Source organism: Mytilus californianus, unplaced genomic scaffold (genome assembly GCF_021869535.1).
Source record: "Mytilus californianus isolate M0D057914Y unplaced genomic scaffold, xbMytCali1.0.p SCAF_5, whole genome shotgun sequence".
NCBI classification, from domain to species: Eukaryota; Metazoa; Mollusca; class Bivalvia; order Mytilida; family Mytilidae; genus Mytilus; species Mytilus californianus.
Genome location: NW_026262701.1, coordinates 33,068,011 through 33,140,099, shown reverse-complemented (window position 1 = coordinate 33,140,099; position 72,089 = coordinate 33,068,011). Strand labels below are relative to the sequence as shown.

The 72,089-nt window shown below is 32.7% G+C and overlaps 2 protein-coding genes across 2 annotated transcripts; both read left to right on the top strand.

Annotated features, from left to right (window-relative positions):
- The first annotated feature begins 41,355 nt into the window (after window positions 1-41,355).
- Window positions 41,356-49,492, top strand: LOC127701956 (solute carrier family 23 member 1-like). Its single transcript, XM_052205931.1, has 7 exons — window positions 41,356-41,364; window positions 43,527-43,684; window positions 44,851-44,969; window positions 46,117-46,190; window positions 47,871-48,052; window positions 49,079-49,199; window positions 49,460-49,492. The coding sequence occupies exons 1-7, from the start codon at window positions 41,356-41,358 to the stop codon at window positions 49,490-49,492; spliced, it is 696 nt and encodes a 231-aa protein (XP_052061891.1).
- Window positions 49,493-49,817: 325 nt separating this feature from the next.
- Window positions 49,818-64,008, top strand: LOC127701955 (solute carrier family 23 member 1-like). The gene is made up of 6 exons (XM_052205930.1): window positions 49,818-49,830; window positions 50,247-50,500; window positions 51,370-51,643; window positions 52,663-52,758; window positions 54,332-54,517; window positions 64,001-64,008. Exons 2-6 carry the CDS (start codon window positions 50,285-50,287, stop codon window positions 64,006-64,008), a joined length of 780 nt encoding a protein of 259 aa, XP_052061890.1. The 5' UTR covers window positions 49,818-49,830; window positions 50,247-50,284.
- The last annotated feature ends 8,081 nt before the right edge of the window (window positions 64,009-72,089 follow it).

Below are 72,089 nucleotides of genomic sequence, written 5' to 3'. Positions count from 1 at the left end.
ATTTTCCAAAAGACCAAAAAAGTGAAAAGTATATTTTAACAAATCGCATTTGACTAACAGGTGAGAGACAAACGTCTACATGTACTTGAACGATACTATATTTCCCTCATGGAAAGCTCTGATTCCTTGTCCAGCTTTGGCTATAATTTTTTTATCCTTTTTGGTTGATAAGCTCTTCATTTTTGAATAAGCTTTGGATTTTCAAATATTTTGACCTCGAGCATCACTAAAGAGACATCTATTGTCGAAATGAGCATCTGGTGCAGAAAAATTGGTATCTTTAATGTTATTCAAGTAAACGACATAGTTTTTACAATTCCTTTATTATAACTGACAAACAGAGATCAAGTTTCAAGATATTTGCCTTTTTCTAAATAGAAAAAAATGCGACACTTAAACGGTTGTTATATTATTTGAGTCTTCTTTAACCCTTTACCTTGTTTGTTTTATCTTGATCATCAATGAAGAGACGCTGTTTGTCAAAATGCAACCAATATTTATCATACTTCCCTGTATGCTAGCTTCATGTGTGTACTTTTAGGTTTTCACAACATTATTGCGTATTTCTGAACATGTAAGCCTAAACATACAAAAAGCTGATTTTTTTTATAGATTTTGGTTATTGTTTTAATAATTATCACAAAAATGAAAGGAATTATCTTCTTGGGAAACAACAACTATGCTTTTGTCCTTCAGATACAAATAAATTCATGCTGGGTAAGGATGTTATTCAATGCAAAATTTATCAAACGTACGTAAGATTTGCGATTATTTATCAAAACTGTATTTAACATGAATGCGTCACCCTGAATTACATTATATGCTTTAAGATGTCGCAAATTCAGTAATATGTAATGTTTCTCATTTAGATTTTTAAATTCCAGCAGATTTCGTATTTTAACCCATTAAGTGAAATAAATGCAGGAAAAATTGACACTACTTCTTTATATATATATATATATATATATATATATATATATATATATATATATATATATAGTATAGTAAAGATATGCAGCAGGGAATTTTTTTAAAATTCATATTCACTTTTATCCCCATTTTCATATTTATAAGTCATTAAATGTACGCATAAAAATATCAACTTCTTAACTAATTCTTCTGGTACCTTTATGTTAGCCGTTTCTATATAATTTATTCGACACGCTTCGGTCAATATTAACTATTTTCGATTTTCATTGTCGAAGGTCCCGCATATACAAGTCACATGACAACATTACCTTCAGATTCATCAGAGTAAAACCTCATTAGTCATGGATGCTTCTGTGGGATATGTTCGTCGACTGTTAAGTAAAGGAAATATTTTGACGGAATTTGATATAGCCAATGCGGAAATTATGAAAGACGAGACGGTAAGACACTCAATCTTATTCAAATAAAATTAAAAAAGACAAAACGATTAGCTTTATTTTTGATAAAAATGAATACGGTATTCGCTCTGAAATCGGTGTATTGTATAACGATGATATTCCAAATATATAACATTAATTGAAAGCCTCACTTTTTTCATATAAAAAAGCTTTGATGATAAGGTTTGTGAGTTCTTTGATTGTAGAAAATAATTTATCCTCAAAAAAAGTCAGTTGACGGATGAAAGTTACTTGTAATTATTAAGCAACCGAAGTGCGGACATTAAACATTTGACAATCGTGAATATCAACAAACTCTCTATCTTGTGACCATCGTCAGATTTTCGTAAAGCCTATTCTAAAATTAGCGAGATTTTTTTGTAAAATATATAAGTATACTTGTGAAAATTTTAACAGTTTGGAAAAGAAAAAAAAAACGATATCATAATTTAACACTTTTTAAATGACCGTCGTATAACAACTCTTTTCAGACTGATTAGTAATTATTACAGAAAACGAAATAATATCTCTATGGCAATGAGAATTTTTTGTACAAGTACATTAAGGAAATAAAATGACAAATTTAAAGAGAATGGTCATTTAAATATCTGCAAGTACATTTCTGATCGTTCATGAAATCCGGAAAAGCGCTTCTGACTCAAGGAATTTATAAAGAGTTGTCTTCATGTTTTAGCTATATATAGGCATATAATTCACTACTTTGAACGAGAGATGATAAGAGCATTTTTTTAGAAACTTATTTTATCGACAAACCAAATAATTTTCATGATTGTCAATCAAAGAAATTAAGTGGTATAATTGGCCAATTTCCTAATTATTTGTAGTTGTATTTAATAAATCAGAGAGGCTATTTTGTAAATAAGAGAATTTTCAAACAAATTTAATTGCATCCATCAGATGAAATGGTACGAAAAGCTTGATCTAAAAATGATTATTTTACATGTTTTGAAACATTTGTGTCAAAGGACACATATAATCAAAGTTAATCAATTTGCATTTCTATATGGTACAATGAAATTGTAAAAGAAGAGATTTTTGTAGAATCCCTGAAATTTCAGGACTTTTGTAAATTCACTGAACGGATTAGTGATTTTACCACTGAAATAATAAAGATAGATGGAAAATGTGTCCAAGGACATAGATGATGCTCCCAGGCTGGTACAGGATTGGGGAAATGTTCGCCAACCCGCCAACCTTGTCGCCAACGTCGCCAACATACTGAACAGGACCCCTGTTCGCCAACGTCGCCAACGTCGCCAACATTCTGAACAGTACCCCTGTTCGCTAACGTCACCAACGTCGCCAACATTCTGAACAGTACCCCTGTTCGCCAAGGTCGCCAACATTCTGAACACTACCCCTGTTCGCCAACGTCGCCAACGTCGCCAACATTCTGAACAGTACCCCTGTTCGCCCACGTCGCCAACATTCTGAACAGTACCCCTGTTTGCCAACGTCGCCAACATTCTGAACAGTAACCCTGATCGCCAATGTCGCCAATGTCGCCAACATTCAGAACAATACCCCTGTTCACCAACGCCGCCAACATTCTGAACAGTACCCCTGTTCGCCAACGTCGCCAACATTCTGAACAGTACCCCTGTTCGCCAACATCGCCAACGACGCCCATGTTCTGAAGAGTACCCATGTTCGCCAACATTCTAAACAGTGCCCATGTTCACAAACTTCTTAAAACATTCTAAATAGTACCCCTTTTATTCAAATTCTTGAAATTTGGAAACATTCTTAACAGTACCTCTGTTCGCTTACTTTCTAAACATAAGCATGTTCGCCGACTTCAAATATATTTGATGGTGTTTATATATAAAAATTCTTTGTTTCGCTTGTGTTTGTAACAATGCATTTGATTTTAACGAAAGAAATCTCTGTATTACACATGTATTACTGAAAAATTATTACACCAGGGTTTTCATTATCACAAACTAGTCAAAACATTGACTAAATTTTATCATTGATACAAAGACATAATTCATAGATATAAATCATCTTATATGTCATGTTCAGGTACATGAGGTATGTCACATCCAATCTTTTATGTTAATAATCTATACAAAGCACAACAAGAGTGCACACGCTGAAATCTCTCGCCTACTATACTGACCATTGATTTTATGTTAATAGTACTACATATAAAGTTTTACTACAAATATCACATTAACATTTATGATCCAAGAAAATGAGATCAAGGTCAGATAAACCAAACCGGAAATACATGTACACCTTTAATACAATCCCTCCATACACAGAATATAGATGACCTATTGCTTATAGTATAAAAGAAACAGACCAAACCTTGGAAATTCTATACTGACCATTGAACCGTGAAAAAAAGTCAAGGTCATTTGAACCCTGCCAGACAGACATGTACACCTTAAAATCATTTTATGCATCAAATATTGTTGACCTTTTGCTTAAGGTATCTAAGAAAAAAAGTTAACCAGGAAAACTGAACATTGACCAACCAACCCTGAAAATGAGGTGAAGGTCAGATGATACTTGCCAGACAGACATATACACCTTACAATCATTCCATACACCAAATTAAGTTGACCTATTGCTTAAAGTTTAAGAAAAACAGACCAAAACACAAAAAACTTAACATAAGCAATGAACCATGAAAATGAGGTCAAGGTCAAATAAAACCTGCCAGACTGATATGTACATCATTAAATATTTCCATACACCAAATATAGTCGACCTACTGCATACAGTATTCATGGTATAAGAAAAACAGAACAAAACAAAAAAACTTACCATTTAGCAATGAACCGTGAAAATGAGGTCAAGGTCAAATAAAACATGCCAGACTGACATGTACATCGTAAAATATTTCTATACACCAAATATAGTTGACCTACTGCAAAACGTATAAGAAAAACAGACCAAAACACAAAAACTAAACTATGACCACTGAACCATGAAAATGAGGTCAAGGTCAGATGACACCTGCCAGTTGAACATGTACACCTTACAATTATTACATACACCAAATATAGTAGACCTATTGCTTATAGTATCTCAGATATGGACTTGACCACGAAAACTTAACCTTGTTCACTGATCCATGAAATGAGGTCGAGGTCAAGTGAAAACTGTCTGACAGGCATGATGACCTTGCAAGGTACGCACATACCAAATATAGTTATCCTATTACTCATACTGTGGATTCATTTATTTTCGTGGGTATCAATTTTCGTGGATTGAGGAACACTTGCATTTTCGTGGATATTTGATTTCGTGGCATTGCCAATCTCTGCATACAAAGCCAAATTAACATTTGTAATTCGTTGAACATTTGAATTCGTGGTTCACCTGTACCCACGAAACCCACGAAAATTGGTATCCAACGAATAATAATGAATCCACTGTAATAAGAGAGAAATTAACAATACAAATATCTTAACTTTTTTTAAAGTAGTCACTGAACCACAAAAATGAGGTCAAAGACAATGGACATATGACAGACGGACACTTCATATCATAAGACATCTATATACAAAGTATGAAGCATCCAGGTCTTCTACCTTCTGAAATATTAAGCTTTTAAGAAGTTAGTTAACGCCGCCGCCGGATCACTACCCTATGTCGAGCTTTCTGCGACAAAAGTCACAGGCTCAACAAAAATGTTGTCATTCACCTAAAAGCTAACAAAACCTTTAAACAAACTTATTCAGAAGGGATATATAGATATAATTCCATAAACCAGTTCGCTAACTTCCACAATTTCTGAATGTTTTTAACAAGTACCCCTGTTCTACAGTTTAGGAATCTTTCAAACAAGTACCACCTATTTGTCAAAATCGCAAACTAATAAAGATAAGAATAAATAAAAAACAAATAATGACAATCAAAACTAAGAATTAAGGGATATACTTGCACATCTTTTGTGGAATAAAAAATTCATGCAAATCTTAACACCATCTCTAAAAAGTAATAGCTAAATCCAGTTAAAAAATTGCAACCTATCCAGAAACTAAATAGTGCTACATTTTGATAATTAAAAAGCTATAGCCCATAAGTTTCCAAAAAAGAATACAAACATTTTCAAAAAAGACTTAACAGCCTACTAACAGCCAATTCAAACATCATTATAAAATGTAACAAGTGCTTTTAAAATAAAAAGAATATAAACATAAACATAACACAAATATGATATGTTCACATTGCAATCCTGCGATTCACCAAATATAGTAATCCTATTGCTTGTAGCAAATGATACATAAACCTAATTAAAACAGCCAAACATTAACCAATGAACCATAATAATGAGTCCAAAATCAGATAAACCCTGCTAGCCAACATGTACAGCTTTCAATCATTATTTACACTTAATTAATGAAAAACCTAACAAAAAAAACTCTCAAGAATTTCTTAGCAGTAACTCAACAGTGAAAATCAGGTAAAGGAAATGTACATATATGACAGACAAAACTTCGCAACATTATGTATCTGCATAGCAATAGAATGTAAAAAGCATCCAGTTCTTTAACTTTTAAAAAACTATAGGCTCTAAAGAGCCTGTGTGGTTGACCTTGATCAAAGTGCATATTCTACAGGGGACACTCTCCAACATTGCTCTTGTCAGATTTTCTCAATTCATAACAGTTTTCAAAATATTGAACAAAATTTGATTTTTACCCTGTGTTCTTTTTTTGGCCATGTCGGCCATCTTCGTTGGCAGGCGGTGTAAGAGGACATATTTTACAAAAAAAATATACTATAATGATGATTGTAGGCAAGTCTGGTAAAATTTTACCTACAAGTTTCAGATTAGATTTTTGTAAAAGTAAACCATGTAAACAGACAATTTTAAATCGACATTAAAGGACAATTACTCCATTCCATTGTAATCGAAGATCTTATCTTGCCCATCATTTTTGCTTATCTAAGTTTCTATCTTAATATATATTATGATAATGAAGATCTAAGGCAAAACACAAAAAAATTACTAAAAATAGTCATTAAAAGGCAATAATTTACTCTAATAAGGAATTGACCAATGATTTGGATCTTTAGACTTATTTGTAGAACTTGTCTTCTTGATCATTCCGGTATTTTAAGGTTTTTGTCTATCTATTATACATGTTATAGTTTTCAAGATAATAAGCAAAATTGAAAAAAAAGGTAATTTTTTTCATTTTTAAAAGGGCAATAACTTCCATAAGTCTTATAACGGTTTTGACATATAGAACAAATAGTAGAGCTCGACATACTTAACATTTTTGTTCTGTCAGATTTTCTCTATTTATAGTGGTTTTCGAAATCATAGACAAATCTTGAAATTTACCCCTATGTTCAATTTTTAGCCAAGTTGGCCATCTTGGTTGGCAGGTGGGGTTATCAGATACATTTCTTAAACTATATACTCCAATAATGATTTCAGCCAAGTTTAGTTAAATTTGGCCTAGCAGTTTCAGGAGAAGATTTTTGTAAAAGTTAACAACGACAGACGATGACAACGACAGACACCAAGTGATGATCTAAAAATGCTTTATACAGTTTATCATGTTTATGTCATGCCCCAGATTGAAATCTCTATGTATGTAATTCTGCTACTTTAAAAGAAACAAGCATTCTGTGAGTATTGCATGGCAATACATAGTCCCCTACCGGTTAAAAATTCATTGTATTGGAACAAAGTTCTAACTTGATCTATAACTTGTCAATGTATTCAAACATGACAAAAAAAAGTGTTGAAAACTGATAATTTAGTGAATTTTCTAAGCCCAAGAACCATCATGACCATAACTCTGCACAAAATTATCAGACCAGAACAAAATTCAAACTTGAACTGTAACTTGTCATGATAAAACTATAAACAAATTATCAAATCCATATCTTCAAAAAATCAATGACAAAAAAAGTGAGGAAAACTGATTATTTTAGTGAATTTTCAAAGTCAAAGGACCATAACTCTGCACAAAATCATTAGTCCGGAACAAAATTCGAACTTGATTTGTAACTTGTCATGATAAAATAAATCACCAAATATCAAATCAATATCTTCAAGAATGACAAAAAAAAGTGAGGAAAAGTGATTTGCAGAACTGATGGACGGACAGACAGACAGACGGAATGCAAACCTAAAGTCCCCTCCCACTTCGTGGGTAGGGGACTGATTAGGGGATCTTAACAGCCTGTGTCACACACCAAGATACATAAATTTGCACCTTCAACAATGGCAAATGAATGTCCACTCACCAATATTCATTACATAGTATAAATCTAAAATGTAATTCATGACTAAACAAGAATGTGTCCAAAGTACACGGATGCCCCACTCTCACTATAATTTTCTATGTTCAGTGGACCTTGAAATTGGGGTCAAAACTCTAATGTGGCATTAAAATTAGAAAGATCATATCAAAGGGAACATGTGTACTAAGTTTAAGTTTAAATTTGATTGGACTTCAACTTCATCAAAAACTACCTTGACCAAAAACTTTAACCTGAAGCGGGACAAACGTACAGGCAAACTAATGAACGGACGAACGGACGCACAAACCAGAAAACATAATGCCCATAAATGGGACATAAAAATTATTTTTAATTGTCTTGCTGATAATTTTTGCTGTTTACATTTTTTTCAATCCTCAAACTATTTCCCCAAAAATGCATATACAATGTATATGGGAAAAATCATCATGGCAATATTCCTATAAAAAGTTGACAGAAAATTTCATCAATCTTTATGATATTTGATTTATTTTTAAACTTGTCCTGCTCATCACTTTTCCTTATTAAAGTTTTTATCTATCTACATGTACATTTATGACATATTTTAAGATAATACATCAAAAGGCAACAAGGAATAAGCTGTAAAATTTAATTGACATCAGATTGGGTTTTCTGTATCTTAAATCGCGTTTTCAGGCGTTTTTGACCTTCAACATTCTAAGCCTATTTTCAAATTTATAAAGGACCATAACTCCCAAACAGAAAAAAAATAAGTACTTCAGTAATTAATTTCTGTATGAAAATTGTCCTGATGACTCCTGCCTTTCAGGCGAAACATGTAGACCATAGCAAATAAAATTGCATACCATTTGAAGTGTTGTTGTCAATTTTTAGTAAATTTTAAATGTTGCATTCATTTGCATAATTAGACAACCCTGCATACCAAGGTATCCACTTCAGGGACTCTATCGAAATGAGTAACACAGGCGTTGGTTCACCAAACGGAGTTTAATTTAAAATATTTAAATTAATCACCATTTAGTAATGCAGTAACCATGGTAAGAGCATATCAAAATATATAAACATGATAAAGAGTGTTGGCTTAACAGTTCATTAGTAATTGCATAAAAACAACATAAAGTGCAAATTTCCAATCTATAAAGAACTATAAATGATTATAGGCAAAAATGAAAATTGTCAAAATTTCAATGTATATATTTAACTTTACTATTGTATTATTACTAGGATTAATACCACAATTTTTTTCCTATATTCATGATATAAGTCTTTGTTAAATTTGGCATTTTTTGTGCAGAATTTATTTGTGTCAACATGTTCAAATAAAGAAATACTTGACATGAGTAAAGTTTTATTCTGTCCAGGATTTCAGACAAAATTTCAAATAACATTTCATTGCATATAAAAAAAAATAACCATCACTGGACAAATGCTGGAAGAGTGGAAGTTAACAAATCAAATTTTCAACACTTTTTTTTCTGTTTACAAGCTTTTAAAAGAAATTTTAAATAAATTTAATTTAACCATGTAACCTCAAATTTCAAAAACATTTTATAAAAAGACTAAATAAAAATAAAACGGTGCTTTGAAACTCCCAAGATATATGTTTATGACTAAAAAAAAAACTTTCTTCAATGAAATGCACGGTTAGCTTCCTATAACTGTCAAATTCAAGAAAACATTTTTTTCTTACCATTTGTTTTATATGAAATCGGATGTCATGTACATTTTGTTCATTGTACTATGATTTGATGGTAATATAAAGAAAACCTTTTTTGAATAAACTAAATGTGATTATTTTTCTGTGAAATATTGGTTATTTCAAGCATAACTGTCAACTTGTCATGTTTTATTATTTTTCAACGGTTCAAAAGTTTAATATAAATTTAGTATAATGTACATGTAGGATAACATCTACAGTGATTTCAGCAAAATTTCTAAGAAATCCAAATCATGCCCGTAATGAAAAAAATTAAAATATAGTGTTGACCCATAAATAATCAAATATTTGTTTTATGATTTCATCTCCATTAAAACACCAGAACATGATACAATAGATGAGTTTAAGATTATAAACACCACTTATGTTTCTCTATATGCCTTCATTATAATTCTCTAGGGTCCATTCCCTCAAAACTTTAACTTTTACCCTAATAAATAAAAGTTTTAGGGTAAATATCAATACCCTTGAAAGGAGTAATATATCACAATTCACCAATTGTTTTTCCCATTTTTGTCTTAACCCTAATAATACAGTTGTTATACCTAGTACGCTCTGACACTATCAGTCACTACATTAACACCTGTCCACAATCATAACTGAACATAATATAAACATTGCTGGAGAGTTCATTTAAAAAATAATTTTCTGTTCAATAAAATAAAGAAAATTTAAAAATCATTGTCTAAAAATTATAAATAAAACCTCACGTGACAAGGCGTACTTTATAATAAGCCATATAGATATCAGCAAAAAAAAAGAAAAGGAATATACTGTCCCCTTGAATTATTAAAATGGTTCTCTTTGGGCCCACAAATTAGAAATTTCTTAAAATTTCTAACTGGTAAATGAAATCTGTTATCATGGTTATATAAAACTTATGAAAGAAAAAAAAAAAACATATTTGAAACAATCTCTAAGCAAATAAATTGAATACAAATTAAAAAAAAATTCAAAAATTTCTCATTAAGATACTATGTTTTAAATTGAATAACAGTGAAATTTGGTGACAAAAATTAAAAAAAAATTAGAATAAAAGGTTTCTTTTTCTTTGCTAAAATATGCAGTTAAAATGAGTTAATGTCCAAAATATATATAAAAACAAAAAGCAATAAAAAATCTTTCAATTAGAATTGATGATTATTGTTTAAACTTATATACACCTTATCGCTATTTATTCCATTCCGGGTAAGTTCTAAAATTACACAACTTTTTCATCCAGTTGAAGCTATCTGCCAGGGGCCCTGTTGAAACAATGTAAAAATGCATAATACTTTTTTAAAGAGACCTGTTTAAACCATCGTAAACACTTCAAACAAAATATTTTTTTTTACTTTAATTTGAGTTTCGAAAAAGTGGATCATAATCTATTAAAGTTTCAAAGTGTTGGCTTTATAAATTTTGTCCTCCCTCAGCTTGTTACTGATGACCTTTGTTTTAGCACCGGATGACCCAAACAGGAAGTTGTGTAAGTGACTGTTTTTTCCGGATTGGACCAAATAGCGATAAGCATGATAAGGTGTATTGAGAGCAGTAAAATAGGATTTTAGAAACGATTTCGTCCATTATTAGTCCCCCAAGGACGTTGAATTCATGTATCCCTTTCCCTTTGTTTTATTATATAATTTAAGTTTACCTTTTTAATTCAATTTCTCTATTGCCTTTATGGATTTTTTAAACATTTTTAGGACAAAAACATTAATTTATATTGACCAGTTTACTGTCAAGGGGAGTGGGGGTTTCCTGGGGGTTGCAAAACCCTTTTTGTTTTAACAAACAATGCATTTGAATGGAACGTATAGTTGGACCCTCCCCCTTTTATCCTGGGAACTCCCTTTTAAAAAATGGCTAAATCTGCCCCTGAGTGGTCTGTTAGTGGTAAAAAGGAATATGTCTCACATTCTTTTAAGTTGATACATGGTCATGTATCTGTATCTGTATCGAGATAAATTCTGCCAATGTAGGCACACCTCCAATGGAGTTGAATATATATAACTTCCTTCACCACACAATATAATAATACGCAATGAATGTCTAATCCAATTATGAATACTTAGTAATATATCAATAAAAATGACTTCTGCACCGTCACCGTTATGTACAATTAATATATGATTTGAGAATGACAATAAAAAGATAAAATTTATCTTTAATTTTAATCTGTATGCACCCATATAATAACCAAAATTTGTTATTGGTTGATAACCGTCTATTTGATTCGATTACAACTGATGATACCTGTGGAGATTCCCACCCTGATCATCAGCTTAATGTCATAGTTTACTTTATATTTACTCCTCATGAAAAATTGTTTTTCTTTTCACATTTTTGTTGTTTGGTTAGCAGTTCATACCGCTTCATATGCAGATTGTTAATAAGCTGTCTATACACACTCTCTAGTTGTCCTGTAATATTTTTAACAATTTCATTGTTACGTTTATCCACAGTATAGTAGAAAGGATTAACTATTAGCTGAACTAAGTCTACTTCCTCTACAAAGCAAGATTTTGCTAAAAGTTTACTTCCAATATCAATTATTATCTCCATTAATCTTTTCCTGTCGTTTTCAAGTGACTCACATGTTAGTAAAAATGTGACAAGATTTCAGGACTCTTATTACAAAGTTTACATATTGGACTGACTTTGCTTTTATTGAATGATGCTCGATTCGATTGAAATATATATGTTCCTGTTGCAATTTTTGGTTCTTGTAGGAATCCTTACAATGTCTCTATTGTTGACTGTTTTCGTAGTGATCAATGGGTGTATTTTCCCAATAGTATATTGACGATTTATATACCGAAGAGTTGAGTACATCTTTGAGTCATCAAGAATTTTATTGGGCCAGTGGCTTTGCACTTTATTGTTTATAAAGGATTTCCATTTTGTTTTTGTAAGTGGATTGTCCAAAAAGTTTTCTATATTTTCTATATTATATAACAAACAGAGTTTTTTAATATCAATTAACCAACTGTTACTATTGAAAGATTTTAATTTAAGCTGCCTTTCCGCTATTCTCCACAGATTTGAAGTTTTTTCTGATCTCGTGATGGTCCCAAATAATGTCAAAATTTTGATATGTAACTCAGCTTCAATAGGTATCATGCCAGAGAGTATATAAATGGCTGGGTCTGCTGTATTTGTAGATAATGATAGTAGCTGTTTTAATAATTTCTTGTGGTATAGATTAGGAGTTGTGAAGAGATTTTCCTTTTGGGATCAAAATTTCTAGTCCATAAGTAAGAATAGGTAGAACAAAAGTTTTAACTAGTGAGAGAACTGTTTCTGGGTCCAAACCGTTGGTTCCATGTAAACCTGATCCCATTAAACTATATAAAATGCGTCTTGCTTTTTTGATGTTTTCTTCAACTGTTAACTGGACTGAGTTTTTTTCTGATTTATGTATTCCAATGTGTGTTGCTGTTTTAACTACTGGCATTGGCTTATCATCCATATTCCAAAATCCTTCTCCAGTTTCTATTGTTTTTGAGGTTGTTCTTACTGGCAGTATTACACTTTTAGTTGGTTGTAATAAGTATCCTTCTCTTCGACTGAAGTCAACTGCAATATCAACCATGGACTGTATCTCCAGTGGATTTGTTGCTATAATAGCGACATCATCAGCGCAGGTAGGTGCACAACAGTTTATGTTACCAATTTTTCCGCCGAGTCCTGTTTCACACAAGAGGTTCAATAAAGGGTTGACATATACTTTATACAAGTCAGCAGATATAGCTCCACCTTGACGTACTCCTTGTTCTACTAAGAAAGGTCCCGTAAGGTGACCATTCCATTTAATACATGTAGCAGCATTTTGGTAAAGATTTTGTATCATTAGTAGAGATTGATCAGATATTCCAATTTGGAAGAGTCTTCTAATGAGGTTTGCATGTACTACTACATCAAAGGCTGATTTCACATCAAGCATAGCTATGTAAGTTGGTCTTTTTGGGTCTTTATTTTCTCTCTCAAACTCCTCTATGATGAGTTCACACATAAGTGGGGTGGTATCCTCTGTGATTCCATTTTGTAACGGGTGTTGAGTTTCAATAATTTTTATATTTTCTCTTAGTTTCAAGATCTTTTCTATTATTTTCGATAAGGTTGGAGTGACAGTAATTCCACGGTAGGTAATAGCATCTTTAATATTGCCTTTGTTTTTAAATATTGGAAATAATGTGCCAATTTTGAGTAGGTCTGGAACATAACAGTATTTAAATTACATATTTATTAGTTCACGTATATAAGCTTTCAGATCTTCACCACCATATATAATATTTTCTGCTGTGATTCCATAAATGTCTGCTGCTTTGTTTTTGTTCAAACTTGATATTGCTTTTTCTACTTCTTCATCAGTCACTTGCATATGAATATATCTATTTTGACAAATATCAGATATAACTTTAACTTCTTTTTCAACACTTTTCAAATGTTTATGATCGAACTTTGTATTGACAGACTTTTTAGCTAGTTCTCCAAAATTTATTTGCCAGCCGTTAATAATTTGGTTGTCTCTGTTATCAATTTGATTATCAACATTGAGCTCATCTATATGTTTTGACATTTTTCCTCTTTGATTTCTAATCATTCTAAAAAATGTTTTGGTATCTGTGACTTTAGAATCAATTAGTTTTTGCCTCTCATTTATTCTTCTAATTGCTATTTCTAAGCGACATTGCTTCCTCAGTTCGTAAGTTGTTAGCTTCTTTTGTTTCAGATTTTTGTCTTGTTACTGAGAGCTTTACGGATTTCCTCATTCATCACTTGTAATTTTGGCTTCTTTTTTCCTTTTTTTGAATTAGGAGAATATCTTTTGTAGCTTTAATTATGATGTTATTTAAAGTGTTGAATCCGCTCTCAAGGTCTTCACGATTTTGTATTTTACATTTTGTTGAGATTATTTCTGTAGAGATGAGGCTTGCATATTTTCCTGTATCAATTTTGTCCCATTTTATTCTTTTGTTAAATGTTTTTGCAGATGTTTGAGAGTTTTTAGTAATATTGAGCTTTTTCTGATGATGTAAAACAGACAATAACAGAGGATAGTGGTCCGAAACATTTGAAGTTACATTTAGTTTCTGTATATCTAGTATGTTCTCTGAATATTTATTCAGATAAAGAATAAAGTCAATGGCAGTGGCATCTTTTCCATTTGAATGTATTAAGGTAAGTCCAGTTTCATTTGAAGATAGCTCATGGTCTTGCATAAAGTCATTGATATATTTCTTTCTTTGAGAGGAAGCACCATTAATTATGTCTTCATTAAAATCTCCTCCTATAATTATCTGATGAGTATTGGAGTATGTACATACAATCTCAATCAGTTGGTCTATACATTCTAGTAGCTCTTTAGTACTGTTAGTGGGTCCTTTGCATGGTAGATATAAGGAAACAATGATGATGTTAGGATCCCCTTCTATTTCAATGCATTGAATTCTACTATTTCCTGCTTTCAAAGTCGAAATTAAGGGGTCTTGTTCTTTTCGCCACAATATTGTTACCCACCGTATCCTCTCGGCATTTGTATTGGAGGCAGAGGGTCATCAGTGTCAACCGACTTTCCTATTCCTTTATATTTAGAGTGAATTTCATTCAACATGTTGAGTTGACAATCATACAACCAATTTTCCTGAAGTAAATAAATATCTACATCTTCCTTCATTTCTCTGAAGAATGGACCACAAGTTTTTTTTACAGTTAAAACTCAAAACTTTCATATTCTTCTGCTCACAATCATTAAAATCTAAAACGTTATTTGTACAGTTACTATTTACATATGTACACGGATTGTCATCTAGTGCGGTGTCTGGTCGAGGCTTGGATGGTATAAAAATTGATCTGTATAACTTGTAGGTTGGTAGTACAATGGTTGTCCTATTTTTCTATACTGATAATCTATTGTTAGCTGATCGGTATGCCTCGAGTGGTATGTATTCTGATCATTAGTTCTTAAATGATGTGTTGTATTGTTTTGAACAGATATGTGGTTTTGGACCTTTTCTTTGTTTGTCCAATTTGGAACAACTTCTATTAAGTTATCCTTGCAGATGTTTCGGGTCTCTAGTTCTGTTTGATATGGGTATTGACTAGATATCTGTCTTTGATCATGATTCTGATATTTCCTATCTTCATTTTCTGATCAGTACCAGTATTTATTTGGTTCACTGAACTGCGCTCCATACATACTGTACTGATTAGTTGCTGGTGGTTCACCATAGTTTTGGTTATAGCTGCTATCTCTATAGTATAGTTGTTGGTTTGAAGAATACATTTGCTTGTAATCATATGATGTTTGATTTTGTCTATTGAGAGTATCATTGTTGGTATTTTTATTTTCATTTTGAAGTTTATTTATTTCATCATCAACTTTACTAAGTACATATTTTGTCACTTTTTCTCGTATACCAATCACAAGGTCAGTTGCAGTGCTAGTCGTGTTTTAGTGTTCAGGAGGATGTTGATTTTGCCTGTTCTGAAAAGACTCTATTTTGGTGTACAGAGTTTTAATTGTATTTTCCAGTTCTAAATTTCGAAATTCTGCTTTATGTAATCTATCTAAGATGTTTGTTTTTTCCTTCATATTTTCATTAATCATGGCTTCTTTCATTTTTAATGGACATTTGAATTAAAAATACACGTGATCACTCTTGCACTGAAATTTGATTCATTTTGGTCGATATTTAGTGTTTGGGACTTACAAAAAAAAAGGGACATACTGTATACCATTTAGTCACAGCATTATAATGTTCTATAATCTCAGCACCAAGTAGGACTCAGTAAAAGGTTAGCGGTCAATTTCCAGGGAGAGTTTGAAAACGGATGTTGACAACTTGTGTATTTCCGGAGACAAGGGCGGATACATAAGGCTGAAATCCGAATTTAATTTTTCACCACCGGGAATGATGATGTTTAAAAAAAATGTTACACTTTATTTTTGCCTTTTAAAGTACTTTTTTCATAGCACACTTATTTAAATTAATATTAGCCATATATCAGCGTGAACCTTTTGTGTTTTGTAGCTACAAAATAATTAATGTTGACGAAGTTGGCGAATAGAACATAAACAAAATAAATGTAGGCGAACTTGGCTAAGTTTGTGAACATTACATATATAATGTTGGTGAATTTGGTGAACAATAATGATTTTGTTAAGGTTGGCGAACTTGGTAAACATTAAGGGACCGTGCAATATTTATCAGGCAGGTTGGACTGTACTTTATCCGGAGGAAGAAAATCCCCACTGATTTTTATCCACCAACAAAAATTCACTAGGTTTTTCTATCCGGGTCCAGTGTAAAACATCCACCAGTCATTATAAAATATATTATTTAGGTTCTAAAAAGTTTGTTTTGAAGGGGAAATATATATTAAATGTGGCTTAATAGTTTTTAGTGTATTTGAAACTTGCATAGCTGATTTATATAAAAGGTGGAGAGTTTTCATCCAAGGAATGTTCACACTAGTGTTTTTGAACCAGAAGTACTCATTTTGAACACACGATAACACAATAATGCTTATTAACGAATAAGATTTAAATAATTTTTCTCTGCAAATCTATAAAAACATATGGTTTTAAATTGTCACTAATTGTAATATTTATATTTATTGGATTGCCGAAGTTTTTCTGTGTTTTTGCTCTTCGGTCGACTTGGATATAAAATCATATCTTAATTCTTTGTCAATATCAAAGGATGCTTCTATGATTGAAACTTTATGTAAGAACAAATCTGCTCTCTTTAAACTTGGTTTTTATCAAGTTCAATGTCCTGATCATTGATAAAGTATTTTGAGTTATAAAAATCCAGTAATGATTTCGTAAATGTTGGCGAAGTTGGCAAACAGTAATGATTTCGTAAAGGTTGGCGAAGTTGGCAAACTGTAGTTATTTCATAAATGTTGTCGAACAGTGGCGAACTTGACGAACAGTAATGATTTCATAAATTGTGGCGAAGTTGGCGAACAGTATAATGATTTCGTAAATGTTTGCAAACTAAGCGAACTGGGCGAACAGTAAATGTTGGCGACGTTGGCGAATCGTACTGGTTTCGTAAAGGTTAGCGACGTTGGCGACGTTGGCGAACAGTAATAATTTCGTAAATGTTGGCGACGTTGGCGACGTTGGCGAACAGTAATGATTTCGTAAATGTTGGCGACGTTGGCGAACAGTAATGATTTCGTAAATGTTGGCGACGTTGGCGAACAGTAATGATTTCGTAAAGGTTGGCGACGTTGGCGAACAGTATTGATTTCATAAAGGTTGGCGACGTTGGCGATGTTGGCGAACAGTAATGATTTTGTAAAAGTTAGCGACGTTGGCGACGTTGGCAAACAGTAATGATTTCGTAAATGTTGGCGACATTGGCGAACAGGAATGATGTCGTAAATGTTAGCGACGTTGGCGACGTTGGCGAACATTCACACAATCCTGTACCAGAATGGATGCTCCTGCTTGCATATAATGTTATAAATAGACATAATTGACATAACTGAAGAACAGTAAAAGTAATGCCGCCCAAATTCGAAGTTTGCCTGAGTTTTGTAGTAATAAGCATTGTGTATAACTTTCATAACATTTGGTTTGAGCAAACTTAAGTTAGAGAACGGAAACGAAAAATTTAGCAATTTTTGGGTTACACTAATGTCCTGACCAATATGCAAAATGCTCATAACTTTTTTGTTCTTTTAAGGATCGACTTCAAATTTGATGTCAAGGAAGATTATAACATTACATATATAAATATAAGAAAAAATATAAAAAAAAAATGATTTAAAGTGTTGTAAAACTTGACCTGACCAAAATCAACTCTGCCCTGACTAATGTCCGGAGCGATGTAAAAATGGTAATTTTTTTTTTCTCCAAAGTCCGATGTAAAAATGCTAATAACTTTTTTGTTCTCCAAAGGATCGACTTTAAATTTGATGTCAAGGAAGATTATAACATTAAATATATGAATAAAAGAATAAATATAGAATTTTTTTTTTAAGAGTTAGAAAACTTGACCTGACCAACGCCGAATCTGCCCTGACTTAAATGTCCTGCCCGATGTAAAAATGTTAATCACTTTTTTATTATTGAAAGAATTGACTTAAAGTTCGTTACCAAGGAAGATTATAACATAAAATATAAGAACTTATGAAAAAAATGTTTGTTAATTTTTGAAATGTTAGAAAACTTGACCTGACCAACTTGATCTTTGCCATGATGAATGTCCTGACCGATATAAAAATGCCAATAACTTTTTTGTTGTTGAAAAGGATATTATCAAGTTTGGTATCAGGGAAGATGAAAACATTTAGTATAAGACTTTTAAAAAAAATTGTAAAAAAAAAATAATTTTAAAGGTAAAAAAACTCGACCTGACCAATCTATACTTTGTCCTTGCTAATGTCCTGACCGATAAAAAAAGAAAAAATAACTGTTTTTTTTTTCTCTCAAAAGCGAGAATAAACTTCTTATATATATATATATATATATATATATATATATATATATATATATATATATATATATATATATAAATATATAAGTCTAAATTGAAAACAACGTTCAAACCTATGATTGCGTTGGATAAAAAACGCAATTTTTATAAGTGTGCATGCAAAACAAATTTCTTTGTAGAGGGTCTAAATACAGCACAAACAACATTTTCCAATAGACCAAAAATGTGAAAAAGTATATTTTAACAAAACGCATTTGACTAACAGGTCGAACAACGGATGTTCTCAAACCCTGCTGACTGCCATTGGCGATTGCCAAATAAACGGATCGCAAGATGTAACAAAAACGATCTTTATTATTAATTTAATACCAAACAGAAAACAATAAACTTGCAGTTTTATTTCAATTAGAAAGATGTAATAACAAAAACAGCTGTTGTATTCTGTGTTTTTTTAAAATTTTCACCAAATACCAGAAACAAGGGCAAAATTGTTATTTTTCACTATTGAGATAAAACATTTGTAACAAAAGGCTATTTCTTATAAAACTACAGCCCGTATCACTCTGAAAATTTGCAGTATTGTTTCTCTTACAAATATTATTACCCTTATTACTTGATTTTAACCATAGTGCTTAATTTATTTCCTTATGCAATGCGTGTATAAATTTTATTCATAAATAATATAAATTATGTCTGCAATAAAAGACAATTTTATCATATATTGGTGTATTTATATCATAATTGTTTTCATATTAGTTGTATGTCAAATGAATCGCTTGAATTGATATTGAATTATTGAGAAAAAAAACGTTCGATTTATTTATCATTTATCTTTAGAAATATAAACTACAAAATGAAAAATACCTGAATATATAGAAAACACAGATAAACTATAAACCTATTAAGTTGGAACAGACTATACAATTGTATGCTCATTAAACCTTTTGGTTTTTTTTGTTTTCTTTGCTAATAGATAATTGGTATAATTTAATGTGGGCAAACCAGCGGCCCTTTTCACAAAAAATCTTAAGAGTAAAAATACTCGTAAGTCAAACACATTTCAGTATAACTTACGATCAATTTTAGTCGTAAGATTTTTTGTGAAAAGAGCCACAGGAGTAAACCGTGATTAGATAACTTTATGTATGATGATTTAGATACTTAGTAAATGCACTTTTCCTACTTTCAATAATTAAAATGATATAGATGTACAGAATTCAATAAAGTCAAAAGACAGTGACATGAACAATTAAATTTAATCACACCTATATTAATTACAGTTAACACAAATTGGAGTGTTTACTTACCTATATTTTCTTTTTATTTCACTCAATTTTTGATTTTTTAGTTAATGAGGGATTAAATATACATGTCAAATAACATAAATAAGGACAGGAAATGGGCTTCGTTTGATTTCAAAATAATGTTTATACAAGCATTCAAAGTAAAATTATGTTAGAATCACATAGAAATATAAACACTTAAAAACATAATTTTATCATGTCACAGTCCTTTTGCTTTCTTCTATACATCTTTTCATTTCAATTAATTGAAAGTGCATCTTCTTTCTGAACTAGATCTAAAAAATGAAGTATTAATATAATTTAAAGAAGTCTATTCTGTCTTTTGAGAGAGAAAAACCCAGTTATATTTATATTTGTCTTTTTTCATCGGTCAGGACACTGGTGAGGATAAGGTAACCCTAGATCAGGTCAAGGTATTTTTTACCTTTTAAATATTTTTTTTACATTTTTTTTTTACATTCTTATACTAAGTGTTGTAATCTTCCCTGATACCAAACTTGGTAATATCCCTTTCAACAACAAACAAGTTATTGGCATTTTTATATCGGTCCGGACATTCATCATGGCAAAGATCAAGTTGGTCAGGTCATGTTTTCTAACATTTCAAAAATTAGCAAACATTTTTTTTTCATAAATTCTTATATTTAATGTTATTATCTTCTTTGGTAACGAACTTTAAGTCAATTCTTTCTAAAATAAAAAAAAGTTATTAACATTTTAACATCGGTCAGGACATTAGTCAGGGCAGTGTCGACGTTGGTCAGGTCAAATTTTCTAACTCTTTAAATTTTTTTTTTTCATATCTTTTCTTATATTTATACATTGTTATATATGCAATATTATAATCTTCCTTGACATAAAATTTGAAGTCGATCCTTCGAAGAACAAAAAAGTTATTAGCATTTTTACATCGGACATTAGTCAGGGCAGGGTTGACGTTGGTCAGGTCAAGTTTCCTAACTCTTTAAATTATTTTGTTAAAATATTTTTTCTAATATTTATATATTCAATGTTATAATCTTCCTTGACATCAAATTTGAACTCGATCCTTTGAAGAACAAAAAAGTTATTAGCATTTTGCATATTGGTCAGGACATTAGTCAGGACATTGGTCAGGACATTAGTGTGACCCGCAATTTTTCCATTTGTAAAGAGGCATAACTCCAGAACGGTAAAAGTGACGCCACCCAAATTCAAACTTGATCTGTGTTTTGTGCTAATAAGCATTGTGTATAAGTTTCATTAACATTTGGTTGCGTCAAACTAAAGTTATAGATCGGAAACGAATTTTTGGACGGACGTACAGACGGACAAGGGTAACACTTAATGCCCCTTCACTGCGGCGGGGGAATAAATATCGTCGTAACCACAATCCCGTCCTCATTTCCTCTGAATGTGACCTACCGATTAGACTTATCGCCGGTTATGTACTTACACGAGCAACACGACGAGTGCCACATGTTTAACATGATCTTTCCTTGGAGTTCAGTATTTTTGTTATTTCACTTTTCAAAAATTTTAAAGATTCAAAACACTTGGATTTTTTCTATTCCCAAGAATATATGACTCTAGCCAGGCTCTTCTACTCTGAAATTGATTTGACAAGCTATTACCACTAGTATTACACATTACACATTTTCGAAAAGTTATCTACACGAACACTTGTACCGGCAATAATACCTACACGGACTAAAAAAAATAGAAAAAAATAGGGACCTATCAAAATGTCAAAATGTACTCAATGAATAATCAAGTAAAACTTGGTTGGACTCAGTAGAGATAAAAAAAGATACAAATTCGTTATTCTGAAATTAATTTTATATAATTATTTATTCGGAATCTGAGCTAGAAACACCAAGTGCTCACGTAAGTTTTGGAATTCTTTTAGTGATGAATTTGTAATATTTCAACTGTTTTCTTCAAATTGTCGAATCATACTGATTGATACTTTTAAAGCAGTAATTTGCATTTCATGTATTTTTTTTTAAGAAAATAACAAAATTGAGCAATAATCCTATCAAAAGAGATAATCGGGTAAACATTTTACGTTCAAGCATGTTTAAGTTGACTGATTTGTCATGAAAACGTATAATGCTAAAATATTTAGCTTATATAATATATTATATCATGTTCTTCTCGTATATTTTATGATGGTATAATACAAAACCCCTAACGGGAGGGAGTGTGCTTGATTTTCATATGATGAAGACATAATTTTTCAATCAGTTTAATTGAGGTCTGGAGCTGGCATGTCAGTAACTGCTAGTTGTCCTTTGTTAATTCATGTTGATAATTGTCATTTTGCTTAGTTTTTTCTGTTACCTATTCTAACATCGGATTCGGACTTCTTTTGAATTGAATTTTACTGTGCGTATTGCTGCGTGTTTGTTTATTCAACTTTGGCTAGAGGTATAGGGGGACGGTTGAGATCTCACAAAACATGTTTAACCCCGCCGCATTTTTGCGCCTGTCCAAAGTCTGGAACCTCTGGCCTTTGTTAATCTTGTTTTTTTTTAAATTTTGGATCATTTATATGTTTCGGAGTTTAGTGTGACGGTTATTTTGCTGAACTAATATACATTATTATTTAGGGGGCAGCTGAAGTCCGCCTCCGGGTGCGGGATTTTCTCGCTGTGTTGAAGCCACATTGGTGGCCTTGGGCTGTTTTCTGTTCTTTGATCGGGTTGTTGGATTCCCCGTTTCCATTCTCAATTGTATTGATACATCATCTCGCTTCAGATCCATTATTTTAAAATAACTTTCTAATGTGTCATAACAACAGAGTAGTTGTGTTTGAAAAATTGGTAATTAGTCTTCAACCTCTGCAAATGTTTAGTCTGCCTTTCCACAAAATACTTAAATAGATTGTTGTTAGTGTTTTTTAACTTGCGAAAAGACCTCCTGACAACCAATCAGACAAAAGTTTTTCGTTGACAAAAGGCCTTAATGTACATAGAATGATTCTTTTCAGCTAGTAGATACATTTGTCTTTTAAAATACAGAGGCGTAGCTTCCCTTGGGGCAATGAGGCAACTGCAAGTTAGGAAGATAAAATGTACAATTTTTAACCGGATTTTCGAAGGAAATATCGGTTATTGATTTGGGGATGTACGGCAGGCGGGCGGTTGGGTGGGCGGACGGGCGGCTGCCAAACAGTGTCTTTTTTTTCTTGTTATCATATTATGACTCAGCATAATGTCTTATCTCACAATGAAAATTGGAGTGACAGATTTATTCGAAAATTTTCTATTTCCTAAGTGGCGATGATTATAAGCTATACTATTAGACATTTTGAAGTTAATTACATTAACAATTATTAATTAGATCTGGGTTATATCTTAGCGTATCATACTCATTTGAGTGACAGATTTATTTGAAAATTTTCTGATTCCTGATAAGATCTGTAGGACTGTATATATAAAGTTTGAAATTTACTAATAGGACTGTGTAAATGAAGTTTGAAATTAACTGTTCATTATTAGACATTTTGTAAATAATCAAGTCTCCCTAAACCATATATATTCTTATCCCCATCCCCTTCACTTCGAGAATGTGCTTTTATCTTGTAAACGGTCAAGATCCCCACCCCTAAACCATATATATTCTTGTATGGGACAATAAAACAAATCAAATGAAATATTGGGGGAGTCCTCGGGGTCACCCAACCCCCTCCTGTTTGAGAACTTGTAAACGGTCGAGATCCCTACACCTAAACCATAAATATTCTTGTATTGGACAATAAAACTAATCAGATAAAATATAGGGGAAGTCCATGGGGGTCACCCCACCCCCTTCTTTTTGAAAACTTGTAAACGGTCAAGATCCCCACCCTGAAACCATATATATTCTTATATGGGACAATAAAACAAATCAAATGAAATAAACGGCGAGTCCCCTGAGGTCACCCCACCCATCCTGTTTGAGAACTTGTAAACGATCGAGATCCCCACCCCTAAACCATATATATTCTTGAATGGGACAACAAAACAATTCAAATGAAATTGAGGGGAAGTCCCCTGGGGAAACCCCCACCACCTTTTTTTAGAAACCTTGTAAACGGTCAAGATTCCCACCCTGAAACCATATATATTCTTGTATGGGACAATAAAACAAATCAAATGAAATATAAGGCGAGTCCCATGGGGTCACCCCCACCCCCTCCTGTTTGAGAACTTGTAAATGGTCGAGATCCCCACACCTAAACCATATATATTCTTGTATGGGACAATAACACAAATCAAATGAAATATAGGGGAAGTCCAGGGGGGTCGACCCCACCCCCCTTCTTTTTGAAAATTTATAAACGGTCAAGAATCCCACCCCGAAACCATATATATTCTTGTATTGGACAATAAAAATAAATCAAATGAAATAAATAGCGAGTCCCCTTGGGTCACCCCCACTCCATCCTGTTTGAGAACTTGTAAACGGTCGAGATCCCCACCCCTAAACCATATATATTCTTGTATGGGACAATAAAACAAATCAAATGAAATATAGGGGGAGTCCATGGGGGTAACCCCCACTCCCCTTCTTTTTTATAACTTGTAAACGGTCGAGATCCCCACCCCTAAACCGTATATATTCTTGTATGGGACAAAAAAAACAAATCATATGAAATAAACAGCGAATCCCCTGGGGATCACACCCCCCTTTTTGAGAACTTGTAAACGGTCGAGATCTCTACCCCTAAACCATATAGTTTCCTGTTCGTAATTTCAAGAAGATTTGAATGACATACAGTGTCAATCCATAGGCGCCACTTATGAATATCACAAACCAATTTGTACTGGACTTTGCCCAATGTTAGGCGATCATGGGAATGACGAATTATTGGAGCTTTGTTTGGGAGACTTCTATCAGCATCCTGTTACAATTATTTCTTGTTACTGATTTTTATAGATTGTGAAAAGACATTGTATTAATGATAAATAAAATTTTGGATTTTTTTCTTCTTTTCTTTTGTAAATTGTTTGAAGAATTTTACGGCAAGTTTGTTTGTTATTCTGTAAAAACTATTAATAAACATATATTTAGATTTCTGATTTTGGGCCCAGTTTTCAAGTTGGTCCAAATCGGGGCCAAAATTTAAACTGTGTTTGATTTCAACATAAATTGAAGATATATAGGGTTCTTTGAAATTCTTAATCTAAACCTGTATTTCTTTTCATTATTAATAAGATAATATATTTTTATAAATTTCCTGTTACAAAACTTTGAATATTTCGAAAAAACTAAGGATTTTTTTATCCCAGGAATAGATTACCTGAGCCGTATTTGGCACAACTTTTTGGAATTTTGTGTCCTCAATAAACTTCAACTTTGTACTTGTTTGACTTTGTAATTATTTTGATCTGAGCGTCACTGATGAGTCTTATGTAGACGAAACGTGCGTCTGGCGTATTAAATTATAATCCTGGTACCTTTGATAACTAATAATAATACCACATTGAGGTCCAAAGGGTCCTAAATTAAACTTTTGTTTAATTTCATCAAAAATTGAATTCTTTGGTTCTTTGATATGCTGATTCTAACAATGTTTGAGTGTTAAATCATATCTAATTTTAGAGAACTTAGTCATCACTGGTTGTTGTTATTATATTATTGATTATAATTTGAAAAATTGCATCATATCTTATTTTAGAGAACTATTTATACAGTTTGAGTTATTTTCCTTTGCACAGAAAATATTATGGATAAAATTAACCTATGTTTCATTTCAACATAATTAAATATATATAGGGCTCTTTCAAATGCTGAATCTAAACCTGTATTTAGATATTATATTTTTGGGCCCAGTTTTCAAGTTGGTCCAAATCAGGGTCCAAAATTAAACTTTGTTTGATTCAACAAAAAAATGAATTAATGGGGTTCTTTGAAATGCTGAATCTAACCATGTATTCAGAGATTTTGGATTGTGGGCTCCTTTATCAAATTGGTCCACATTGAGGTCCAAAGGGTCCTAAATTAAACTTTTGTTTAATTTCATCAAAAATTGAATTCTTTGGTTCTTTGATATGCTGATTCTAACAATGTTTGAGTGTTAAATCATATCTAATTTTAGAGAACTTAGTCATCACTGGTTGTTGTTATTATATTATTGATTATAATTTGAAAAATTGCATCATATCTTATTTTAGAGAACTATTTATACAGTTTGAGTTATTTCCCTTTGCACAGAAAATATTATGGATAAAATTAACCTATGTTTCATTTCAACATAAATTAAATATATATTTCAAATGCTGAATCTAAACCTGTATTTAGATATTATATTTTTGGGCCCAGTTTTCAAGTTGGTCCAAATCAGGGTCCAAAATTAAACATCAAAAACTGAATTATTGGGGTTCTTTAATATACTGACTCTAATATGTACTTAGATTTTGGATATTGGACCATAATAGGTATTTAAATGTCCAATTTCAAATATTTCAGTTCTTTGACCACATTCATTTTGTGTCAGAGCTGTTTTAAGCTTAAATGTAGTGTCCATACTTGCTCATTTGTTCAGGGTTCGACCTCTGCAGGAAAATCCGGTTTGCTGTCACTCTGACAACCTCTTGTTATTTCGTAGAATAGGATGGTTATAAATATTTGACTTTAATGTTTTTACAAGTAATTTCTTCTAAAAGAGAGACCGATAGAAAGAACTAGTTCAACTTTTTTGTTACGTCTGGTCGACGTGTGGTATGACACGGACTTCATACAGAATGCATTATCCTTTAACCTCATTTTCTCTGATAAAACGGTGTCTCACTGAATAACTAAAGTTTGGTGACTATGCTGATCGCATCTATCATTTTGAACTAGTAATAAATGATACAAAATATAGAGTAGGGTCTATTTCTTATCTTGACTTATTGAATTTGACAGAACGATTGAAAACTTAACTTACAAAAAAAATCATTTCAATTTTCACATTTGTAATCTTTCCATTTTTATATCAAAACATTCTTTATGTACTAGAATATGGAGTAAATATCTATCAGTTTATTGGATATTCTACCGCTTGTTTTTATCATCAATTTTTGTAATAGAGATTTACTGTTTCCTATGGAGTTGCAGAACCAGGAGTTCTTAATTGTAAATTTGTAGTTACCACTTTCTTTTACTGACGTCTATAATTATCGTTTGTCATCTTAACGAGATTGATATTCTCGCTTGAGCTGAGTTGAGATGACCAATGATAATCTTATCGCTATTTAACCTATGATGACGTTGTTAATTTCATTGAAAACGGCACGTGCGCCCTTAGTTTCTAGCGATAATTTTTCATATCACTCTACTGTGCTGAGATAGGAAATCACCAGTCAGTAAGATCAAAGGAAAATTCGTAAAATAGCGATAAATTAAAAAATCAATGAAAATAATCTTTATACAGTTTTCAAAATGTAAATTAGATAAATATTTAATTAATGCTTTTGTTCATTTTACACCTCGAGATGACCCATTCTCAAAAAGGTTACCTGTCGTCCTAGGCAAAGGTGGAAAACGTCAGTATCGATAAGTTTTCGAAAATGTCTATTATGAACCTTTTATCATCTTAGTTGCATGCCAATGTTTCAATTACCACCCTGTCAGCACTCTATTGATAATCAATGAATGCATATCGGAACAACGGTCCTGCACCTTTGGGTTTTTCTGTTTACTTGAAAGTATTGTGTAGATATTAATGATTTGACCTTTGTAAAAACCATGTTCAACACAATGTTTTAGTTTCGGGATGGTCTAGAGCTTGACATATTGAATACACATACAAACGTTTTTTGTTATTTACAATTTGCCTTTTGGAACTTATGTGAACAAGAAAAATATTCAAGCAGTCGCTTCCACAACTGATTTCCACTTGGAGAAGCGTGTAATCTATCAGCATCGATAGATACAGTTACGCTTTTTTAATCTTTATTATATAGAAATAGTTTAGCTCAAGTAGAGCATACGTGTTTTGGCAATATGGTTGGATGAATGGATTTCATGGATATTTTTAAGGTCTTTTTACTCCGTTAGGAAAGACATTATTGTTTTTCTAATGTTTTTTTTTTCTTTTTTTTCTTCCTACATTTTTTTTACCTGCCCTTACCTCGTTTCTATTGGAGTTATCAAGACCAAATATAGACCATCGATAGACTTCATCATGAAATATTACCAGATGACCCTGTTAAGGATTTCATCATCCCTTTAAGAAGTTATCTCCCTTTTATTGATTTTTTTCAACATCCCCCCCTTTCGATGTTTTTAAAGATATCATGACCTTTTTTGTTCAATAGGTAGATCTCATCATGACGTATTACCATATGACGCTGCGTAGGATTTCATCGTCTCCTTTGAGAGTTATATCCCCTTGAAGCAATTTCTTTTATTTGCATTTTTCTTAAAAAGTATTAGAGATAAAATCGAATTGAAAATTGCAGCATCTACAAGAACAGATGACAATGTTAATAAACATAAACAATTAGTTTGTTATCAACCCTTTTAAGGAGTTATTTCCCTTTAAAAATTATACACAATTTAAAAAAAAATCTATTTCGAGAACTGGAAGTTGTAGAGACTTGGGACCTTCACCAAACATCTTTAATTCGTGTGACCTTAAATTTGCACCCAAGGTCAAAGGGTCACTGAGTGCAAAAAAATTTACGCTGCAATTTCAAGCTTACATATCAAGAAAACGATAAGAGTTTGCTGCATACATTTTATACATTAACCTAAAAAAAGTCCGACCGTCTGTTTAAAAGTTACATTAACATAATTCTTAAAACTATAGTAACATATGTATATCTTTTAAAAGGTAACATATATCAACCTACTATATACTGCAAAGATGATCAGTAATTCAAGACCTTCAATTTGAGGTCAATGTCAGGTCATGATGAAATTTAACCTTGACCTTCAGAGTGTACAATGACCTTGACCTTGTGACATTTGAAAGGTCAAGTGGTCCTGAGTTGAATGGTGGTAGTCCCATGTCTCTACGATTTCCGGTTGGTAAGTTTGATATTGCATCATATATTTGATAATTCATTGTGACCTTGATGAACTTTTTTAAAATGTTGTTCTTTCACTGCAGATCATTTTTCTTTCTACAGATTTGAGATATCTGTTGTCGTTTAACAGATAATGCAGTTTGAAATTTTGCGAGCGGAGGCATGTATTTCTGAATCAACAACAGTTTACCACCTGAAATTTTCAGAAATTAAAGAGTTCAACATGGTTATATGTTTGACCAAATACCAAAAATATTCAATGAAAAAAAAAAACCAAAAAGCAATTTGAAATTTTCATGTTTTGCATTTACTTTGCAAGTTTCATAAGTTCTATTTATATAATTGATATTGCATCAATTTTGGCACTTTGCTAAATGGGGTCATTTGATATATCAAATTGAAGGTCTTAACGTGCTCTACTCAAAAATGAAAATGTTAAACCCCTTTTTCATCCCAGGGGAAGGGTGGGGTCATTTAGTGCAAAAAATTCAAACTTCTCAGATGATTAGGTTGTCGCATATCAAATGAAGGTCCATAAAGCGTACATTTCAAATATCAAATGGACGTCCCCAAAAAATGGGTTGGGTGGGGTCATTGAGTGCAAAAAATAAAATTTTCTTTTAAAGTAAGGTTGTTGTATTTCAAATGAAAGGTCCATTTCAAATATCAGATTCCTGTCATCAAAAAAGGAGTTGTATGGGGTTATTAAGTGCAAAAATAAAACTTTCTAGAACATGGCGTGGTCGCATAGCAAATGAAAGGTCTTCAAGTCTACATGACATATATCATACTTCCGATCTCGAAAATTAAGGCGGATGGGGTCATTAAGTGTAAAAAGCGAAAAGTTTCAGAAGGTATGCTTATCGTATATCAAATGAAAGGTCGTACAAAGTACATTACGACAACATCACTTTAACAGGAAAGACCTTTCAATTGTTTTACAAACGGTTGAGATACTAGTCTATAAATGCGTTACTTCAAAATGGTTAAATTAAATCAGTTTCAATGAAAATTTCCACCAAACTCCAATTGGATAAATGAGCTCAAATGATTGTCTTATGTAAATAAATACTGTAAAGAAAGATACCAAAGAAAAATAAAATAGTGCCAAGAAATAAAATTTACAGCCTGAAATCAACTGGAAGGATGATCAAGGAAATAATTCATGTTTATTGCTTGTTGTTATGTTAGCTGTTGCACCGTTGTCCCAGGGTTGGGCACTCGCAAACACGTTATACCTTTCAAATTCTGTATATGCCTGTCCCAAGTCAGGAGCCTGTAAATCAGTGGTTGTTGTTTTTTGCTGTATATCATAATTGTTTTCGTCTGTTGTTTTGTACACAAATCAGGTCGTTAGTTTTCTCGTTTAAATTGTTTTACATTTGTCCTTTCAGGCCATTTATAGCATGTTATGTGGTATGGGTTTTGCTCATTGCCGAAGGCCGAACGGTAATCATACCACATCTTCTTATTTTTATATTTACCAGACGGAATTAAAAAGGCATTAGCTGTCAAATTCTTGTTTACCAAATGGATCCAAATTGTCATATTTGATTTATAACATCCTAAAACGTATATTCAAATTACAAAATGTCCAACGGAAACAGTTAACAAAGCATAGACTCGGTATTATGTATCAGCATTTCGTGGATATTTGAAAATAGACCTCATCTTATTACATATCGGTATGACCTCCGAAGACTGTCGACGGTCATATAATCCAATATAAATATAAATATAAACATAACTAAACAGACAATCACATTCTATCGTATAATGACGATTTTTCTTGGTCTGGTTATTACTGGTGTCTCCCTTGATTCACTTTTTAATTTCTTTTCTTCTTGAATGAACCACATGAACCTTCTACACTTCTCCCGTCCACGCTTGGCAGAGAATCGCCAAGTGAATTCTCTACTTTGGGAAACGCATATGGGGTCGCACTGTCTCATGTGGTAACCACAGTTAATTTTGTTTTTACTCTGGATTGTTTTGTATGGTTTTATCTTGATTTCATCGGAGGGGACCACATGAGGAACGAACCAGGATAGTTTACTTAAAACAATCTTTGCTGGATCTGCCACTGCTGCTCTTAACACTGCGTTTGCATCAAAGTCTCGCACGACTGTGAGTTCGTGTTTAAATGCATACACGATCTTATCATAATCCTCCGCGAAACCAAAGATGTGTTTTAAAGGTATGAGGAATGAGAACGTTCCTTTGGTTGTAGGCTTTGCGATGATGTTACCATGTCTAGCTGCAAAACCAGTGTTTCCAGCTTCGAACTTAGTCGCAGAATATTTATACCACAATTGGTTGAAACCTCGCGATTTGCTAAAGTCGTCGGGATACGTCAACAACCCCAAGATATTAGCCGCTACAAAAAAAGGCAACAGTAGTATACCGCTGTTCGAAATTCATAAATCGATTAAGAAAAAAACAAATCCGGGTTACAAACTAAAACTGAAGGAAACATATCAATTATAAGAGGAGAACTACGACACAACAGAAACACAACAGTAAAATGTAACACACACAGAAACGTACTATAATATAACAATGGTCATTTTCCTGACTTGGTACAGGACATTTTAAGAAAAACATGGTGGGTTGAACCTGGTTTTGTGGCTAGCCAAACCTCCCGCTTTTATGGCAATGTTAAAGACTAGTAGTAGTGACTAACTACAGAATAAAAACGGATACATAAAACAACATAAACCAGCACATAAAAATTCACAGCCGAGTTAGCCAAAGAGATTAACGCACAAAATGACGTCACATTTGAATTTCTAAAAAATTCCCCAAAATAGGATAGAATTAGGATAGATTTCAAGATTAGGCTTGCAATACTCATATAACATTTATTAATAACAATGAAAATAACAATACTAATTAATATAAAATTGTGGTAGTAATTAGATAATTAATTGTATTATCTAGCTTTGTCGGTGTTTCTTCTAAATCAAACTGTAAACCAAATATATCGTATAAATTTAGTTGACCAAAACTAAAATCTAATAAATGAAACTGGGTGATTAATTATCTTTACCATAACACACGAATACAACAGAAAAAAAAATAAGATTTACAACTACAAACGATAAGACATTTGACAAAATCCGATGAGAATAACAAATATAACATCAAAACTAAATACATGAATTTTGGATATAAAAGTACCGTGACACGTCTTATAGCAATGCGAATTCACACTCAGCAAAACAGTCACAATCGGGAACAAGTCACGTTCGGTAATTAAAAGATCAGACGACGTAATGTCAAACCACAATCTAACACGTGGTAAAAATATCCTTAGTTAGTTTGGACAAAGACACATCGTATGGATCAACCAATTCGTGATGATGTCCGTAAAATTTACGGAGTGTCATTTTTAATCTGTCCTCCTCATAACTTTGTTGGAGCAGTTTCTGCGTTAACAGCACACTCCTGTATATGAAGTCCGTATAGTGTGAACATGCACGAGCATAACGTATCAATTGTGATATGTAAACACCATACGAAGGGGCAGAGGGTATGTTACTGCTGAGAAATGGGAAATTGATAATTGGGAAGTTGAAATCGTCCCGTTTATCATAGATTTTCGTGTGAAGTCGTCCATCTGTGTCAATATTGAGGAAAAGATCAAGGTATGAAGCAGTCCTTCTAGTATCAGTAGTATCCTTAATTTCAAGTTCACTGGGATATATGAGATGTAAGTATTGGCTGAAATGTGGGTTATTCAATGATAGGACATCATCAATATATCGGAAAGTAAAATTAAAGAATTTCGCAAGGTGCTTTTTCTTTTTGTCTTTTAGAAGGTTCTGAATGAATTCTGCTTCATACGAGTACAAAAACAAATTGGCCAGTAGTGGTGACAAATCCATAAGGTTCAGACCAGCAGCGATTGCAAAAGGTTTTAAATTCCTTAAAGGTGAGATCCGAACAATGATCGCGATGAATGTGTTGAATGTTTTTAGCGTCTTGTGGAAAAAGACATATACAGTTACTATTTTCCCGAATCGTTTGACGTGGAAGTTTAAAGTATTTTTGACATAGATAGAAACAATCCACGTTATTATGTCGACCCCGGACATAATAGTCTTCACATTTATTCTCTTTGATTAACATCAAATCATCAAACACCATTAAGTTTCATCATAACCTTTTAGATGATATGGCCGTATTTACACCACAAATTTTACTCAGACAAACCTGTACACCTGGAAAAGTTTTAAGGCATGGCAGACACTAGATAATTAAATTTTATATGCATTTTATGTTTCAGAAAATTATAAACTTTTCTGGATTTTGCTATTCATTTTTTTCATTCCTGCAGAAGGTGCAAAAATAAACTAAGTTGGGAAAGAGGTTTGAGAAGCTCTCCTCATATAATAAATGTTGTGAGTAGTATTGATTTAAATGGACAATAGATGGACAATAGACATCTGCAAACAATAATTGATTTAAACTGTGTAACTGAGTGGACCGTATCAAATGAAACTCATGTGTTAGTTTATTTTGGTATCTTCTGCAGACTGTAAAAAAATGCACATCAAAATCCAGGTAAGTTTTTAATTTTCTGAAACATAGGCTACATATAACTTTTATATATATAGATCCTGCCATGCCTTAAAACTTTCCCAGATGCAGCAGTTTGTCTGTACTCATAGTAGATTTTGTGGTGTAAACATATTTTTCAATTCCTTTTGATGAACCTTAAGTTCTAACGATGGGTGTCAAACTCTCGAGGGTCTGGAACATCGTTTCCTTGTTCAAAGAAGAAGGCATTGATACCACTACGTTGTTTGGGTAAGAGTAAACCATCAACCACATCGATCAGGGATATGGGACAGTCTCCTTTTACGGATAAGTGATGACGTATATCCTCTTTTGAGAAACCCTTTCCCAATGCTTTTTGCAAGAGTTCATAGATTTGTTGGTGAAGAAATTTCACAAAAAACATGCAAACAATCATAATCTAACCACCCCGACTGAAAGAGAAGGCTGATGAGCAATGTCGTCTTACCACAATCTGACTTTCCAATACTAGTAATAATCAGTCCTCTAATCGATCGCTGCGGAAGGAGGAAAGATTCCTTCTGTTCGCAGTCGTTTCATTGTATGAGATATGTTGAATGTCTTCCATTTATTTAAATAAAATAACACTCTATTGTTTAAAATGTAAGAGGAATACAGAAATAAAAAGTGTCTTTGAAGATACGACTAGAAACGAACGACGACGAAAGGTAAAATCAGCGCCGTGCGTGGATCAAAGAAATCTCAGTTTGTCAAAATCCCATAGTGGTAGCGGTTTTATGAATAAAGTCATTAATCATCTGCCCGTAGAAATGCATCTTCCGGGACATCAGTTAAGGGGACCTGGGACAAAGCTACATAAACGACTCAATGCAGATAAAACACCTAAATCTAAACCTATTAATCGAGTCGACGAAGCTGCCTATCGTCATAATCTTTGTTATGCTCGACACAAAGATACAACCACTCGCAATTCTGTCTGTGCTAAAATTATGTAAAGTGAACTAGACTCTATCATCATTCAAACCCTGAGAGAGAAAATGGATCGTGGTATGGTTAAACCCCTCATCGGTACTAACATGCGATATGGTTTAGGAATTAAAAAAAAAAGTGTCGACAGATCAATTAGCAGAAGAATTACACAAACCCGTTCGACGTCAATTTCAGAAAAGACGCGTGATTGCTGGAGGTGAGGATGGCATTTTGACTGCTGATCTTGTTGTTATGAGTTCCTTTTCTCGCAATAACAAAGGATTTGAATTCATTCTAAGTATTATTTATGTGTTTTCCAAATACGTATGGCTCCTACCGCTCAAAAACAAGAAAGGTGTGACGGTGAGAGATGCCTTTCAAAAAGTCTTCACATCATCATCACGTATTCCTTATGGATAGATAAAGGTACTGAATTTTACAACAAGGACGTCAAGGAGTTACTTCAGAAGCATGATATTAAACTCTACTCTACCAAACTAAATGAAGAAAAATCAAGTGTCGTTGAACGATGGAACCTTACTATGAAAGAAAAAATGTTAAAATACTTTTCAGCCAACTCCACAGTACTTACATCGATGTCTTGGATGATCTTCTTCATCAGTACAATACGGCTTAACATAGATCTTTTAAAATGACTCCTATCGCTGCATGTCAAAAAGAACATAAAAAAAATGCCTATTGGAACTTGTATGGTAACATTCTTCCATTAAAACAGGCGAAATTTAAAATAGGGAATAAGGTTCGAATCACCAAAAAGAAAGATATTTTTGAAAAGGGATACACCCCTAGGTGAACCGAAGAAGTCTTTACTGTGTCCCACGTGTTAAACACTCAACCTCAAACCTACCGTATCAAGGATTTCAATGACAAGGAAATACAAGGTTCCTTCTATTAGCCCAAATTTCAAAAGACGGATCAAAAATTAAACCGCATCGAAAAGGTTTTGCGAAAACGAACCAAGGGTGGTGTGAAAGAGGTCTTTGTCAAATGGAAAGGGTATCTTTAGTCATTTAATTCTTAGATCAAACAATCAGACATGCAATAGTAGCAAGCTTTCTGTTCTTTGGTTATTCCCAAAGACAGAAAGGTTGTGTGTTTTAGTTTAACTGTTGAGCTTGGTAATCCTATCCTCCAAAATGCTAAAATAGACTTTGGTTGCCGGTTCGCCATCCTTTTTGGAGAGTGGAAGGTTTTTGATGCGAAACTTTTGCATGTCTATGTCGCTGTTCATCATACCGCCGTTGGTAGAAACACATTCAGAATTGTCCACTTTGTCCGTCAATTTTTTCTCGAGTTCTTTGTTTGCTGCATCACATCCTTTCTCCATCCGTTTTATATCCGTCTTAATCTGCTCACACTCGGTTTCACTCGTATCTCTTTAAGGTTTTTTTTTCTATTATTGATGTTGTTGTTGTTCTACGCGAAGATCCACAATGATCGTTTTTACTTTTACCAAGACGTCTTCAGTACTACAATTCGTGTCCAATTGTATGACATGAGGATGAAGTGTTACTAAATGTTTATACGCTGTAATAAGTGTCGGCAAATACTCTTTCGAAACGTTTTTCTATACTGTCCGTCTGCGATTAATAATACGATTAAAAATAACTTCTTGTGGAGCTGTTAGAACAATCAACACATCGGGTTTATGCGTCCACAAATTATAATAATGATCTAAAAGTGTAAACGATTCCTCTACCATTCTTTCTTTAAAACGTTCTACAAAAATATGTCGACCAAACCATAACCCACGTTCTTCTATGATAAGTAGTATTCCACACTGGTTGAATCAATTCCTTTTGTGCGAGTAAAATTTGATACTGTAATGCAAATGCATAATCTAAAATGCCTGTTTTCTTATGAGCCATTTCATGGTAAAATTCTTCTAAAAGCATATACTGTTTATCAGGTTCTGGCAAAAAAAAAACGTGTTTTGTGTCTTTTGCTAACGAATCTAACAATGTACTTTTACCAATTCCAATAGGTCCATCAATGGATACTAAAAAAATCATTCTTATTTATAAGTTAGATTTCTCTTTAATTTTATAATGTCCATGTGCCAAAGTACTGATTCCATCTGGTAAGATTTAACGTTTGTCTTCCTTGGCTTAATAGTTTTACCGTCATCCATCTGACACTCGTACAGTTTTGCTCGAAGACCTACTTTTACCTCCAAACTCATATTTAAATTTGCAAATGATTTTCTTATTCACACCCGTTGGAATGCCTGAAGTGTGTTCGGCTGCATAGTTTGAGGTGCCTCGGATGAATATTTGAGAGACCCAACATGTTTATTTTGTATTAAGCTAATTCCCTTTTAAGATGGGTTGAAGATGAATGAATATATAGATATATACAGAAAAAGTCTTTATAGATGTTTGCTCGGCGATCCAATGGAGAAAAAATATATTTTTGGAAGAAAAGGGGTATGAAATAAAAAGCCAACAATTGAAAGACAACTATATTTGTAAGATAGCATTACTACATCTGAAAAGTATCGTATAACTGGAGATAGCAATACACCAGTTATTAATCATTGTTTCTATGTAAATTGAATTTAGTTGATCTGTAATCTGTCCATTGTTACTGAAGTCACCTAGGATGAATATTTAATAGATTCAACCAATAAATTGATAAAAACCATAATACAATTTAAAAATGTGCAGAGTAAATGTTGATATATGTTGAAATTCCGATGTGAAATAATGAGGTAGACAAAAAAAGTCAACGAAGTTATAAACAACAGTGAACGTCCAGGTAATTAAATAAGTAACAGCTGAAAAATGTTGTCCAGAGTGCATTATTGCTGAAACTCCTGCCAAGAACGTGTCGAGCACGTCTTGTTAAAGGTTCCTTCCAGTGGCGTTGACGAGCATGGAGTCAAATAATCTCCTAGCAACGCCAAACATTCCTCTCTCACTGTAGAATCAAAAACATTCAATTAGTCGTTAATAGCCATGAATCTTCTGACGGCGTTTATGAGCGCTAAAGAGCTCATAGCCTCGAAGAGTTAGATTTGAACTGCTAGTGGTCTTGTCACTATGAGCAGGTGAGGAGAATAGCCCAACGATTTGAGTATCCTCCTAGGGTTCTACGTGGAACGGGTTTCCATGGTCCAAAGGTATTTACTCCAACAATACTAAATGGACATGACAATTCAAGACGGTCCTCTGGCATCAGACATAACATGACACTCGGTTTTTTCCTTTGAGTGCGACACGTCAATAATAGACAAAGTCAATAATTACGCTACAACGATCCAAAACCTGAGGATCTAATTAAACCATTTGTGTAGTGGCGACCTTGGCGCTTGATCTCCTCATAGTTATGTCGAACTAATAGTGTTGCTATATGATTGCGTCCGGGTACAATCAATGAATTTCTTCTCTCGAATACTCAAGTAAAATTTAACAATGCGGCTTCTTATCCGTAGCAGTCGTCCAAATACTGATTAGGGTTACCGATAGCCACTTTTGAGTTACTTCAAAATGGTCAAATGAAATCTCGTCCTGAACATGCATGAAATATTTGCCACTGGACGTTCAGCAACCAACAGTCAATCAAACAAATTAAATCTATTTTAATATATATTTCCGTTAATTTTTAATAAGATAAGTGAGCTTAAAACACTAAAATCAAATTTATGAAAGGTAATAAAATACAATGTAATGTCAAGGAATAACATTTATCGCTTGAAGCAACTAAAAGGAATTAATGGATATTTATTACACGGAATTAAGATGTACCAATCATCCGAAGGTCGGGAAAATATAAATGAATCATGGACATGATGATATAAAAGGTATAATAAATCTACAAATAAGATCAAGGATAACGATGCTTATATAACACTTAAGTGTTACATTATGCGGATGAATTAAGGACGTTAAAAGTATATATACAGTTAAGGGTATTTATAGATGTAGCGAAAAGCCAAAAATTGTATGACAAAAAATATTTGTAAGAAAGTATTGCTTCATCTGGAGAGTCTCTTATTACTAAAGATTGCAATACACTAGTTATTTCAAATTATCATTTCTATGAATATTGAATTTCTGAAGTTCCTCGGATGAATATTTAAGAGACCCAACATGTTTATTTTGAATTGGACACACCTATGAGTGCGTTGGTCCGATTTGGTGTATTCAATTTACACCAAGATATTATTGTCAATGCAGAATGATCGTTTTCAATAATTAAGGAAGAGGGTCATTTATAGCGATTTGACCATATGTTAGTGAAAAGCAGGATAAATGAAGGATATCCAATTTCATTTAACGGCATCTTGGTGTAAATAAACTTATACACTGTTAAGTCACATAAAATAAGTATTTATTGTATGAAATGTGTGGTATATGTCAACGAGACAGCTTGTATACGACACAAACATCAAAAATATATCTAGAGGACAATAACGCAATAGACTGGTCAGCAAAAGACTGGTGTCTATACAGAATGTCGAGCTCTTAATCGTCCGGAGTCTATAAACGTTGTGAATACATAAAAAAGTCACAATCAAAGGTCTACTTATCCCAAAAGCGTACAACATTAAGATATGACATATACATAAGACAACTTGACGAGGTTCCTGATCTTGGACAGACGTGCTTATGTGGGGGAATTAATCTTTGGTAACTTTGACAAAATTGAACCAAACTGACTGGTAATAGCCAATAATTTACAAATATACATTCCCTTTCCTGTAAATGTTAGGAATAAATAAAAAATCCGTTATTTTTAAATTATACTGTTAATATCGCGGATTTTACTGAGCCGCTTGCATACATGTTCATGTTTTCCGAGGCAAATATGCCGCATTTCAGGAAACCTGTACCTAGTTATCGTGTGCAGTCAAAACCTTTACTATCACTCAAATGGAGTATTTTCAAAAGCAATATATTGTGAATAGATAAATTAAACGGGCATTAGATGTCATATCCATGTTTACCGATTTGACCCAAATTCTCGTTTGTGCCGATTTAAGATACTTATATGTAAAGTATTTAACATACTAAAACGTTTGTCCAAATTACAAAAAGGCCAGAAGAAACAATAAACCATGCATGGACTCGCTATAATGTATCAGAATTTCGTGCGTATTTTCGACTAGAAGCCATCTAATTATCTATCGAGAAGACCCACGAAGACTGCCGACGAACATAAAACCCGATATAAGCATACACAGATATAGAAATGGACACACAAGCACGTGCAAACGTATAATGATGTTCTAGTTTTGTTTGATTTATAGGTTAAAATATTATATATAAATCATCGTTTTACCTGTATAAGAATGATTTTTTTGGGTCTTGATCAGTCAAATAATTGTTTATCTGGTGTCTCCCTTGTTTCATTTATACAATGTTGATATTATTTTCTTTTTTATAAATCAACATGCTGAACACATGCTGTCAGAAAACGTGCGCAACCCATCTCCAATAAAGGTCAAAAGATTTGAATTACTGATTTGCAAGCCAATAATACATTAGCGATATGTTATGTCTGTATTCCGCTTTTATAAATGTTTACAATACTAATAATCATATCTTAATTCTTTGTCTAATTCGTACCTGATGCCCCTTTAAAACGATCATCTGATATTGTCGCATGACAAAAAGTAAATTCGTATAAAACTTGTTTAAGATAAAATAAGGTGTGGTATGATTGACAATGACAAAACTGTCTGCCAGATTCCAAATGGCGCTTATTCAAGTAACTATAGGTGATTGTACGATCCTCAACAATATAATAGGGCAAAACTAATACCGTATAGTCAGCTATAAAAGGCCCCAACATGACAAAACTTGAAACAATTCAAACGAAAAAAAAACAATTTTTATGATAAAACGATAAACGAAAAACAAATAAGACAGACAAGTAAAGTTGCACCTATTACTTTTAATATTCACATATAGTATACTAGTAGTTGTATAGTTTCATCTCATATATCAGGTTCGGTTATAAACAATTCAAACTAAATCTATCAATGTCAACATATTTATGGTGTCACAATGACATCACAAGTGACCTTTCTGTACTAAAGTGTCAAGATTATGCTGATTAAATTAACATAATTTTGAAAGTTTTGAACGATTTTGATATTTTTGCAATTGCAGGTGCCACATAATATCTCTTATCATACCTCCCCTTTTGCTCCTGAAAAAATATTCAAAACGGAAACCGACCTTGTTATTCTATTATTCGTTACAATTATATGTAATATTTTATGTATATATAAATATCAATAAGAGAGCCATCTAACAGGAACAGAACCAAACAACGTTTTGTTTCTCGTTGAACGTTGATTATCAGCTATCGAACTTGGAAGGATACTAGTAACTGATTATCCGACCTCACATTCAAGGGTTGGTAACTGGTTTTTACTTCTGGGTTGCGAGTTAAGTTGAATGTCCTTATTGGAGCCTTTACTATGTTATTAAAAACAACCCATAATTATGATGAATCAATGTTTGTAACACTTGTGTTATCCCCAAAAACAATGTCATTGTCCTTTGACTGTTGACCATGTTGTTATGCGAATAATGAGATAAAGAAACTATCATAACAAATAAAAATAAAAGGCCTTTGTCAATAACTTTTATTGTAACAAAGATATGCGGTATTTATAACATTGCATGGCATTTTCATATTGTCCTTGATTTTTAATCCTTGAGCCATTGATATGAATATCTGATATATGAGTTTTGGCCTGACACGACTGCGACATGTAAAAGTGCCCTACTAAACCCTAAAGAATCACCTGAAACATTCAAGATGCCTTTGGTGAGTAAACTTTGACTACTCTTTTTTAAGTGTAACTATACAATAGAGGACAACTGAACGAAATTAACATTTGTTAGCTGGCGGAATGAGTTTTGCTCATTGTTGAGGGCAGTACGGCGACCTATACGTGCTAACTTATACGTCATTTACCCTCAATGGTGACTGGGAAAAAGAAATAGAAATATGGTCACTCATGGTCTTCTTCCGACAGTAAAATCCTTTAAAAAGTGGGGTCCGTTTGACTATGCGAGATGTACAGGTACGCAGTCACTTCCGTTCAGAACGGGGACGTTAATCCGAAACTTCTTGTAGTGAGAGTGCCTCGCTCTCTGTACGTTAAGAACACTTGCAACAACCCTTTGAGGGACCCGTTGGGGGACTGTTGCAAGGGAAAATTTCTGTCCCTATTTGAATTACCCTCAATTTCCTGTGGCAGTCCAAATTTCCTCGACCTTCATCCTGAACAGCCTCTATTACAGTACATACCTACGTATTGTATCTATTATTTATTTGATCGCGTCATGAACATGCATTTCATATTTCATATGGCATTACATATTTGCCACTGGACGTTAAGCAACTGACAATCAATTGTCTTTGGTGGACAATTGTCTAATGGGGGGGGTTATGGGGGACATCATATTTTATCAAAATACTTTAAAGAAGATAACTGCTTTTCTAATTACAATGAACTGATAGAAATATATATTGTTTACATCCAAAAACTGTCATCTGATGTTCTGTTTAAACTTAATTTAGAACATGCATGTTACAACCAAGTTATCAAATATATATTCAGACATGATCTTAGAATAAGAGCATATTACAATTACAAAAAGTTATTTCAGATTTAAGATCATCACAATAAGTTATTCAATATACGAAATAGATACGATCACAATCATAATTCACCAAGGAAAATGCTTGACCTTGGTTTGAATGAAAATTCTATAAAGCCAACTTATGAACAAAATGGCCAATAGCGGAGGAGAAATGAATAGGTGAAAAAAAAATCCAAGTAAAAATAAAGATATCGATTAGGGAAATCCTATAAAATTAGATTTAATCTCCTTATTGAAGGGTATCCACATTCGCCTGAAAAAGAAGAATGATCCTTTACAAAAGAAAAGTCCCGAGGAATCAGTCAAAATACAACATATATCAAAAGATCAGGAAGCTGCTAACACCGAAGTTCAAACAGATAAAGAGCATTGGAAACTTTTGTACAGAATTAGTGATACGCCATCATTTTTGATGACATTATTGTTTGCTTTCCAGGTATGTTTGAGAATTAAACAGGTCCATTTTGAACCTCTCGGTTCATATTTATCATATTGTGTTTTATATTTTAGGTTGGATCGTTTCTGATGAAGGTAAATCCAGAAAACCGCTTCTGCACCACATACTTTTCAAAGTGTTATTTGTATTTTAATTTCAATCGTTTAATGGTTTTCCACATTTGAGTTTATTTTAAAGAATTACAATCCCTGTAAGCCAACACTTGTCATTTTGTCATGAAACAATGGCATAATTTGTTGTTGGGTTACAATAAGATAAGAACAAAATAAAAGCAAACATTTGTAGTTCAAACCTGTTTTCATGTCAAATGTTATACCCTAATGGTGGACACAAAACCATTACAATCTTAACAATCAAATTATAAATTGATTGAATAAAACGTTATTGAATATTAAAACTACTTTCATTGATGGTGTATCAATGCCAATGAGACAAATATCCATCAAGAAAACCAAAGGACATGGAATGTATCAACCTGAGGTCACCATACGGGTATACATGATGAGCATGCAGTATATATAGTAAGCTCCACATATCACTAGGATGACAAAATGTTAACAATTTAAAAGAAAACTATATGCAATATAAAAGTAAGGAGATATATGGTGGTATGATTGCTAATGAGACAACTATCCATATAAGTTAAAAGGAAGTGAGTGTTAGCAATTATAGGCAACCGTTGAGCCTTCAATAATGAGAAAAACATATGCCATGTATGATAAAACAATAAACAAAATAAAAAGTTATAACAGACAGCAACCGACACCAACTTACGGGCTCCTGGCTTCCATAGTTTTCTTTTTATTATGCTAATTTCAATGAAATGAAAATGTTATTTTAATTTACTGATGTTGTGTTATAAGCAAACGTTGATGGGTCTGCCATTCTGTGTTATGTCAGCAATAATGGTTGCCCAAGTTGTATGTGGGGACGATGACAACGAGCTCAAAACAAGGATGCTCTCAACAACCGTTTTTCTGTCTGCCATAACGACCTTTTTCCAAGCAACTTTTGGCGTCAGGTGAGTGACCTATTGTTGATTTCAGAACTTCATAATTTGGAAAAGTATTTTAACCAATACGATGCAGGATATTTTTAGATGCGCGCTAACAATGTAAACTAAGTATCAAATGAGCAAAATACATTCCCTTTCCGAAATAGCAAGATATCAACTTATATAAAAATAAATATCATAAAGAACAAGAAAAACATTTGCTTGTTCGAGTAAATAAGCTTAATTTGATTCATTCAAAACTTGGAAGGTCGTCATTTGGGTTATCAAGCACCATTTTCATTTGATCTCAGTACAATAAAATGAGGTAATCGCGTAGATATAATTATAATTAATATATTGATATTATTCATTACAAAAAATTTCAATAGAATTGATGTCTAGCTGGATTTTAATTAGTTACTAATCTAATGCATCTTAGATGGTTGGCTATAATTTCCTTCAAAATATGAAAAAAAACAAACCATGGTATTTAAGATAATATTTATTGATCATTTTATTCATCAAACCACAAATATAAAATTGAAATTCCTTAGTTCTGGAAGACAAAAATTTGAGTGATATGATTAATGATCCTATAGAAATAGAGATGTGGTATGATTGCAAATTAAACAACTATCTACCAAAGTTCAAATGATGTGGATGTAAGCTATTAAAGGCAATCGTACGGCCTTCAACAATGAGAAAGAGCTATAAAGTAAAGTCGGCTAATTTCAAGTGTGTTTCTCGGTATGCAATAAAAAAAATACGATCGGAGTCTCGATGCACAGAATGACGCAGCAGAACATTCTGGTATGTACATGATAGTCGTGTTTGGAAAAATAGGGTCATACAAAACAGCTCTACAATCTGTATATACATAAAATAATGATATTTTTAAAAAGGTAATAACATGAGTTATAGCAACAAAAATTAAGACAGAAAAGAAATTAAATTAATAGATATTATTATGTATTTAAAAAAAAAAAAGGGAACACGTTTCTGCGAAATATTCCGGAATTCTTAGATGGGTTAATATCTGTAACAACCTTCAATTTATATTTATCAGCTGGGCTTTTGTACAGCTTCTAGCTCAAATAACTGAAGGTTCAAAGTAACTTTTATTTCTATTATATGTCAGTGTTCAAAAGCAATACAAAGTATGTACATTAAGAAATACACATATATCTTTTAAGACTTCCAGTTTACCAAGGACCTACTGTTGCATATATTCTTCCATTGTTAGTTTTGTCAGACTTGCCGGAGTGGAAGTGCCCAGCAGTGGATTATAAAGTAATTGTCAATGCAACTTCAGGTACGGATACCTTTTTATGATAGATTTTGCCAGCTGCAATAAAAATTTTATCTTTTGCTAAATTGTTAGTCGGGTTAGACTGATTATCATATTGCTTTTGATGTTTAAGAACAATCAGTAACATACATTTTCAAATACTTTTATGTTCCTGATAAAAGTTCATTAATTTTTATGAAGTGATTTATATTTTATTGACAAGATTATTCCTCTGTTATATTTAGATGTGATAACCATGATTGATTGATTGATTTTTGGCTACTTAACGACCAATGGCAAGTATTTCATGCATGTTCAGGACGAAAACAAATTACCATTTAATGCAATAGGTAGGTCCTGTTATAGAGGCCGTCCGGGACATAGGTCGGGGATATTTGGAATGTTACTGGAAAATGAGGGTATATTGCTTAGGGACAGAAAATTTTCTCGCAAAAGGCCACCTACGGACCCCTCATAGAGTTGTTGCAAGGATTCTTAAGAAGCAAAGAACGTGGCACTCTTTTTACACGATACATCGGATTTAACGTCCCCAATCTGACCGGACGTTTGATAACTATAAAAGGCTAGCCCTAAAATCATTCTCATGTACATTATGTCAGTGATGCGGTTTCAGAAGCAACTTTCGAGTTGGACGAGATAAATCTTTAATCACCAAACTAAAAACGTTTTGACTGATATATAGATAAATAATTGGATTGATTGGGAAATGAAAAATGAATAAAGCGAGGTAGCAAGTGTTATGTACAAGCTTTCTACTCATATAAGTGGGAACACCTCCATTTTGCTTCTCTGTCCCATTGCTCATGTTACGTACCTCACATTTTATGGTAAGGTAGGCATTGATAGATTTTACCAAATAAGTATGAACTATATATATAAAAAAAAACCTTGTTCCTCTCTTATTCTATTTTCCAAAATTACCAATTATTTCAAACCTGATCGTAACTGGGAGATAAATATATAGATAAATTTGAATAGATTGCATTGTATAGGACTGATGTATTCAAACGAATAAATGCGCTTTACTTATGTCGTTAAATACATCACAAAGGTTTTTTTTTATGTAATTAAGATTAACTTAATTTGCATGTGCATTCTTGTTGCTGAAAATTATTGAAGTATAGTATATAAACGTTTATCTTTTAATCAGGGTTAAACTTTACAACGAATGAACTGGATGTGGCTGGCTACCGTGAAAATATTATTATGCCAAGACTTCGAGCCGTAAGTTTAAGTGCCAAAATGGAATTCGTTTTGTCAGTTGGACAGGCAGGTGATCTGCCAGGTAAAATGCGTATCTCTTTTTTGTAATCAACTTCTAAGATTTTTTAATTTTGGTCTTACAGTCATAAAACGTTGGAGTACGATTATTGTACACAGACTCAACAATCAACCAACCAAAATACGTCATTTGGTTTTTCGATCACAAACTCTGTTCTCCAAGTACTGAGTGAAGTTTTAAATAACTGAAAGCATTATCCCTGAAACTTCACAAAAAGCTTGGACACATATTTGAAATTTTGCCTGCAATTAATGAATAATTTGATGAATTGATTCCTATTTTTTCCTGACTTGGAACTTTAGCAAAACTTTTTACAACATTTCTGTCGATCACCTATAATAAATCCCATGAACTTCGTTGACACAGATTAAGTTCAAGGATAATATTGGTTGTTTTTAAATTTATTTAAACGGTTGTTGATATTAGGAAGCTTTATTAGTGAAATTAGGGACGAAAACACTTAAAAATGGAATTTTCAAATTGTTAACTTTCAATTTCTTGGTAGTATCATACCATCTGCTCCATCGTATGGCGTTTACATATCTCAGTAAATACACTACGCTGATGTGTGTTTACATTATATGGAATTTATCGACAGGGGTGTGCTCCTTACACAAAAACTGCTCCAACAGAGCGTCATTGGTGAGTCTTTTGTAGACAAAATCGAGTCATGCGTACAACATTATAAGCCTTGTATCTTTGATGAGTGGGAATTCACATGGCGGGTGATACGCTTACCATGTCGACACACCGGTCTTGTTCAATTCAGAGTTGATACGATTCTCTCAGTTTTGTTGGTTAACTTCATTTTATTCACTTTTTTTAATCGAGCGCCAATAATCAGTCCTTATTTTTAAACAAAACTCGCGTCTGGCGTATAAAATATTAATCCTGGTATCTATGATGAGGTTATTTGTCTCTTCCAAATCGATTTACGAGATTTGAACATTGGTAAACTATTAAAAGAGGGACAAAAGATACCAGAGGGACAGTCAAACTCACAGATCGAAAAGAAACTGACAACGACATGGCCAAAAATAAAAAGATAAACAGACAAATAATAGTACAGATGATACAACATAGAAAAATTAAGACTAAGCAACACGAACCCCACCAAAAGGGGAGGGGGGGGGGGGGTTGATCTCAGGTGCTCCGAAAGGGTAAGCAGATCCTGTTCCATATGTGGCACCCGTCGTGTTGCTTATGTTATTACAAATCAGGTAAATAGTCTTATTCGGTAGGTCACATTCGTGAAAAGGGAAGGATATTGTAGTTACGACATGAGGAACATATCCGATATCATCTATTAAATTATTATGTTCGAATCTTATCGATGCACTGGATCTAGCTCCGTATGCAGTTCCTGCACTTCCCTCGGGCTTTTTCGCTTGTTTGGTATATTCCAAATAGATTTACGAGTTTAGAACATCGGTAAACTATTGTCGCCTCTCATTTATAACCAATTAATGCTTTGAAATAAGTAAACAACAAAATAATTTATATATTCAAATCAAAATGGTATATTCATCAATAAGTTTAATAATACATATTTGGTTTTAACAACATATACGTAATTCTGCTTTATCTGACTTTCTTACTTTTAACCTCGTTTTGTATTGCAGATGCAAGGTTGTTTAATCATTGCTGGAGCAGTTCACATGCTAATTGGATTGACCGGTTTTGTTGGTGTGATATTAAAAGTAGTTGGACCACTAACAGTTGTCCCAACGTTACTTTTATTAGGAATACAAGTTGATGGAGTTATGAACACATTTTGTGATCCTAATTGGGGAATATCAGCAGGGTATGTATAATATCTAGTCTTCAGAAGGTTTTGTTATACAATTTGATATCCTATTTTAGGGGAGGGATTAGAACAGGTAAGTTGAATTTTTTATTCTTCCTAAGGATTTGTAAGACATTTGTTTTCTTCCTAAAAACTTCTAAAGTTGTACAAACAAGACTTAATTATATCTGCTAAAAATGTGTGTTTTAAATGTACATTTTTTTGGATACAATTATTCAGAAATAGTAGAATTTTTGTTGATTATGGAATCTGTGATTGTGTCTATTATGTTTTGACATAATTTGAAATGTCTAAATGATTACGTAAAAACCAAATTATGACAAACTTAAAAAAATATGTCGAAAAGATTGATTAGATTATTTGAAAAAAAAGGATAACACTATGCCTATAGGTTGCACTTCTGTAAATATAGGCAATACAATTTTCCATAGGTACTCCTTTTATGGCTAAAATTATACACTTTTACTATGAAGTTTCGTAAAAAATTAATTTCCTAGAATGGAAAATTCACATGCACTACAATTTTTGCAAATGTCAAAACATAGGGTTGTGCGGCATATTTTTATATATGTCTGAAACGTCTAATAGTTTAAACTTGAACTAAAATTCCGAACTGTTCTTCATTTACCAAGAGTCTCCTTGAGAATTCAATTTGACCGCTATCCAACTGTCTGTATACTAGTTAAATTCCCAAGATGTGTCTCTATGAGATAAAAGATCATACAACCAGGTAAACAAAACAATATATATATATGAATATTAAGTATCTCCCCAAAAGAGGCGTAGTTTCTTAATCAGTTCTATATACAAAGTGCACCCTGTAGATATCACATAGCTAACTTTGAGATTCAAAAAAATATATATACGCTACTACATTTTCAAAAGTGAATACAAATAGTTCAAATTAATGTGATTTCAAAGTATTAATTTAAAGACCATCTTCACTTACATTGTTTGGTAAGAAGGTGATAAGATTTATTATGACTTGATAAAACATGTTAACTTAAATACTTTCTTCATCAGGACATGTCTGATTTCTCTTATTCTTGCTGTTTACATGAACGGATGGAACATGCCGATACCTGTGATAACAATAGGTAGAGGTTTTCATTTTATCAGATATCCTCTTCAACAAGTTCTAGCTGTAAGTTTTGATAGTACAATACAAAATTATTTCCCAAATCTGCACATGAATGAACAATATGTATTAAAAGTCATTAAGCCTTTGTTATAAAAATTTGGACAAAAAAAGGCTTTCCGCTATTTTGGAAAACTCACAAAAGCAAAAACTGCTGAAATAACCACATTCAGACAAACAATAACGAAAAAAACTCCTTCTTCAACTAATGAAATTATTGTACTTTTTCTTAATATGATGTCTATGGAATCAGTATTGTACTATAGTTATTGAACTCTAGATACAGAAAATACGAGTAAAATTCTAAATTGACATCTTGTTATAACGATTAGCTTTTTTCCATGATGCATTTAAATTCAAACGATAAACGCTTATATTCTAATAAGATAATATTAGTTGTGTTTCATCACATATTTTGTTTCGCCATAAAAAGTTGTTTTTAATATAAAAATATATAGATTAATATATATCTTATCTTAGGTTCTTTTTGCGATGTTCATTGGATGGGGTATTTGTGGAATACTTACACATGCAGGCGCTTTGACAACTGACATTCGGTCAAAACAATATAAGACTCGAACCGATTCCGGAGCCGACACGATATATAGAACACCATGGTTTATTATACCTTATCCGGGTAAGTGCTTACACAATGTTTGCGATATTTTCTACAAAAATTTCATTTACATGTTTTTTCAAGTTTTCCATGACTGACTTTCTCATGCAAAATTATTACTTTATTTCTAAATGTATATATAGTCCTTAAAGTAAAATAAAAAACAAAACAATGACTAAATAACAAAACAACAAAAAGTCCCCCCCCCTCCCCCAAAAAATAGATAAAACAAGCAAATAAAGGTATTTAACCCAAACTCTGCCAACCCCCTAAAACAAATAATTATTAAAATAAGAGGTCCTCTATAAATATATAAGTAGTGAATTTAACATATGAATGTACAAAACAAAACAATACAACATAGTATGCCAATTTTACATACCAAGAAGAAATCCGTTATTTTTGAAAAGTAGCCATTATTTTTTTTTAAATTGTAGGACAGTTTGGAAGAATTGAATTCAATTCCGGTGTTTTCATGGCTTTCATCGTTGCTACATTATTATCGGTTGTTGAATCTATTGCGGATTACAACGTATGTGCAAGATTATGCCACGTTCCTTCACCTCCACTACCTGCGATAAATAGAGGTATCATGGTAGAAGGATGTATGTCGATGATTGCAGGATTCTTTGGAGCAGGACATGCAACAACTACCTACAGCAATAACATTGGATTAATTGGGATAACTAAGGTACATACATACGCACATTTATCACTATTTTATGTTCCGGTCAGAGGTGGCAGGTTTTTGGTAGTCTCTGTTTAACTACAATTTGGGTTGTAAACGCGTGACTTATAGCTTAAATATGGTACAAACACGTTTTTTAAAATAAATACCGTATTGACCTTCAGTAGTCATTTGTTTTTTGTTTTTTTTTTTGGATTGTGGCCTCATTATCGATTAACCCATATCAACTTTTACATTTAACAATAAAACGTTTGACAAAAATCAAATAAAAACCTGAGAGTGATGTGAAGTGCTCCAAAAAGGGTATGCATCAGCTGCTTTGAAAGTAAATTTCAAATTGTTGTGATTCTATCAGTTTATTAAACAAATACATCTGAGCTAGAAATTTACACAGGGTATGGCTATAAAATTGTTATTGTTAGTGTAATTTTGGTTTACAAGCTCCATAACGTTTATTTACTACTCAGTTCTGTAGCATATGTTAATGTTATATGACAGTATTAGTATTCACTGAATGAAGTCAAATAAGTGGACAATACCTCATAAGAAAGCAAATCAATGTGTACGATGTGTTTAAAAATGAATGACATATTTAGATTGATTTCAAGTTTTCTTTGTACTGTAATGTTTATCCCAATTTTAGATCAAATACAACCCCCAAATTTGTTAATGTCAAGGTTAAATTCTAATCTATCAGCTGTACTTTTTAATGTTGTATGCCTTGGAGCAAAACGTTAATAGATAAAATTTAATATATACGAGCAAAAATAGGGTAGACAAAAGTTTGTTTTTGTATGTAACCCTTTGTTTTAAACTGTAAAACATGATATCGTTGATTGTGTAAATGATTTTCGTTACTTTCTACTTTTCAGGTCGCAAGCAGAAGAGTTACTCAGGTTTTTGCTATACAGCTAATTTTGTGTGCTATAATTGGGAAATTTGGAGCTATTTTTGTTACTATACCCTATCCTGTGCTAGGTGGATCAGCAATTTTAAGTATTGGCTTATTTCTAGGAATTGTTATGTCCTATATGCAGTACACAGATATGAATTCTCCAAGAAATCTAGCTGTAGTGGGCGTGTCTATCTTAGTAGGAATAATGGTTCCTAACTGGGTTAAAGTAAATTTTGAAGTTATTAAAACAGGTAAAATTGCAGTGTCAGATAAGGGTCGTTTACGATCCTTTATCTTTATGATTTCTAAAAATAGTCATGTTTCGATTAAAGGTTATGATTTTCTATCCAAAGCGAAAAATACGTCTTTGTTTAGCACAAATTGATTTGGAAATACAATAAATAATTAGTAATGAAAATACTTTGTTTTTTCCAAAATGGCAAAAAGGCCGAAAAAACCTAAAATACACATTTTTTTTAGAAATAGAACCATTCTGGGTTATAAAGAAACTTATGTCAAGGTTATGATGTAATATCCAAAGCCAAAATACTCAAGCTTTAATAGCACACAATAAATTGGAAGTAACTTAATGTTTCGCGTCAAAGATCGACAAAAGTAAGGAAACACTCTTTTATGTAGAGAAGGCAGAACAGCAAAAAAGAAAAAAGAAAAGCACATACGCACAAATTTGTCCAGAAAAAAAAACGGTTGTAGTAATACAGAAATAGTGCTGGTTGGTTTGAAATATAGTCATATTTGACCAACTCGATAACAACCCATACCTTTTTCTAAATTTGGTTTGACACCGATAATATTATCTAAAATTTATCATAGAACATATTTCATTGAGTTTTTTTCAGAATATTTTATGTTTTTGTTTGTTTTAGAATTATTAGTTAATATGATACTTATCAAAATTTATTATTTATCATTAATGACTTATTTAGCTAAAACAACATGTCAGGTAGTTTGGATAATCTTGATTTATAGACAAACAATAATTTATTATATTTTCATAGTTTAAACTAATATCTATAATCAGATATTGGCGGAAAAATGAGAAATTATGAGAGTATTGTTTTCCAATTCACTTGCCGGCTAGGAAACCGTTCTTCTGAGGGAGGTTTCGTTTATTTGAAAAAATACTGAAAAAAACACAGGTTTGAATGTTTACACCTATATTCATCGTACAAGAAGAGTTAATTACGAAAAGGCTTCCGGTTGACACTGGTTTTGGTGCGATACATTTCTCTGTATTTGTTTATTACAGGAAGTGAAGGGTTTGACGAGTTTTTGATAATGCTGCTTACCAACCCTTCATTCACTGGTGGCTTTATAGGTTTTGTTTTAGACAACACCGTTAAAGGTATTAGAATAAGTATTATTTATTGGTTTATGAAAACCGTATTAAGGAGCAGGTATGATAAAGTAATTTTTTGTCCCTGGAATTTAAAAAAAAATTGACTAATCTACAAAGTAACATTGGTAAGATTTTCATAAGTCATTTCACTGGCAGACGGCAGTATTTGATTTTTAAATTGTGTCTTACATATATGTATCAGGTGTTAAAACTTATTGAATTTAGTGTTTAAAACTGAAACAACTGCCCAAAATAGACTCATTTTGAGAACTTGTTATCTATATTTAGAAATGAGCCAAGGCTTACTCACTTAAATTTTTTGCTACAAGATGTATGTTACAAAGATGTTAATTTATATGAGAGAGGCGGAATATAACAAAGGGATATTCATACTCACAAGTCAAAGATAAACTGACAACTTCATGGCAAAAAAAAAAACGAAAAAAGACATAAAACAAAATATAAGTGGTTCATGTCTGTCAATCATTTTTTCGAAAATTGTTTTGTTATAAATAAGGCCGTCAGTTTTCTCATTTGAAGTGTTTCATATTTTTCAATTCGAGGACTTTTAAAGCCGACTATACGGTATGGGTTATTCTCATTTTTGAAGGCCGTACTGTTGCCTCTAATTGCTTAAGGCCACTTAGTTGTCTCATTGGCAATCATACTACATCTCCTTATTTTTTAAGAAACTTAAGACTGAATTACGAAAACCCCACCTAAAACCGGGGTTGGGCTCATGTGAGGAAATTTTTTTTTGGTAAGACCTTGGCTTATATTTATTTTGTCCAAACGCACAAGTTAACTCTAACTTGTTTATGACATCAAATCCATAACAAAGCCATTTCTGTACTTTAGTGTCAGAATTGGGATAACATTTACCTTTATCAATAAAATAAACATACTTTTGAAAGGCTTGAATAATTTGGGATTAGATCATAAAATGTTATTATCAAGATAATAATGAGTTGACGCTTACTTAACTATTATACTAAATATATAATATTATAACACACATGATACAAATGTATGTAATAAATATTATAATACAAATGAATGTAATAATATCAAATGTTTTGTAGTCGGAAAATGATATCTCAAATGTCTTATAGAAGCATAAAAATCATATGTTTTCATAATTATATTTCAATACAAGGTATATTTGTAACTCATTGATGCAAACATTTCACATTGGACCCGACTTTCAGTCTTAACCCAAATGATGAATTAAAAATAAAACACTCTTAAGATCTTGCCTTTAATCAGACAAGAAAGTAGAGGAGTTAAACTGCAGTCAAACACCTAAATTTATTGGTGATCGATTTGGTTGACAAAAAAGTAACATATGCGAATATATATTAACCATGAGAGAACAGTAGTTTACCGATGTTCAAAATTCATTATTCCAATAAAAAAATACCAATCAAGGAAATATTCAAAAACTGTGTTGATCGTATGTAAACTCCGAATGAACGAGACCGGATACGCCGACAGGGTGCTTCAAAGGCAGCGAGACTGAGTGTGTCGACAGGGTACTAGGAATTGCTTACTGATCTTTGCATACATATTTTAATTTTAGGCACTATGAAAGAACGCGGAATGGATGCATGGTCTTTAGATGAAAGTAAGTCACCTGATTCAGAGTCGCATTATGAAGAAGGCGTAGAAATTTATGAGATACCAGTTTTAACTAAACACTTGAAGAAAATATCATGGCTGAAATATCTACCTGTATTTCCAACTTTCACATCTCACAGTTGTCAATGTAGAAATAAATCAAATAAAGACGACAAAGATTTTAAAAATGACAATAATACACACTTTTAAAGCATCAAATGTCTTCAAAACTTGATTACTATGTACTATTCAAACAAAATAGTTGTAGATATTTTTACTGCATCAGTTTACGAAGACACAAATGTAGAGAGGCACACCAATTGTTTATGGTATTTCTTGTCTTCTGTTTTTGGTATTATTTCATTTAATCCCCATAGTACCACTTTTTAAAGAGAAAATTCTTGAAAATCAAAAGTGTGTTCTATTTGTTATTCATCATTACACATGATAAACTAACGTTTTATGGGCTTTTGCAGTGGTCGCAGCAAGATTCAATTAATGAATTCAACTTCCTTACTTCAATTCTCAATGTAAAAATTAGAAAAAAAAATTAAAACACGAATAAAACCAAAAGCAACACTATCACCAATAGAAGAAAGAATGGAAGAATATGAAATCGGCTGAATTTTAAGGATCAATATGAAGTAACAGTAGTTTACTGATGTTCAAAACTCAAATGTCCATTTTAGATATAAAAAAAAAAACTGATCGTTAATTTTTTCTTACATTAGTGTTTTCTGTGCTGTTTTGTATAATTTTTTTAATGTCCCTGTTGTTTGTATTGGAAATGGTACTAGTAGTTTAAATTCTCTGTCCTGAATACTCTCATTATATTTTCCTTTTGATACGCCTCTCATTGACCGGACAAATTATGGTATACCGATGTATCTTTGTCCGCTGTCCATACGTCGTACAACAAGAGAATGTAGTGATCAATTTTCATGAAAGTAAACTTGTATGGACTATTCGAAGCTTTGGAAAATAGCTCCTTTTCCAGTTTGTCTTTCAAGCTATGGAACTTTAACCGTGGGATATAAAACAATATGAAATATATTGCGCATTAACTCCTGTGTGCTTTGATTGATTTACTTGAAACTTTACACTGTTTGTATTCGCATTGCTAAAAGTAAGCTATCTTTGATAATGGTTTTCAAAATTTTCTGGTTTGTCGTTTCAGAGACATTTTTCACATTACACGTGCTAACAAGAGTGTGCTCGGATAATTTTATCTGAAACTTAATATGATGGTTGGGAATAATAAAAGTAAGCTATCTTTGAATTTAGTAAATGTTCGGATATTTCACTCAAGAGAAATTGTGCGTTAACCATCAGAATTAAGATAATGTTTGACATGTATTGGTCGAACTTGAATATCAGTGGATCAATCTATTTTCAACTCTATCACTGTAAGTAAGGCATTATTAATTTTTATCTTTAAAATTTTCGGATTGACTTTCCGGAATCAAGGAATTTTAAACGAAACAAAAAAAAACATTTTAGATATTCTCGCTTCCCGCATCCGGAAAATGATCGTGTCTATTTCCCGCGCCGATTTTTTGGAAACATTTAAAAAATAAAAAGCAATCGCAAGAGCGTTTTAGCCAATGTCAAATCGCGACCCTTTAAACCGTTTCGAGCATTAACACAGATTTTACATCATAGTCAAGGACGATTCTTCATAGAATCATGCCGATTTTCGTTGTTTGAATAAAGGTGTATGTGCTAATACAGACACCTTTAAGCAAAACTATCCATACCCGCTGCATTTCTATGCACATGTCCTAAGTAAGGAGCCTGTCGTTTATTGGTGTGGTTCATAGGTATCGGGTCCGTTCGCGCCTAATACACGTTCGCCCTCTGGGTCCGATAGCACCATACACGTTCGCACCTTTATTTTATTCAAAAACCTGATGAATTATTAGATGTTTTTTTAGAAGTTTATATCAAAATATTTGTTATTTTCATAAATAAAAAAATCGATATTTTTAAATTAAATATTGTTTTAAATTAATTTGATGAGTCATTATTATTTGTTAATTATGTATGATTACTGCTAATATGGTGTTTTCACAGCTAAATTTGGTGTTTTTTATGTGTTTGAAAATCGTTGTTGTTGTTTTAACTAGATTTGATGTAAATTCTGCATGTAGTTAGCATGTAATTAGCTTGGTATGAGTAAAAACATTGAAGATTCAAATTGTTATTATTGTTGAGTTTAATAGCGGTTTTAGTGTCTTAACATTAAACAAACATTCAACACAAATAATCTGTTTAGAAAGTCACTTTATTTTGATACAATGAAAAAAAATTATAGCAATACATTAACCAAAACACGATTAAAAAAATATTCAACACAAAAAAGTCACTTTATTTTGAAACAATGAAAAAAAAAACTTATTTATAGCAATAATAATTAACACACTATTAAAAAATTATTCAACACAAAAAAAAAGTTTTTAGAAAGCCAGTTCATTTTGAAACAATGAACAAAAACAATATATATAGCAATACACTAACCAAAAAACGATTGAAAAATTATTTAACACAAAACAAATAAAAAGGGTGCAAACGTGTAGGGTGCGAACGTGTAGGGGGCGAACGTGAATGGGAGCGAACGTGTTTTTGGACGATAGGACCCGGATTCTGGTTCAGGTATGGTTCATATGTGATTCTCGTTTTGTATATAGACTAGACCGTTGGTTTTCCTGTTTGAATTGTTTTACACTTGTCATTTTGGGGCCCTTTATAGCTTGCTGTTCGATGTGAGCCGAGGCTCCGTATTGATGCCCGTACTTTGACCTATAATTGTTAACTTAATTTAAATACATTGTGACTTGGATGGAGAGTTGTCTCATTGGCACTCATACCAAATCTTATTTATGTACAAAGTGCCAAAAAGACAAAGAGCAAAAATGAGAGTACCAAAACGACGGAGACACAGACAACCAACATATAACACAAAGACTAAACAGCACGAACCCCTAAAAACTTGGGGTGAACTCAGGTGTTCCGGAAGGATGAGCAGTTCCTGCTTCTTGCAAGACACCCGCAGTGTTGTTAGTTATAAGTCATGTCCGGTGAAGGAGGAAAGACATCTATGACAATTCAATGAAGATCTTTTAAGGCAGTTGAAATAATTATTAAATTATTCAGTTCAAGATCTGATGGCCTCCGAAAGTAACAGTAATACAAGAAGTCATAAACATGCTGCAATTAAAAGTAAGCATTACATGTCTTGAACAGGAAAAAAGTGTTAAAATCAAGTTTCATACCATCTTGTTTTGATCAATATTGTCAGAACCTATGATTTTATGTTTATAGAAAATATAATCGCTCGTCTTTACTTTTCAAGCTTCGCCTCAAAAATTTGCAAATTAATTTTTTTTTATTAAAATGTTCAAATCGCTCGCCCACCCAAATTTCTGGAGTGGAAAAATCCGTAGAACAAGACAATAAATTGGTGTGGCCTTAAGGATATTCTAATTTAATACGATTTAACAGTAAACATGGAAATGTTGACCTTTGACTGCAAATTAATAAAAATCTTATGGGCTCTTTATCTTTCAATATAAAACAAATGTTTTTTATCCTTCAGTATAAATGAACTTTATATAAAATTCCTTACTACTCCAAAAATAATTCGTTATTTTTTCTTTTTAATCGAATCTAAAATATTGTTGCCAAATTTATCTTTTTGTTGGTGTCAAATAATAACCGAGTATAAATATCATTCAAACTGGAGTTTGGGTAAAAAAGTACCCATAAAACCCAAATAAGCGTTAAAACGGAAGCGTATTAGCACCACACAAAGTAATGCGAAGTAATGCAAACCTTTGCGTTGTAACCCAGACATAAGAAGAAACATTAAAAGGGCATTAGCTGTCAAATTCATGTTCACCGGTTTGACTCAAATTCTCATATTTGATTTATAACATACTAAAAGGTATACCCAAATTATAAAAAGTCTAAAATAAACAATTTACGATGCATGATCTCGATAATATGTATCAGCAGTTCGTGTGCATTTTAGTCTAGACGCCATCTAATTAACCATCGAGGTGACCTCTGAAGATTGCCGATGGTCATATAACCCGATATATACATAAACATGAATATAAATAGATAGTGAACTCGTGCAATTGGATTTTAATTATTTCTAGGTCTGCTTGATTTCATATTATAGTTTTAAAACATATGTTAATAATATTTTTTACCTGTATAAGAAATAGTTTTTGTAGATTGAATCTGTCAACCAAATGGTTTTCCCTTGCTTCACTTCCAATGTTTACATTCTATTCTTTTTGATAGATGAACACGCCTAGTTCATGCGTAACCCATCTCTAGCTAAGGGGTTCAATTGAAGTTTACATGAATACGGATTTAATGAGGTCGAATTATTCACTTGCAAGTGAATAATTCATTAGCGATACTTCTTTGCAGATTTTGACAGAACTGAACCAAACTTGCTGCTAAAAGCGAATTATTATATCACTAATTCACTTTCATTAATGATTGAACAAGGAAAAATCATATTTTATTTTTTTCTATATCTCGTAGCTAATGCCCCTTCAACAAAAAGTACGTATGGCCTAATACGCTTCTGGACGTACCACTGTAAAACCGTTACACGCAATTTCAAACGTTTTATAGACGAAGAATAGTGATACAATTGGATATTTATTCTATTTATTAAAACGAATTCGTAGACCTTAGGATTTAATAAATTGAACAGGAATTAATCTAAATTACATATACATTTATGTATTTATCAAAGTTGTACAAAAATCGAACATGTAAAAATGTTGATTGTTTATAGTTGACTAGTGTTTGGTTAATTATAGTAAGGTCGGTTCGATTGGGATATTGAGTTCATGCACGAGTGAACTCAGGTTGTTTGAAGTCATTCGAGCCATTGCAGTCAAAGTGTACAGTAGCATTTTATTAGTTTATCTTCAACTTGCACTTTTCGTAATATGGCAAGTTCTGAACGTGAAGAAAATCACCTTTATGATATTATGATACTGACATAACAATGAAGATATGGTAACCAAAATTGCAGACATAACCTTGAACAATTTTAAACAGTATTTAAATAGTAAAATTGATAGCCTAAAGATGGAACTTCTGGAAGATGCGACGAATAAATCAGAAACCTTGTTTATAAACAGCTTAAATCAAGACTTTCTTATAAGTTTAAGTTACAGTAAGCATGTTCAGCACGAATTTAATTCTGAAATTGATTATATAGTATCCAGGATCAAACGTGCAGCCGAGCGTGATGAATATTCTAAAGTCGTGGATATTAGTTATGACCTTATTGAGAAAATTCTTAAGCGGAACAAATGTATTAAGATCGCTGACAAGTCACCAGCAGAATGGGATACAGTCAAAGAATACCTATGAAACGAGTTTGCTTAGGATTCCGAGGATGAGAAGAAAATTAGGTCTGCTGAAACACGGATCTTGACGGACAAAGTAGCGCAAGGAACAAGAGCGTTTAAAAGATCAAGGTTTTGTTTTTGTTTACATCATGTATTGTTTTTCATCATATTGAATTTTAAAATTTATTATAAAAATGAACATTTAGATTGTAATTCAGTACATGTCAATTGATTATGAAAAAGAATCCCTCTTCATGATCTGTTTAGGGAAATGAGAAGAACATATATAAGTATTGGAAAGATAATGATACACATTCATTTGTTTTAGACATGATTGATTATGATTCTTATATCCAGTTTATCACAGTTCCGCCAGTTATACTGTTATATTTAACAAGAAATATTTAATAATGCTGAATTTGTTTCAGAAGCTAATTCAGAGAAAGGAATTTGACTATAAAAATTTTTGTTTTTGGTTTTGTTTATCCTTGTTCAGAGTTCTGACATGCGCAGGTTATATAATGTATAGTTATCACGAGCTGTAGCTAAACTATAATACAGTTACCAAGAGTTTCATTTTGATTATTGTTGCTTAATTTACCACTGGGAATGATACTTGTAGATTTCTTTAGGGTTTATTACTTATTGAGTATCTATTTGTCTTAATCACTGGGCTGATTGATTGTTAAATTTACTGCATGTGTTGGTAAAAATTTTGAAACCACGTGCTCCTGACTGGTTGTATTGATACTAAGTGACTGGTTGTCATTGAAGCCACTATGCTGATTTTATTGAAGCCGTTGACTGGTTATTATTGAAGCATATGTACTGATTGTTATTAAAGCCATTTGACTATTGTTATTGAAGTCACTGGACTGATTGTTATTGAAGCCATTAGACTGGTTGTCATTGATGCCAATGGGCATGTTGTAATTGAAGTCACTGGACTGATAGTTATTTAAGCCTCTGTGCTGTTATCATTAAATACACTAGACAGGTTGTTATTGAAGCCACTGGACTGGTTGTTATTGAAGGCACTGGACATGCTGTATTGACGGCACTATACTGATATTATATTAAGCCTATGGGCATTAAATCCACTGGACAGGTTGTTATTGAAATCACTGGAAAGGTTGTTATTTAAGTCACTGGAATGGTTGTAATTGAAGTCACTGGAAAGATTGTTATTGAAGCCACTGGACTGGTTGTTATTGAAGGCACTGGACTGATAGTTATATTAAGCCTCTGGGCTGTTTATCATTAAATCCACTGGACAGGTTGTTTTTGAAGTCACTGGATGGTTGTTATTGAAGCCGCTGGACTAGTTGTTAATGAAACCACTGGGCATGTCGTAATTAAAGCCACTTGGCTGATAGTTATTTAAACCGCTGGGCATGTTGTTATTGAAGCTAATGGGCACGTTGTTGTTGAAGCCACTTGGCTGGTTGTTGTTGACGCAACTGAGCAGGTTGTTGAAGCCACTGGGCGTGTTGTTATTGAAGACACTGGGCAAGTTGTAATTTAAGCCACTGGGCTGATAGTTAATTAAGGCACTGAACATGTTGTTATTGACGTCACTTGACATGTTGTTATTGACACCACTGGGCAGATTATTATTAATGCAAATGGCAGGATGCTGTTGAAGCCAATAAGCATGTCGTAATTTAAGCCATGGGCATGTTGTTACAGACGCCACTGGGCGTGTTGTTGTTTTTGACGCCACTGGGCGTGTTTGTTTGTAAAGCCACTGGGCAGGTTGTTATTGACGCCACTGGGCAGGTTGTTATAGACGCCACTGGGCAGGTTGTTATAGACGCCATTGGGCGTGTTGTTATTGAAGCCACTGAGCGTGTTGTTATTGAAGCCACTGGGCATGTTGTTTGTAGGGCACTGGGCATGTTGTTATTGATGCCACTAGGCAGGTTGTTACAGACGCCACTGGGCGTGTTGTTATTGACGCCATTGGGCGTGTTTATTTGTAAAGCCACTGGACAGGTTGTTATTGACACCACTGGGCAGATTGTTATAGACGTTATGGGCAGGTTGTTATAGACGCCACTGTGCGTGTTGTTATTGAAGCCACTGGGCAGGTTGTTTGTAAAGCCACTGGGCAGGTTATTATTGACGCTACTGGGCAGATTGTTATTGACACCACTGGGCGTGTTGTATATTGACGCCACTTGGCAGGTTGTTGCAGACGCCACTGGGCAGGTTGTTTGTTAAGCCACTGGGCAGGTTGTTTGTTAAGTTACTGGGCATGTTGTTATTGACGCCACGAGGCAGGTTGTTATAGACGCCACTGGGCGTGTTGTTAATGAAGCCATTGGGCAGATTGCTTGTAAAGCATTGGGCAGTTTATTGTTGAAGACACTTGGCTGGTTGTTATTGACGCCAATGGACAGGCAGGTTGTTGAAGCCACTGGGTGTGTTATTGAAGACACTGGGCCAGTTAACGTTGTTATTAAAGCCACTGGGCTGATAGTTAATTAAACCACTGGGCATGTTATTATTGACGCAACTGGGCAGAGTTTTTTTTTATTAATGCCAATGGGCAGGATGTTATTGAAGCCACTGGACATGCGTAATTAAAGTTATAGGCTGATAGTTATTTAAGCCACTGGGCATGTTATTAATGTCACTGGGCAGGTTGGTATTGAAGTCACATGTTAGTGAAGACACTGAGCAGGTTGTTATTGGCACCAGTGAAAAGTATGTTGTGAAAAACACTTGACTGGTTGTTATTGAAGCCACTTGGCATGTCGTAATTAATTAAGCCACTGGGATGATAGTTAGTTATTGACGCCACTGGGCATGTTGTTATTGACGCCACTGGGCATGTTGTTATTGGCGCAGCCGGGCATGTTGTTTTTTGAAGATACTGGGCTTGTAGTTATTGAAACTCTGGGCTGGTTGTTGTTGAAGACACTGAGCTGGGTGTTGAGGACACTGCAGTGACTTGGCTGTTTGTTAATGAAGCCACTGAGCAGGTTGTTATTGCAGACACTTGGCTGGTAGTTATTAAAGACACTGGGCAGGTTGTTGTTAAAGACACTTGGCATGTTATTGTTAGAGACTAGGGGCAGGTTGTTGTTGAAGACACTCGGTAGGTTGTTGTTGAAGCCTCTAGGCATGTTGTTATTGAAGACACTGTGCTGGTTGTTGTTGATGACATTGGGCAGGTTGTCATTGAAGACACTGGATTTGTTGTTATTGAAGACACTGAGCTAGTTGTTGAAAATTCTGGGCTGGTTGTTGTTGAAAACACTGGGCCTGTTTTTGTATAAGCCACACTGGGTAGGTTTGTTATTTAAGACACTGGTCTGGTTGTCGTTGAAAACACTTGACATGTTGTTATTAATGGCACTTGGCTGGTTGTTGTTGAAGACACTGGGTAGGTTGTTATTGAAGACACTGTGCTGGTTGCTGTTGAAAACACTGGACAGGTTTGTTATTACAGAAAACGGGCAGGTGGTTGTTGATGAAGCCACTGGACTGTTTATTATTGAAGTAACTTAACATATTATTATTAAAGTCACTAGGGCGAATATTTAGACAATACTGATTGTTATTGAAGCTATTAGACTGAACTTCAGACATGCTTATTGGTAAATTATTTAACAAAATAAACTTCTTTAAATAGCTATATTAAAGATGCTGACATACACCTTGATTAAAATTTTTAGTTAAAATAACATTCACTGAGAAGTCCAATGTTCATAGGTTTCGAAATGATTCCAGACGTCTCTCATATACAAGAGCCAGTGCTAACGCCTGTATTTCTGATAGGATTTTTCTGAATCATAACAGGTTAAAATGGGACAGAGGAAAGGATGGTTACGTTAGAGAAGACTTTAAAGCACAGTTATCTGTTTATCAAAATTTAGGAATTCAAATAAATATTCAATGCTATTTTTCCGTTCTTTGTGTTTCGAGCGCACTTGTCTCTGCAAGTGGCGTCTCCCATGGAAGAGTTTGTGGTTATTTGATAAATATTTAATGTTCGTTTGAGTTTACGAATTATAATTTAAATGTATTTATCAAAGTTGTACAAGAATCGAACATGTAAAAATGGTGTTTGTTTATAGTTGACTAGTGTTTGGTTAATTATAGTAAGGTCGGTTCGATTGGGATATTGAGTTCATGCACGAGTGAACTCAGGTGGTTTAAAGTCATTCGAGCCATTGCAGTCAAAGTGTACAGTAGCATTTTGCCTAATAAATAATATTATTAATCATATTATTTATTTTCAGATTTGTAGACCACTAGTATGGGGATACCAGTACATGTACAAGCTGCTTAATACCTGTGTATTTATATGAACTTTCCACAATATTATACTAATATTTATAATAAAATGTTCGCTTGTCTCTGCAAGTGGCGTCTCCCATGTAAGAGTTTGTGGTTATTTGATAAATATTTTATGTTCGTTTGAGTTTACGAATTAGAATTTAATAAAGATTAATAATTACTTAATTACTAGTAATGTGTAACAGCATTATGCAAATGTAAAAATATATTTTTAAAAATTAAGTGATTTAATAATGTTTTACAGAATTATACAAATGTACATTAATTTTTGAAATACGAAGTGATTCAATAATGCTTTTGAAAATAAAATACAAGAGATTAATCTGTTATTTTCTTTTAGATTAAAGTAATCCTTTTTACTGTCCCTTAATTTCTCTTGATTACCTTGGTTCTCCTCCTAATGGATTTACAACATTTATATATCGGTAAATTACTGTCGCCCTAATGAACCTAACTAAGCATCAAGCTGAAAATTATTCAAACAATTCAATTCTAAATAGAAACCTGCTTAGCCACGCGGGGATTTGATTTCAAGAACAGTTATTTGAAAATCATTTTTAATAAAACATTCGAAAAGTGTATTGAGCTATGAACATATACAAGAGGATTTTAATGCCTGATTTATTTAAACATTACTAATCAACCTGGTATATTATACGCATAAATCTGTCATCAATGTCACCATGTTTTACATATTAATTATCACCAATACATTAAAATGTTTATTAAACGTAATAATTGTGTTGAGTATATTATGTTCCACATAACGATGACATAACTGTCAACAACTATAGGGGGTGTGCAACTATTCTCTCGTTCGTGACTTTCATATTAGGTTTGATTATGATATATTATGACAGGTGTCACATGTTGAATAGGAACTGCTTACTTTTTTTGAACTTTGAGGGCTAGTCAGACATTTTCAGTATATTTTCACTTGGTGCATTACATTTGCGCGCATTTCGGAATAAACTTTTTTTTATGTTTGTGCGCATCTTTTTGTTACATTTGCGCGCATTCATGTTACAGTTTACACATGTAAATAAAAAGTTAATTCATAATAAAAATGTCGATAGTTATTTATTTTTAACATATTGATAATTTTAAATTAAATATTTCCCATATTGAATTTTAAAAATATATATTAAGTGATCATTTGAAATCGGTACTTTAACTCTTCAGATTTGCTATGTTTTTATTTTACTTGTGCATAATAATCGGGACTTATCCTTTTTGAACCCCTCCTACTTTCTCGTTGGTGGGCAGAGGACCTTAACTTACGGTAGGGGTATTTGTAAATAGAAAAATAAATAGATATGTATAATTTACTTGTGTTTACCTGTTCAAGGAATGAGCGCAAATCTAATAAAAAGCTGTGCGCAAATGTAAGTGTAATGCGCGCAAATATAATGCACCGTTTTCTAACTATTAGACTACAAGTAAGAAGCTTGGAACAGCCATCAAAAATAGGTCTTCATAACTTGCAACGTAGCCTATGAAAAGCCATGTTTAACCAGAGACAACTGACGGCTTACTTCAATTAAAGTATATCAAATACTAGTAATAAGTAAATAAAAACAGAGAGACAAAGATAAATATTAGATTAGAATTTAGTTCTATAGTTGAAGGACTAGAAGCTGTCAGACAAATGAGGTTTTCAATACGGTCTAAAGGATCTGAGGAAAAAAATGATGAAAACTCTAATGGATTTAAAAGCGAAAGTAAGTAATCCTTATACGTTACAGTTTAATGATTTATTTCTGTATTATAATAAAATATGTTTTCTCAATGACAGTTCATGATATATGTGACATCTGTCTATACTGACTCCGCGTTGGATATGTTATAACTGTGAAATATTTTTAAAATAATTAGAAAATACAGAAAATAAGCCTGTAATTCAGAAGATGTCGTTCGCAACTGTATATTTTATTAATTTTTTTAAATTGAACTTTTGCAAATGTGTCTGCATGGTGTTGAATATATCGTGAATACAAAAAACGGGCATTTTGGCATTTGAATCCCTGTTAAGAAAGTCATACCAAAATTGACGACATAAACGCCCCAACTCAACAAGAGAAAAACAAATAAAACAAAACGAAAATATAGACCAAATACAAACCACAACAACATTAAACAAATAAAAACAAAAGGTCATGAGTTTTTCAAACTGTTTATGACGTCTGTACACTAAATCCGTTGTCAGTATACTGATTGTTACTTTAGTCTGTGAGAACATGATTTATTTATTAGTTGTCATTGACTTTTAACTAGCTTTCAGTTACTTCGAGTACTCTTACATCGGTGCTTTGTTTCTATAGTTTTTATGTTAGTTATTGTGTGCCTTATAACGATCGTCTGAGTTAAGTCAATTGCAAATGATTTTTTGGCTCACCTGGCTAAAAGGGCCAAGTGAGCTTTTATCTTCACTTGGCGCCCGTCGTCCGTCGTCGTCGACATTTACAAAACAAGTTGTTTTCTTTAAAAAAGAAAAGCAATACGTGAACCCAAGTCCGCTGACTGGTCACCAAAAAATTGCTGCTGAATTTTTGTTTGCTTTTGAATTGAAATAGTTGACTGTGAATGGAATAAGATAATGATAATGTTAAAACACTTTTATTAAAAATATGTAATTGTGTGTAGATTCTTGTTCAAGTCAGTTGAAAGCAATGTTGGATAGTTGTGAATAGAAAAGTGTAAACATACAGCTACTATTTGAATATACATTTTAAAGCTCGACTATTTCATTTGTTACTTGGGAATGTACATCATTTTTTTCATAACCCTTTTGCAAATCCCAGTTTCTACAAACCGGATGTCTAATGCAAATTGCACAAACCAATCGCAATATAGATTTAAGCACTAAGTTTAATTGCTTTATAATCTGTATGCATTTATTTTATCTATCATATCTTCATATGTTGTTTCCAGCATGGATGCCTTCAATTATTCTCAACTCGTTATTGAAGCTGTCTGTACTCATGGTAGATGTTGTATAAATAAATTTAGAGTCCAATTTTCATGTGAAGTGAAACCCTATGGCATGCAACTTATAAGAAGGGTTATTTAGTATATTTTTCTTGAGAGTGACACACTAGCTTCATTGGAACCTATTATACAGAAATTTATTTTTGGTCTCATAAAACGTCTCAAATTATAAGGATTTCATTATTTTACTTAAATCAATCCAAACATTCTACAGGAAAACTTGGTTTTGAGAAATATCTTATTTTCAGATGTTTTATGAATACCTGAATATACTCTCAAAAGAACCAATTTATATAAAAAAGATATGTAGATATCAAAAGATACCAAGATTCAAATGTTGTACGACAGACGCGAGTTAAGTCTATAAAGAATCAACAGTGACGCTCGAATAAAAAAAGTTAAAAAGGCCAAATAAAGTACGAAGTTAAGTAATCTATTCCTTTGGTAGAAAATCCTAAGCATTTCGAAAATAGGACATGTACAGTGACTCAAAAGAGAAAACAAAAGAGAAACAGCTAGATGTCAGAATACCGTAAGAAATGATAACGGTTACCGTGCTTGAAAGTCACATGTCAAGCTCTTACTGCTTTGTCCTGAATTAAGATAAGAAAATCGAAAATTCGCATTCACGAGTGAAATTAATATTTATGCATGCACGTGGTTTTTTTCTATAGTAAATAGAAAGCATACGCACTGATAATCTGGATAAGAATACGCATTTGCGTCATCACATATATTAATCTTATAGTTGAATTCGGATGTCATAAATACATATCTCAGGTTTTTTGACTCCGGATTCATTGACATTTTATCCAGAATTTTTTTGAACGCAAACCGATAGTGTGCGTGTTAACAGTCCTAGGGTGATGTATAATGTTAATGAATCAAGACGTGAAGGATAGCTGGTCATCACAATGAATACAATTTTCAAAATCGTACCATATAGTACAAATATTTAGATGCTATAAGGTTGAACTATTAAAACCAACAAACAATAAAAGAATTGAAATTTTATAACAAACATACACTCCTGTTAATGAATTTTTTCCGAAAATTTAGAATATAATATCAAATTAACACAAATGTCAAGTATTTACGGAGGGACATTTTATATATCAAATAAGTCTCTTTTAAACGTCTAACTGAATATTCCACTATATGAATATATTGCTATACAAAATATAAGCAGACTTATAAATCCATACTAACACAGTATAAAATAATTAACATTATGATAGTAATTAAATTTTGTTATGATTATTGTCAAATATTGATTACGTTATTTTGTGAGATGGAAGGATTTAAAATCCTTGTGAATTGAAGCCATGCAACAATTTTTCACGACCGTTTAAAATTTAGATATTTAGCTAACTTTGGGTACACATCCCTACTCATTGGTGCTTATGAGTTGCATATAATTTTCATAAATGTAATGACTGTTCAAACCTGTGAGACATAATGCACGTTTATATGACAATTATAATAATATTCAGTCTCAGTTAAACTTAATAATGCATATTCTCTTAGTCTGGTAGTATCTATTAATGGAATTAGATATTTTTGACAGAAAATCCTTTTGTTTGATTATCTTTCTGCTTTCCGACTACTGTGTTTCCGACCTAAGATAAATATTTTTACCAGAAATGTCGTTTCTTAATTTTCTTCATGCTTTCCGACATTTTCCCATGCTATGATTGAAATACAAAATATCAAATGATAAACGTTCAGAAACAATAAGTTTATTCTGGGATATTATATATCAATAAACTATTCCCAGGTTTATTATCACAATGCACAAAAGTACGCTGTATTAAATACTACATACACAACGCGTACAGGGACCGTCTCAAAGCATGAATTATATAATTGCGTTATCATTATACTTGATATCTAATAAACGTTCACATGATTAGAAACACATATGTTATGTGAAAAGGCAAATAAGTTCTAACATATAAATGATTTTTTGCCTGAAACCTAGTCTTTATTGATCTACTTTTCAATCTACAAATGAACTTTGATTGTTGAAAAAGACAATGTCACGTGATAGCCTATCAATAGAGGGACCGTATCAAAGACATAAATAATCACCTGTATGAATGATCGAAAGTTTTCAAGACGTTCCGAGAATCTTGATTCCGAGGATATCGAATGGCCCATAGACACTTCCAAAACTCACCAATATATAAGCATGAACTCCTCACGGCGTTTACGCAAAAAATACTGGGCCAAATCTAATCAAACATGACCACAATCATCTTAATGGTATCTATATTTAAGAAAATGTGTCCGATGACCCCGCCTGCCAACCAACATGGCCGACATAGCTAAACATAGAACATGGGGTAAATGCAAGTTTTTCTATCATTTTGAAAACCTCTAAAAATAGATAAAATCTGACAGTTGCAGAATGTTCAAAATGATGAGATTTTTCTATTTTTGACTAATATCTTGAAAATAAAAAAGAAAGAGAGAAACTTTAACAGCAAAAGTGATCAGCAAGACAAAATCTACAAAGAGGTCAACATGGTCGAAATGGTCAGACGACTCCTGCTTGGAGTTATTGCCCTTGAATGACGATTTTTTTTATCATTTTTTGCGTGTTTGCCTAATATCAAAAAAGCTATAAAAGAAAGAAACGTTTATAAGCAAAAATGATCAGCAAGACAGGATCTACAAAAAGTCTGACAACCCTTTATTGGAGTTATTGCCCTTTAATGACGTTTTTTTTTACCAATATTTAGTGTTCTGCCTCATATCTTGAAACCTATTAAAGATAGATAGACACATTAAATAGCAAAAATGATCAACAAGTCAAAGTTTGCCGAAATCGTTAGTAGACTCTTTATAGACGTGATTGCCCTTAAATGACAATAAATAGAAAAAGAAAAAAAAAATAGCAATACAAGATTAACCAAAACGATTTTAGTAATGAATCCTATTCTAGTCCACAATTTTGGGGGTGTCCATTGTTGAAGATGCACATAGACCTAGGTGAGCAAAACTGGCTCTTAAGATCCTCTAGTTACAGTTTGTTCTTACGTTGTGCTGTTAATACACCACTGTCCCAGGTTGGGGAGGGATGAGCGCTCACAAACATATTTAATCCTGCCATTACTTTATGTGTCTGTCCCAAGTCAGGAAATCGGGAACCTGTAGTTCAATGATTGTCGTTGGGTTCATGTCTGTCATATTTGTTTTGCGTAAATTGTGTTTTTTATTTATAAATTAGGCCGTAAGGTTTCTCGTTGGAATTATTTCACATTTTTCATGTCGATGCATTTATTTTAGGGCTTCAATTTTTTGCATTTGGTGGAAAACTGCACAGGATGGGGGAGGGCACTTCCTATGTACTGAGTGATAGTGATGAGCCGCTTGAATGGGTCACATTTTTGTGCTTAAAAATGTATGGTAAGGTTGACAAATTAAGGTGAATATCAAAAGGTTGGTGATTAAATCAAATATTTCTGAAACTAATCTGATTTCGATGTTTTTCGTAGATGTAATTAACACCACAGTCGGATATCATAAGCTATTTGTCAAATCTAGTTTTTATGCCCCACCTACGATAGCAGTAGGGGCATAATGCTTTCTGGTCTGTGCGTCCGTCTGTTCCGCTTCAGGTTAAAGTTTTTGGTCAAGGTACTTTTTGATGAAGTTGAAGTCCAATCAACTTGAAACTTAGTACACATGTTCCCTATCATATGATCTTTCTAATTTAATACCAAATTAGAGTTTTGACCCCAATTTCACGGTCCACTGAACATAGAAAATAATATTGCGAGTGGGACATCCGTATACTATGAACACATTATTGTTTTCTCTATGAAATAGCGTAATCATGATAGCTACAGATGTATTTTTTGTCAAAAAATATATATGATAGGTTATGTTATTATGTTTTCATGTTGTTCAAAATACATTAAAAGGGTGGATGTCTCAGATACTCATCCCTACCAAAGTGATTAAATTACCTCCTGCCTAAGCTATTTATCTACAAGAATAATATTGTAAAAAGGAAGTAATACAATGTTCTTTGAACCTATTTTTATGTCGGTTAATGTTTCCTATATTTTGTATTATGTAAGATTATTGTGGATGATACCATAACTACTTTTATTTCGATTGTATGAACTAGATATGTTACTTTAAGCTTCAGGCTAGACTTTTAGATTAAGGAGGCTCGGGTGTCTTCCTCCATCTTGGATTTTGAAGTAGCAGATAACGTTGGTCTTGATATTTGATGAAATGTGCAAATTTTGAGAGTAGTATATAATTTATGTAAAAGACTTTTGATGTAAATATAGAAAATTGTGTGTTTTATCATAATTACGACTGTAATTTCTCAAAAACACCTTATTTGTGTTTGATTAGATTTTTTTCAACTTTGCCAAATAAGGGGAGATAACTCAGATAAAGTAATTTTTATAATAGAACGTGTTGTGAATTTACCTATTTTGATATGTAGCAAGAAAACAAGTTCGGTGACCACATTTTTTCTTTTTCTTATATGGAAGCATGTTATAAGAGCTATCTTCTCACATTTTATCTTAAAGTTCTATCAAGTAGTTTTCTTTTTATCACACAAAATTTGAATTTTCATGCATAATCTATACAAAATCTGACAATTTTGCACGACCTGTAGCGTGAAAAAAAGTCCGGTGGCCCATACTTTTTATTATATTTTTGAAAAAAGCATGATAAAAACTTCATTTTGACAAATTATCAAAAAATTCTATCAATTTTAATTAAGACGCCCCAGCCACCTTAAGTGATTAAGTGAAATGCAACGATTCGAAGGTCGATTGTGTTGATTACGGATAAAATGTGGCCTTTAACGTTTTTTATTTAGCTATGTTGAACGTACAATATCTTACAGAAATATAAGAAGACCATATCGCTAAACACAATTATTAAATCCATTGTGATTATGGAAAATTAGAAAAATTCTTAAAGAAAGTGTAATTTATTGGAAGGTAGAATATATTTATCCAAATAACAAAGTACTAAAGTAATTTGCAACTCAGTCCCTTAGCGCACTAT

What these genes read in the sequence shown, in the direction of transcription:
- LOC127701955 (XM_052205930.1), top strand. Translation starts at nt 50,285, where the DNA reads ATGGCTTTCATCGTTGCTACATTATTATCGGTTGTTGAATCTATTGCG. An exon ending in TTTTGAAGTTATTAAAACAG is followed by an intron (nt 51,644 to 52,662) that starts GTAAAATTGCAG and finishes TGTTTATTACAG; the next exon opens with GAAGTGAAGGGTTTGACGAG. An exon ending in TTTAGACAACACCGTTAAAG is followed by an intron (nt 52,759 to 54,331) that starts GTATTAGAATAA and finishes TTTTAATTTTAG; the next exon opens with GCACTATGAAAGAACGCGGA.
- LOC127701956 (XM_052205931.1), top strand. An exon ending in AATTGTCAATGCAACTTCAG is followed by an intron (nt 44,970 to 46,116) that starts GTACGGATACCT and finishes TCTTTTAATCAG; the next exon opens with GGTTAAACTTTACAACGAAT. An exon ending in AATTGGGGAATATCAGCAGG is followed by an intron (nt 48,053 to 49,078) that starts GTATGTATAATA and finishes TTTCTTCATCAG; the next exon opens with GACATGTCTGATTTCTCTTA.